The sequence below is a fragment of the Trachypithecus francoisi genome, unplaced genomic scaffold (assembly GCF_009764315.1).
Source record: "Trachypithecus francoisi isolate TF-2019V2 unplaced genomic scaffold, Tfra_2.0 Lachesis_group0, whole genome shotgun sequence".
In the NCBI taxonomy this organism is placed as follows: Eukaryota; Metazoa; Chordata; class Mammalia; order Primates; family Cercopithecidae; genus Trachypithecus; species Trachypithecus francoisi.
Window position 1 is genome coordinate 192,973,818 of NW_022681453.1, and position 70,705 is coordinate 193,044,522.

Consider the following 70,705-nt stretch of genomic DNA (forward strand, 5'->3'; position numbering starts at 1 on the left):
AACATGAGATTTAGAGAGGACAAAAATCCAAGCTATCTCAGCCATTATTCATGCGGGCAGTCTGGGACACACAGAGACCCATAGTAGCCTGTTGTGGGCACAGCATTTAGAGTCCAGGTGGAGAAACTAGACAAACACATGAATAAGGGACACAGACATGGATATCACAAGACTGATGAGATTTCAATGCCACGGAGGCAGCGATGACACTCGGAGCAGGCAGACACTGGAGAAATGCATGGCCATGGGTCAGGAAAAACAGAGCAGGCTTCCTGGAGGTGGTGTAGCTATCCCAGCCCGGATGTGATGGAGCTTGGACATGAACCCTGGCCTGCCTGAATTTGGACCTCAACTCCTAACCACTCCTCTATCCTGTCCTCAAAGAGGGCAGGAGTGAGACCCACCTCGTGGCCTATCTGAGATCTGTAAACAGGATGTCTGGCTGGAAAAGAGGGTTCCCCCGGAGACAGCCAAGGTTGAAAAGGTTGAAAAGGGCCAGGAGGGAGGGCGTTGAAGTTAAGGTTGATGAGCTCAGGCTTTATCCAGGATCCCACAGAAAGCCATCTGTGTTGTGATGCAGGAATCAGACACTGATGGAAGTTTCAGGAAGACTGAATCTTTGTAGAGGCCAGCACATGGCTGGTGTGCACAAGCGGGCCCTGGGGGCCTGTGACGGAAGTATCACAAATGCTCTTTATATAGTTATATCATTTTGCGGGGCTGGATTTTAACATTCTGAATTCATTTCCATTCATTCCCAAAAAGCTCTGGGAAATGGCTAACTTTTAATTATTAAGTAAAAACGGGGTGGGTGTTTGTTTTCCTCTTGTGGGTCTTGCTCTTTTCCATCCTCTGCTACACCGCACTGTTATCAACTTTACAGAAAACAAAGAAACTGGAATTAAACATTAACCAGGATCATGGAGAATGCCACAGAAACGCACAGCCCTGGGGTTAGGACAAGGGAGGTCCCTCGTTCTCTGGTTGGCTGTTCAAACAGAAAAGGAGCCTGGGAGCACACCCCATCTCCCAGGGACTGGGGTGGGGGTGAGGTGATTTCAAGGAGCACTTTCCACTCCAGTCAACATTTCCTGACTTCCTGTGTGAGGGCTGGCCTTGGTGCTAGGAATCTGGGTACACGAGGACTGAGACAGGGTCCCAGTCCTGGAGACATTATGTCACCTATGAGAAGGGCCCTCACAGAGGCAGGGACGGAGGGCCAAGGAAAGCAGAATGGGTAGTGATGTGTTTCATCTAGAGGATGCAGCAATTGCTGTAGGTCTGAAAGAATCAAAAGACTTTTTACTAGTAAGAAAGAGAGGGCCAGCCGGGCATGGTGGCTCACACCTGTAATCCCAGCACCTTGGGAGGCTGAGGCTGGCGGATCACTTGAGGTCAGGAGTTTGAAACCAGCCATGCCAACATGGTAAAACCCCGTCTCTACTAAAAATACAAAAATTAGTTGAGCGTGGTGGTGGGTACCTGTAATCCCAGTTACTCAGAGGCTGAGGCAAGAGAATTGCTTTAACCTGGGATGCAGAGGTTGCAGGGAGCTGAGATCAAACCACCGCACTCCAGCCTGGGCAACAGAGTGAGACTCCATCTCAAGAAAAAAAAAAAAGGCAGTTCAGGCAGAGGGAACAGTATGAATGAGCGGGCAGAGGACCTGGTGCCATCCTCCTAGAAGGAAGTGGATCAGCCAGGGGTCCAACCCAACAGGAACCCCACTAGTATTTCAAACAGAGGGAGTTTAATCCAGGGGACTGGCTGCATAGGTATAGGTGGTATAAAAACTGACAAGGAAAGCAGACAGCAAGCAGACCAGTGTGCAGGGTGTGTTTGGGAAGTGACCGGTAGCCTGGTGATGGGGTGTGGGGTGTACAGCGGGAGGAGGGGTGTGTCGAGGATGGCACAGGGCTGGAAGGGAGCTTGGGAGCAGAGTGGAAAGACTGACCCTACCATGCATGCTTGATTTGCAAAGTTACAGAGCCTCCTCTGAAGCATGGCCTGGTGGGCTTGAGCAGCCATGGGAGGGTAGGCTGCTGGGCTGGCCCTGGTGGGAGGCTGCTGGGGTTGACCAGGGCAGGACTCGCCCAAGGCTGCTGCCAGGGAGGAGAGGTGGGATGGGCTCAGAGACATTCCCGAGGCTCCGTCTTCTGACTCAGTGACTAACTGGGTGGAGGGAGGGCAGTCAACAACTCTGAACACTCTGACCCGGTGCCATCCTCCTAAAAGGAAATGTATCAGCCAGGGGCCCAGCCCAGCAGAAGCCATGCTAGTATTTCCAACAGAGAGTTTAATTCAGGGGACTGGTTGCAATGGTGGTATAAAAACTGAGAAGGCAAACGAGATGGTGAGCAGCCCCGAGGTGAGCAATGGGAGGACGGTGCCACACCATCTGGAGCAGAAGGGACAGAAAAGGGAAGCAGGTGGAGCCCGGAACCAGGAGCTGCACACCCAGCGGAAGCCAGAGCAGACCTGCACAGTGGGAACTGGCTCCGGGGAGACGCAAGCCCTGCTACAGATGCTTCCTACAGCAGAGAACCAGGGGAAGAAATGCTCCGGCATCTCCCCTCCGCCTACCCTCTCGTCACCCGCTATTGGCCAAACCTACCTGGAGCAAGGGACCTGGGGAATGAAACCCAGAGATAGAAGCCCACCCGAGAAGAATGGACATGTGTGTGGGAGCAGCGGGCCGACGTGAGCACAGGGACACCAGAGGAAGCAGCTGCGGAGAGGAGACTGTGCATCCTGATTTGAAGATGGGAAGCGAGAGGTCCCTCCAGGAAGGAATGTCTGGTTTGCAGCAGCGTACAGAGCAGGATGGCTGGAGAGGTAGACATGGCAGGCATGATCGTAGCTCTCTGTCTCACGTTTTCTCAATCCAGGCAAAAGCTGATTAATGCCTGAATCATGTCCCGGAGCTGAGCCTCCTGGGTGGGGCAGGGCAAGGTGGTATCAGATGGCTCAGTGATGTGCCAGGCCTCAGGGAGGGGAGAGAGGATAGTGTGGGGGAAACAGAGCTGGCCTGGAGAGGCTGTCACACCCACAGCATCACCCCAGTTCTGATGGCAAAGCTGGGTGACTTTGAGCAAGTGAATGATGCGCTCTGGGCTTCGATTTCCTTGTCGTCACCACCCCCTGTCTCCAGCACAAGCTGCTCCACATCAGGGAACCTCCTTTAGTCGTCCAAACTCTGTGCTTCCTCAACACCCAGGCCTGCAGTTGACGCCACCCCTCCACCTGGAATCTCCTTCCCCATTCCCACACATCTTACTTTCTCCAGTCTTTCAGATTCAGTCCTAGCATCCATCACCTCCTCCAGAAAGCCTTCCCTGACTGCCTCACCCCATCTCCTAGATGGACACAGTGGGTTGTATTTTCCCAAGATGGTCCCTTGTATATGCTCCCATATCCCACCCCCACAGTGCAACTCTTCTCCCACAGAGAGGTGGGGTGTGCATTCCCCTGACCCTAGGCCTCCTCCTTCGCCTGCCTGGAACCCAGCCTCCATGCTACGAGGAAGCCCAGGCCACTGGAAGAAACCACGTAGCCGACCCCAGCATCAACCAGGCGTGAGAGTGGGCAGGCGCCCTTCAAGTCATTCCAGTGGCCGGCCTCGAGTCTTGGGGTTGTGGCTGCATGTGATGGCTCAGAGACACACTGTCCCCACCGTGCCCTCTGCATGCAGATCCACAGAGACCTGAGAGAATAAAGGATCCTGTTGTGTTGTGGCTTTCTGGTTTAGGGTGATTTTGTATGCAGCAGGTGACAAAAGTCTCCCTCGGGAGTCAAGGAACCCGTGGTTCTCTCCGTCAGAGCATTTTCTCCCAGGCTGTTCCTGCTGCTGACAGCTCTGCCTCTCTGACCGCAGAGTGAGCACCTGGGGCAGGGGCTGCCGTCTGCACAACCCTGGGACAGGCACACTGGCCCTCGAAGAGCACTCACCGAAGGTTTATCTCATGAAACCCAAAAAATAAGAGGGAGGCTCTCAGGTGATAGAAATATTTGAGCCACAGCATTAATACAAAATATATGTTTTTTGTTGTTGTTTTTTGGTGTTTTGGGTTTGTTTTTTTTTTTTTTTTGAGATGGAGTCTCACTCTGTTGCTCAGGCTGGAGTGCTCACTGCAACCTCTGCCTCCCGGGTTTACGCCATTCTCCTGCCTCAGCCTCCCGAGTAGCTGGGACTACAGGCACGTGGCACCTTGCCCGGCTAGTTTTTTGTATTTTTAGCAGAGACGGGGTTTCACCGTGTTAGCCAGGATGGTCTCGATCTCCTGACCTCGTGATCCACCTGCCTCGGCCTCCCAAAGTGCTGGGATTACAGGCGTGAGCCACTGCGCCTGGCCAAGAAATATATATATATATTTTTTAAATGCATGATGTACTGGTGAGAATGTGCTCATCTAAACCTTTGAAGTTTATGAACTGGTCGCATGAGGCCGGGGTCCCTTGCGGGGCTTGCAGAAGCTTGTCAGTGGAGTAAGCCAATGAAAGGGAGTGGGGGGCACGGCGGCAGTGATGCCCCCTCGGCCGAGATGACCTCACAAAACCACCGAGTCGTACTCATTTCTACCTCTGAAACTGACCCCAGAGCTTCCTCAAACAACAGGCAGCCATTATCCTGTGGGGTACCACTTCCTCCACCTCCCACTTCCACCCTCCTGGGACTCTGCAGGGCCCCCAGATCGACCCTGCAGGGAGTTGCCTGCCCAAAGGCCCCAGATCCCGAATCTGCACTGCTGGGCCTGCACTGCCTCCAGGAAGGTCTGGAGGGGTGTGAAATCCCTGTGCCTCTAGGGCCTTCCTGGAGGCAGTGCAGCACTGCCTCCAGGAAGGCCCTAGAGGCACAGGGATTTCACACCCCTCCAGACCTCACCAGGGGTCCTCAAGGCCTTCACAGCACTCCCGTGCCTCATTGCACTTGACCGCCACACCATCCACTGAGGCAGACCAGGCAATGATGACACAGCCCGGGCTATAAAGGAAGCAGTGGCTCCTGGCCTGTGGCCTGGACTTCTGGTCCCACCCCACTGCCCCTCACTCCCCCTGGCCACTGACAGTGGGGCTGCTACGAACCCCGGGGGTGGGTCCCACCGCGTGTTCAGTCCGCATGGGTGGACCGAAGCATCCGCAGACATTTGACCAGCTCGGCTTAGCCCTGAGCACCCAGGACATGTCTGGGTCCCTGGACCCACAGGGTGAGGTAAGCACAGCAAACGAGCACTCAGGTAAATGAAATAGGGTGAGACTGGTGCTTCTGTTGCCTAAAGAACCACACACACGGCCGGGCGCGGTGGCTGACGCCTGTCATCCCAGCACTTTGGGAGGCCGAGGCAGGCAGATCACGAGGTCAAGAGATTGAGACCATCCTGGCCAACATGGTGAAACCCCGTCTGTACTAAAAATACAAAAATTAGCGGGGCGTAGGGTGGCGTATGCCTGTAGTCCCAGCTACTCGGGAGCTGAGGCAGGAGAATCACTTGAATCCAGGAGGCAGAGGTTACAATGAGCCGAGATCGCACCACTACACTCCAGCCTGGTGACAGAGTGAGACTCCACTTCAAAAAAGAATAAAAAGACACACGCACACACACACACACACAGCAAAAACAAACACAAAGACAAAAACAAAATCCCTTCAATGTCCATTTCCTGAGCCAATGACATCCCCCAAGAACTACTTCAGAATTACTTATTATTTGGGATTATTTGTGTTCATTTCCCCTGTACCAAAAGTCAGAATCAAGTTAACTGTGCTGTGTCTCTGTCACAAATGTCTGCTTATATAAATAGGAGGGGGTACAAGCATGTGTCCACACACGCACACACGCCTCTCTCCGGATAAAGAGGTCTCGGGGTGAGGATTCTGGAACCTGTCCTTCCACACCTCCTGCGTCTGGTCACTGTCTCTGAAGCTGACATCATTCCTCACGCCGAGGGATGGGCAGGCAGAAGGCTGCAGGCAGTGCGCCAGCCAGATCAGCTTACAGCGAGCTGTCAACCCAGTCACTGACGCCGCAGCGAGGCCATAAATAACAGCGGGGAAGCTGCAGCAGGCCACCCGGGCCTCCCCCAAACCACCCCCCTCGCCTAATGACTGCTTGGCGTTCAGGCTTCCGCCCTGACCCGACCTAGGCCCCAAGCGTTCTTTGGGGCGCAGTGTCCCTTCCCAGGCACGGAGTGGGTCAGCCAGGAGCACGCTGCCTCACAAGGTCCCGGTGTCCTGCCAATGTACTTTCTGGATGCTGGAGAGAGGCCGAAAAAAAATCCCATCACTCAAAACCCCACCCCTTTCAAGACGGGCTCCAGAAAGCTGAGCTCCATCCCCGTTGTTGATCCGGTCATGGTGGATTCTATACCAGAAACGATGCCACACAGCAACTGCTGCCCTCTGCCATACGGCAGCGACTCACCCTGTGCCCAGGCTGGTCTTGTGCTCTTTGCAATGCGAGTGGGCAAAAGCCGACATATAAGGCAGCTCTTCTGCTTAGACTCCTTTTGTCCCGCCCTCAGGGGCAGGGACCTTTTGTCCACATCCTCGGTTCTGAGGCTTTAACTCTCACCACCTAAAACATCCACCCAAAATCACAGACCACCACACATACACCCACACACCACATGCACACACACCACACACACAGCATACGCCCACACACCAGACACACAAATCACACACACACCACATACACACACCACACACACAGCATACGCCCACACACCAGACAAATCACACACACACCACACACACACACTACATACACACACCCTACACACACCATACACACAGCACACACCATATGCACCACACATACACCCACACACCACATGCACACACACCACACACACAGCACACACCATATGCACCACACATACACCCACACACCACATGCACACACACCACACACACAGCACACACCATATGCACCACACATACACCCACACACCACATGCACACACACCACACACACAGCACACACCATATGCACCACACATACACCCACACACCACATGCACACACACCACACACACAGCATACGCCCACACACCAGACACACAAATCACACACACACCACATACACACACACCACACACACAGCATACGCCATATGCACCACACATACACCACATACACATCACACACACAGCACACACATACACACACCACACACACAGCATATGCCCACACACCAGACACACAAATCACACACACCACATGCACACACACCACACACACACCATACGCCATATGCACCACACATACACCACATACACATCACACACATAGCACACACGTACACACACCACACACACAGCATATGCCCACACACCAGACACACAAATCACACACACACCACATACACACACACTACATACACACACCCTACACACACCATACAGACACATCACACACACACAGACCACACACGCACACCACATACACACACTACACACACCACATGCACACACACCACACACACAGCATACGCCCACACACCAGACACACAAATCACACACACACCACATACACACACCACACACACACACTACATACACCCTACACACCATACAGACACATCACACACACAGACCACACACGCACACCACATACACACACTACACACACCACATACACACACACCACACACCACACACACAGACCACACACACCATACACACACACCATACACACACACCATATGCCCACACACCCGACACACAGATCACACACACACACCACATACACACACACCACACACAGCATACGCCCACACACCAGACACACAATCACACACACACCACATACACACCCACACACACACACTACATACACCCTACACACACACACACATACACACACCAGACACACCACACACACACACCACACGCACACCACATACACACACTACACACACCACATGCACACACACCACACACACAGCATACGCCCACACACCAGACACACAAATCACACACACACCACATACACACACCACACACACACACTACATACACCCTACACACACCATACAGACACATCACACACACAGACCACACACGCACACCACATACACACACTACACACACCACATACACACACACCACACACCACACACACAGACCACACACACCATACACACACACCATACACACACACCATATGCCCACACACCCGACACACAGATCACACACACACACCACATACACACACACCACACACACAGCATACGCCCACACACCAGACACACAAATCACACACACACCACATACACACACCACACACACACACTACATACACCCTACACACACCATACAGACACATCACACACAGACCACACACGCACACCACATACACACACTACACACACCACATACACACACACCACACACCACACACACAGACCACACACGCACACCACATACATACACCCTACACACACACCACACACACACACCATATGCCCACACACCCGACACACAGATCACACACACATACCACATACATACACACACCACACACACACCACACACACAGACCACACACACACACCACATACACACACCAGACACACCACACACACAGCACACACCACATGCACCACACACACACCCCCACACGCACCACACATCACACACATAGCACACACACACCATACACCACACACAACACACATACACACACCACACACATACACCACATACACACCACACACACAGCACACACCATATGCACCACACACACATACACCACATACACATCACACACACAGCACACACATACACACACCACACACACACCCCACACACACCACACAGCACACACACCCCACACACACCACACACATACACACACCACACGCACACTCACACACCACACCACACACACCACACACATACTTCCACACCACACATATTCACATACACACACACGCACACACACTTCCTCACTCACAAGCTCTCTCCTGAACTCTTGGGATTGAATTTCTGTAAAATGCTCACGTGCCCCCACTCTAATGAGAGAATTCCGCGATCTCATCAGCCTTCTAATAGGATTTTCATCACACCTCTCTGGATACAAACTAGCTAAAGGTTCACCAAATGGCCACTAAGCACTGCACTCTTTATCCGCGCCCCGCCCCATCGAGTGAAGCTTCTGTGGCCACAGGGAGGCAGGAGGCAGGAGGCGGGGGAGGCGGGGGAGGCAGGGGAGGAGGGGGAGGCAGGAGGCGGGGGAGGCAGGAGGCGGGGGAGGCAGGAGGCGGGGGAGGCAGGAGGGGGGGAGGCAGGAGGCGGGGGAGGCAGGGGAGGCGGGGGAGGCAGGAGGCGGGGGAGGCGGATGAGGCAGGGGAGGCAGGGGTCTTCCAGAGTCAACCCTCACATATGGGGAACTGAACTCCAAAAAGGCAGTGACTTCCGAAGGTCACAGGGCCAGAGGGCTCCCCCCCCCCAGAGGACGGCGCATCTGGGGCAGAAGTAACCAAATCCAGTCCTTCCGCGAGGGCACAGAGGGCACACACTGGGAAGCCGCACCCCAGTCCAGGGCCACACAGAGGAGAGCTGTGGTGGACCCTGGTGGTGCTCCTGCAAGCCCCCACCAGACCCCTTTCTGCGTCCCGCCCTTCCCCAGCCCTGGGGGGCTTCCATGGCTAACCCAGGGGCCTGTGACTTACTTTGGGGCCCTGTCCTCGGGCCATTGCAGGGAAGTGGGGAGCAGCCTTTAGCCGTGGCTAACTGGGGAGGGGTCTAAACGCCCAGCTCCCTTGCCTGAGTTGGGGCAAACTCAGAAATAATTTATACTCCAGAACTTTCCTGCGGGATCTGGCTAGGGCTGATTCTTCCAGGGAAACCGCACCAGCTAGGCTTCCCCCAGCCCACCTGGGCTGCGCACTCCTGACTCCCTTACCAGTTCCTCCTGGGGTCATCTCCTTTCAATAAATCACCTGCGTCTGGGCCCTCATCCCAGCAACTGCCTCCGGGGAGCCTGACCTAAACACCAGGAAACTTTTGTGGAACAAACCGAATGACTCTAATGATAACATCATCAGAGCAGGTGGTTCAAGGAAAAGGTCGGAGCAGAGGAGGAGTCTTGCCCTAAAGAGAGCTGGAGAAGACACTGCACTTACACATCCACACACAACCACACACACAACACGCAACCACACACAATCACAAACACTCCGCACACAACCACACACACAACCACACACACCACACAACCACAAACACCACACAACCACAAACACCACACACACCTACACATACCACACAAACCACACATAACCACACACCACACACAACCACACAACCACACACACAACCACAAACACCACACACACCTACACATAACACACAAACCACACATAACCACACACCACACACAACCACCAACCACACACACAACCACAAAACCACACAACACAACCACACACACATCATACACACCACACACAACCACACACCACACACCACAACACACAACCACAACCACACACACCACACACCACAACACACACAACCACAAACACCACACACACCTACACATACCACACAACCACACATAACCACACACCACACACAACCACACAACCACACACACAACCACAAACACCACACACACCTACACATAACACACAAACCACACATAACCACACACCACACACAACCACACAACCACACACACAACCACAAAACCACACAACACAACCACACACACATCATACACACCACACACAACCACGCATCACACACACAACACACAACACACAACCACACACAACCACACACCACAACACCACACAACCACACAACCACACACAACCACGCACACGACACACACAATCACACAACCATACACACCACACAGCACACACCACACAACCACACAACCACATACAAACCACACCACACACACAACCATACACACCACACACAACCACACAGAGCACACACAACCACACAACCACACACACCACACATACACAACCACACACACCACAATCACATACAACCACACCACACACACAACCACACACCACACAAGACCACACACCACACACAAGACCACACACACCACACACACAACCACACACACCACACACAACCACACAACGGTGTGGCTGAAGCCAGCAGGAATGGAAAGTCCTCCGGTGCCTCCCCTTCAAACAGCTCACACTCATGTGGGTCACTGGCCCAGCGCCCTCACGCGCGCATCCGCAGAGTGCACCTGTCCCAGCGTGGCCAAGACAGCCTCGTTCACTAACCCTGTGTGGATGTTAGTCTGGACTGAGTCACCTCTGGACAAGTGAGGACTTGCCTGTCAAGTGATAAAACTTCAGCACTTCCACTCCTTTGAGTGGAACTAGAGTGGCCGAGTGTAGCTCAGCGTGTGAAAGTTGCTGCTGCTGCTTTGAACAGAGGGTACTGGCAGCGGATGCGTTCAGACCCCGCTCTTTTCAGCAGCCACTGTGCAGCGCGGTTCCACCCGGCTCCCACCTCCCAGCCCAGCTCTCTGCTGTCTCTGCCCGGTGGTGTTCCCCGATGCCCCTTTGCCTGAGCGCGGAAGCGTGGGGAGTGGAAGCTGGCGATGGGAGCCAGTGGAGGCATGCGAGCCTCCTGTGCTTCAGGAAGGCAGCCCTGGAGACCTTCCAGATGCTTCCCAGCAAGGCCCCGCAGCAGCCACCACAGCCAGCACATTTCTCTACTAGTTTCCCCTTCCCCATCTCATGGTCCTGCTCCCTGGGACCACGGTCCAACTGAACTGCATCCAAGTCCTTGCACCAAGCTCTACTTTGACGGGAATGCAAACTGAGACAGTGTTATACCTGCTGTGACCTTTTCCAAGGTAGCTGGGGTCATCATTATTTCCCTCAGCTCTTATCCGTGCTGCGGTAGCGTGCTGCCCTCAGAAGCTACAAGGTACCTTCCGTGAAATGGCCCAGCTGTTCTTTGGGGGTTCATGTCAGATTTTGCCATTTTTCTATCACTTTCTTTGTTGTTAGCAAGGCTTCCTCCAGCAGGACCGCTACCTTCCTCCCAACTGATCGTTTTTGTCTTGAATCTGCTATCGCCTGGAAATCACATGATCACACCTGATGGCCTGTGTCTGTCGTGAAGGCGAACAGATTCTGAAAGGAGGGATGTTCCTTGGAGCAGATGTGTGAGCTTTCATTTCATACATTGGAAATTCATTTTGGCTGCTCAGGAGATATTTTTATCTCCCTGGTTTAGAGCTCTATTGAGGAGAGGGTAGAGGCTGGGTAGTCAAACATCGTATTGAGTTCGTTCTTATATTTTAATTTAGCTATGGCATGTGTTTGTGGGTGAATGCAGTGGGTCTAATAATACTTACCTCCAATGCCCTAGGGCCGTGCCTTGCCATTTATTAGCATACGCCGACTTCCAACTTTAACATCCAGTTTTTAAGACTCCAGGAGACTTCACAAGTGTGCCAGCTGCAGAGATGTGAAAACAATATCACACACCAAAAAAAAAAAAAAAATGGCGGCTTACATATTTCAGAGCAAAAATAAAATCAGTCCAGGGATTGAATACAAATCCCCCCCATTCAGTCCCCAAGTCTCAGCCAGATGTCCCCTGTCTTCTCTGAAGAAGTTGCACGTCCCCTCTTGCAGGCAGGAGGAGGTACGTGTCCGTCTGGTCCTGGGAGGATTCCCTGGGATTCCTTGTGTAGAAAGAGTTCTGGGCTGGGGCTTGCTCCCTTCCCTGCAACTTTCCTGATCTCTGGGGCTCAGGAGCAGCCTCTGGTGCCTGGCTGATGGGCACAGCTGGCGAAGGCCACAGAGCAGCTGAGTGCTGGGGACAGGTGCAAGAGCAAACTCCAGCAGGTGTGTTGATCGTAATGACAGGGTCACTGACGCTGTCTCCCACGTGTTTTCTGTGCTGCTGACAACTGGGGCAGGCGAAAGCACATGGGAATTTGTTGTTGGAAACACCTTTCCAATGTTTTTGGCTGTGGGCACCTCCCCAGGACGTGTAGTGAATGGGCGTTTCTTTCTTGGATGGGCTCAGCGTGCATGGTGGCTGTGGGCTCCCTGTTGGAGAGGAACTCGAAGTCCAGGCAAAGGGAGGTTTACAGGCCTGTGATGGGGTTACATCCTGATCAACTCACTGTTAGTCCAAAATGTAAGTCAAAAAATGCATTTAATACCCCAATACACCTAGCATAAAGTCAGAAAATCATAAGTTGAAGTCTCCGGGGGGGGGGGGGCATCTGTATTTCACTGGAACCGTGGCAAGAAACCCCACAGACTGGCATTCTGGACATGGTTGCAGGTGAGAGGAGGGCTGCAGCTTGAGGGTCATGGTGGCTGGAAATGACCTGGGGATGTGAAACGCTGTCATCGAGGGCTGGCGTGCACACAGGAGGTTGATGGGGGTGTGGCTGCAGGCTGAGTATCGCTGGCTGCAGAGAGGTTGGCGGGTTGAGAGTGTGGTCATGGAGCTCAGTGGCCTCAATGACACTTGATGCTCCTAAGGGTGGCGAAGGCTCAGCAGGGTTGGCTGTAAGCAAAGCAGGGCCCTTCGGCGACTTTCAGCTGTTGCACAGAGTGGCAGTGAGACGATGACAACTTCACCCACGTGGGAATCCTCTGAGGTCACCTGAGAAGGAATCTCACGGATGAGAGCTTAGCTGGGGATGCAAAAGGCCCTGAGACAAGCTTACCACTTGGTGGCTCCAGGGAGAGATTCCAAAAAGTTTACAAAAGAAGAAAATGGCCGGGCGCGGTGGCTCAAGCCTGTAATCCCAGCACTTTGGGAGGCCGAGACGGGCGGATCACGAGGTCAGGAGTTTGAGACCACCCTGGCTAACACGGTGAAACCCCGTCTCTACTAAAAAAATACAAAAAGCTAGCCGGGCGAGGTGGCTGGCGCCTGTAGTCCCAGCTACTCGGGAGGCTGAGGCAGGAGAATGGCGTAAACCCGGGAGGCGGAGCTTGCAGTGAGCTGAGATCCGGCCACTGCACTCCAGCCCGGGCGACAGAGCAAGACTCCGTCTCAAAAAAAAAAAAAAAAAAAAAAAGAAGAAGAAAATGTATCATCTTTTAAAGAGGCGATGTAATTGCCCTCCACGCTGAAATATGTGAGTTTCCCAAACCCATGATTCTCCAAGGAAGAATTGAAATCTGGGTATGAAAACTACTCAGCCTCTTGGCGGAGGGGTGCCTGGCGGAAGCTTGGGTCTGTTCCAGCTGGGCCCTGCTCCCGGAAGAGCAGGCTTGCAGAACCGGCCTGGGCATGGTCCAGCTCATTGAACTGAGTTTCCCCTGTGTGCCACTGACTGGCCCAAAGAAGATATAAGAGGGAAGCTTCCCAGGGAGATTGCTTTTCCAAGTCATCATTTCCAATTCAAGGCATTTCTGGGAAAAGTTCCCATTGCCCTGATTGCTCAGTTCAAACAGTTACACAGGTTGTCCAGAATCCTGAGGGATAGTATCTAATTCTGGTCTCTTTCAGCCAAGTATACCAGGGTCGGCAGCTACCCTTGTCCCTTGGGCAGGAAAGAAATGTCAGTATCGCTTAGGCAGTTTCAGCAACTCTCAAGGTTATCAAATGGTCTCTTCTTTGGATTCACCTGTCATTCTGAAGACTGGATTTTCATTTCTGCAGCTGGCAAGGTGGTATCCGAGCACCTTGGTAGCCCATCTCATAAAGTGAGACCTCCAGAGACCCCTGAGCACAACAGGCCTTCCAGATTAGTAGAATATCTGCTTCAAAGGGCTTAGCCAGAGCCTGCACAGGCCACTTTTTCAACCTTGCAGGAGTGTTAATGCTCCCCATCCAATCACAGGAATGTCCGTGACCAGGAAACAGTTCTCTGAAGGCCGACTCCATAGTCTCTGAAATTTCCATGACAGCCAGCGTGGTGAAGAAATCTTGCAAAGGCTGTTGCTGGAATAATCCATCCTACAGGACTGGAATCAAAGGACACAGGCAGGCCAGCCACAGAGTTGAAAGAAAACAAATAGAAGGATCCCTGGATTCAGGGAAAAGGAAAGGTTCCCAGCTACGGTGAGACCTCAGCCCCGGATCCCCAGCCCTGCAAGGAAGCGCATCCTTCACGATGGCCCGCAACCCCAGCTTCTACGGCACGCAGATGGTGGAAGGGAAGGCTCTGCGTTGTGTGAGCAACTACTTGTGAGAAGTGGCTCCTGGCGATGTTTAGACTGGGGACGGGAGGACTGCCTGAGCATGGTGAAGACTGCTTCCACTTCTGAAGGGCTGTTTGGGGACAGGGGTGTCCACTTGCCCAGGGCCAGCAGGAATGTTACAGGGAGGCCTGCCCAGGGAAGGCTGGGCTGCACAGAGAGGGAGTGAGTTCATCATCACTGAGCACAACCAGTGGGCAAGGAGAGTGCAGAGAAGGTTCTTGAGGGGCCAGGCTAGATGGCTGCCGTCTGCCCTGAGTGGCGGCCAAGGGGTTCTGCAGCCCCCAGAGTGCTGAGAGTTTGGGCTCTGGCTGGGCCCCACCCTGGGGAGGTGCCCACCATCCTTCAGGCCAAGTGAGGGGGTGGGTGCCTGCCAGAGAGGTGGCACACCTCAGATGGCTGGAGCAGGAGGTGGGGCATCCACACGTCCACCCAGGCTTTCAGCTCCTAGTTACTCAGTAAAGATTTTGAGGCCTGGAGAGCGGGGCAGTGGCTTGTTAACAGGCACAGATCGCAAGTGAGGCAGAGCAGGTGCCACACATCAGGCTTCCTAACTGTGATGGTCAATTTTAGGTGTCAACCTGAGTAAGCCACAGGGTACCCTGATGACACACCATTCCCAGGTGTGTCTCTGAGGGCGTTTCCTGATGACGTTGACATTTGGAATGGTGAACTCAGCACAGCAGCTCCGCTCCCCAGCCAGGGCAGGCACCATCCAATCCACTGAGGACCTGAGTGAACAAAAAGGCAGAGGAAGGAGGAACTGCCCCGCGTCTTCCTGCCTCACTGCTGGAGCTGGGACATCTCATCTCCTGCCTTTGCACTAGGACTTATATCATCAGTTCCCCTGGTTCTCAGGATTGGGGCCTTGGATGGAATTACACCACCAGCTTCCCTGGGTCTCCAGCTTACAGAACCTGAGATCGCTCAGCCTCTGCAATTGCATGAGCCAATTCCTATCTATCCGTCATCCCATCATCTCTTGTTGGTTCTTTTTCTCTGGAGAACAGACGAATACACGAATCCGTCCTCTCCCTCCAAATGCAACTGGAATCTCTACTCCCCTTTACAAAGCTTCTCTGCTAAAGGATCTCTCACGCCATGGTGGCAAAGGGAGCCTCAGACCCATAGCCTCCACCCCAGGAGGAAAACAGGGCCAGAAAACACCAGCAGGCCTCCTTTGACGAAGTCCATGCGGTTTTGCTCCTTCTGCTACTTTGAATTCTGAATGCCACGCCCACAGACCTAATGATTTCATGGCAAATCATTTGTAACACCCGCTTTAGTCTCCTGAAGAAAAACTTCACAGATAATATCATCAAGCCTCGCAGAGAATTTAAAAATAAAACCTATCTGTAATATTAATTCGAAGTCAAAGATAACTTGTAATAAAAGAATTCGCTTCCATGTGGAATGTTTGGCCAAGACCTCACTAACAGACTGGAAGTCGCTTTCACTCACTCACAATGAGTAAAGGATGAATTTTGTCCGTGTTTGACATTTTGAAATCGGGGCTAAGCATGGCCTAGGGAAAAAAGATTCCCAAAGTGCTGGACAACTCTTGATAAAATCCCAAAGAAAACAAAGCCCAGTCTTCCCAGGTGCGGTCCTGAACCGCGCGTCCACGTGGCTGCAGGTGGCAGCAGGAGGCTCCCCGCTGAGATCCTCGCGGATGGGGTCCGCACCACATTGGCCTCTGGAGGTCGCAGGGGACACCTGGAAGTCGCAGAGGGCGCGGGACGAGTCACTGTGCAGGACGTGGCAGCGCGGGAACAATCTGGAGCGCCCCAACGCTTCGCAGCCCCACCGGGTGGCGGGCGGACTCGCCTCCGCCCGGCCGCTCCTGGGTGAACCGGCACTGAGCGAACCTGGCGCTTTTTCAGGCGTGCAGGAGACAGAAGTTGTGACGGCTCCGCATGCACGCCGGCAAGTATCCCCCGGGTCACCGAGTCAATGTGCCCGTGCCCCTTCTGGGGGACCGGGTTCTGACTTTCCTGGAATAAGGTCCCGCGCGGCGCCTGCGGGCGGAGCTGGGCGAACCCCTCCCTCGCCCTCCACGTCGGCCCGGGGCGCGTTCTTCCGTGAGACCACAAGGGGGCGCTCCGAGACCGGGCTCGGGACCCTTGCAGGCGCAGACTTAAAATGCTCGCAGATGCGCACGTGGTGGAAGCAGGCTGAGGGTGCTAGAAAGCATTCGTCCTTGGACTCGTATCGCGCTAGACTGTCTAATCTTTGAGGGCACCGTCCGGTTTTCCACTATCCACTGTTAGCACTGAACAATTGTGTCAGTTGCATTTCCAGTCCTCCCAAACAATGCAATTCTGATATATAAACAGCGGTTTTAACGTTCTTCCGGAAACAGATCAACGGGAACAGGTAAAACAGTTGGCCGGTACTTGCCTACCCCGTCCGCACCCACACCCACAGTTCTCTCTAGAATCAGACTAACAAAAATAATAATGCACGATAACAATTTTGGAGAACGTACCATGTGTCACTGTTGTGGGTAGTTTGTATGGATGCATTGATTTTATCTTCACCAATAACACTATGAGGTGGGTGCTATGTGATAAAAGTGTGGTGAGGACACTGAGCCACAGACAGCTTAGTAACTTGCCCAGGGTTGCATGGCTGGCAAGTAGCAGGACATCACTAAAGAAGGTACAACATTCAAAGCTTCCTGGAAGGGAGTCCTGCCTGCTGGAAGGAGGAGCTTTGGAATGACTTAGCCATCCTTTACTGTAAAAAAGAGAGGCAGGCGGGGCGCGGTGGTTCAGGCCTGTAATCCCAGCACTTTGGGAGGCCGAGGCGGACGGATCACGTGGTCAAGAGATCAAGACTATCCTGGCCAACATGTTGAAACCCCCCCTCTACTAAAAATACAAAAATTAGCTGGGCATGGTGGCACGTGCCTGTAATCCCAGCTACTTGGGAGGCTGAGGCAGGAGAATCGCTTGAGCCCTGGAGGCAGAGGTTGCAGTGAGCCAAGATTGCACCACTGCACTCCAGCCTGGGCGACAGAGGGAGACTCCGTCTCAAAAAAAAAAAAAAAAAAAAAAAAAAGCAAGGCAGAGTGCACCCCCAGCTGCTGTTTCTTCAAAAATGCAAGATTTATGAGAGCACCAATGCTGATAAAATTAAAAACATCGGCCGGGCGTGGTGGCTCCTGCCTGGAATCCCAGCACTTTGGGAGGCCGAGGTGAGTGGATTGCCTGAGGCCAGTCCATGACCAGCCTGGCCAACATAGCAAAACCCCATCTCTACTAAAAATACAAAAAAAAATAAAAATAAAAATTAGCTGGGCGTGGTGGCATGTGCCTGTAATCCCAGCTACTCGGGAGGCTGAAGCAGGGGGAATTGCTTGAACCAGGGAAGTGGAGGTTGCAGTGAGCCAAGATGGTGCCACTGCACTCCAGCCTGGGTGACAGAATGAGACTCCATCTCCAAAAAAAAAAAAAAATTAAAGACAACCGGAAAGAAAAACAAAATCCATGAAATATTTTTATACATGATGTTTGTCACTTGTTTCATTCATGAGTTCATCCAGAGCAGACACCAGGTGGGTGTGAGGAGTCTAGCATTGCCCAGTGCAAATTACACTGAACCTTGCCCTGGACAGTGCCTGAGAAAAAATTCTGCCCTAAATTTTCAACCCTGGCCATGTGTTAGAATCGCTGGGGGAGACTTAAACAAAACGATATCTGGGTAACCCCAGTGTTAGAGAAAGAGACAGAGTAAGATCATCTGAAAATCAACTCCATCTTGAAGCTAGCAAGGCACATTCCTTGCCAATCATGACCCATAGTCCTAAGATGTTTACAGCTAAGGAAGCAGCTCGGCAATGGCCTGCAAAGACGCAAGGACAAACTCCTACAACCACAGAGAGTCCAGGTGTCCCAGTACCCATGAGGACTAAGCTCTGATTTTTCATCTTCCCCAAATTCCTACCTAAGGGGTCTGGGGAGTCGCGCCTTACAAATCATAAATTCTCATCAGATGGGTTTTATTTAACCCTGTATATCATGACTTACTTTTTAATCTGATTATGGCATAATCAGGAAAAAATATTTAACCCCCAAAATATATTTCCTTGCCCTGCCTCGAAATAGCCCTGCAGAGTCTCTTGTGGGAAAATCCATGTCCTATAGAGAATCCCTTTCCCCTTTGTTTTCCTTCCTTTCTTTCCAGATCCAGGAGATCATCAGCTAAGCCAGGCACCCTTTTAGGTCCGATAAGAAACATTTTATAACCTGCTCTCTCTCTCTCTGAAGTCCGCTGAGGGCTTCCTCTGCACAATAAAACTTGGTCTCCACAATCCTTTATTTTCACCTGAACATTCCTTTCCATTGATCCCAGGTCTTCAGCTAAACTCAGCCAATTGTCAACCAGAAAATGTTTAAATTTACCTACAGCCTGGAAGTCCCCCGCCGGCTTCGAGTTTTCCTGCCTTTCTGAACCAAACCAATGTATTTCTTAAATGTGTCTGACTGATGTCTCCTGCCTCCCTAAAATGTGTGAAAGCAAGCTGCACCAGACCACCTTGGGCATGTTCTCGGGACCGCCTCAGGGCTGTGTCATGAGCCATGTCACTCGTATTTGGCCCAGAATAAATCTCTTAAAATATTTCACAGAGTTTGACTCTTTTCGTCAACACCCGTAGCAGCGCTATATGCTTTCAGGAAAATTATAGTTATGCTTTGATGTGCTTACATATGCTGAATGTCAAGGATCGTTTCCTTTAAATCAATAAAATAATAAATGTTGTCCTGTGGTATCAGCCATCCACATGTAGTCACAGCTGAGTTTAGTCTTTCATAGACAAGGGCCTATATAAGAAAAACTTAAAGGCAGTGCGTTCCTCTGCCTGCCTTCTGAAGACGCCCTGCCCGGTAACGGAGTAGCTTTCAATAAAATGTCTCTTCTCACTGCACTCAGTGACTTGCCTTGAACTCCTTCCTGCATGAGATCCAAGAACCCTCTTTCCGGGTCTGGATTGAGACCCTTTTCTAGTCACATGACCACCACCTGGCTAATTGAATCAGAATCTCAGAAAATGGGGCCCAGGCACCGGCGTTTTGCTTTTTGTCATTACCGGTTTTTAAAAGCCTCCCCAAGGGTTCAACCAGCATTGAGAGCCAATCTCCTTCTTATATAGAGGAGGAAACTGGGGCCCAGAGAGGAGCTGTAATTTGCCAAAGGTTGAAGAATGTGAAGAAAAGAGGTGTGGGTGCCGGGCGCGGTGGTTCACGCCTGTAATCTTAGCACTGTGGGAGGCCAAGGCGGGAGGATCATGAGATCAGGAGTTCGAGACCAGCCTGGCCAACATGGTGGAACCCTGTCTCTACTAAAAATGCAAAAAAAAAAAAAAAAATTAGCTGAGTGTGGTGGCACGTGCCTGTAATCCCAGCTACTCAGGAGGCTGAGGCAGGAGAACTGCTTGTCCCGGGACCCGAGAGGTGGAGGTCGCAGTGAGCCGAGATCACGCCATTGCACTCCTGCCTGGGCAACAAGAGTGAAACTCTGTCTCAAAAAAAAAAGAAAAGAAAAGCGATGTGGGAGCCGCGTGTGCTGAGTTCTAGTCCAGAACCCATGGAAAACGTTACTGCTGGGCCAGACCAGACACATCACCAGGAGACGGGGCATGAGGCGCCGCGGGGAGCAGGGCACGCTGGGAGCTGCTTCTTCGCCCATCTCTCCTTGGCCTGAGCTGGCTGTTGGCCATGCTGCTTCCCCAACATCATTTGGCAGAGAAAAATTCTGATGTTGTAATTTAACGCAGGGTTATGTCTTGAGGGGAAAATGTAATTGAGAGAAATGTCTGCTGGATTTTCCTATCCCTTTATCCCTGCCAGCGGACCGTACGTGTCTGTTGCTCAGACAGGCGTTCAGGCGATGGGGATTTCCGAAGCTCCTGCTACGTGCTAGACATGGAGTCACTTTCCCAGAGAGTGGCAACACATCCAGGCGGGAGCCAGAGCCCACGGCCAAGATCCCCAGTCTTGGAAGGGTCTGGGCAAGGTCATTCTTAAACCAAGTGAATTTGGGAGTCTTGCTCCCTCTTCTGCATGACGTCCCTCTTCTGCATGACCTTCAGTAACTGCCTGGGGCCCCCTTCATCAACAGGCACACTCCTCACTCCACCGCAGGGCCCTGCAGAATCAGCTCCGTCTGGGCTTCCAGCCTTACGTCTTCCTCCTCATCCCCCCTGCACAGCCCTGACCCCTAGTCCTTGCCCTTCCCCATCCCTTAGCTCAGGCTCTTCTTGCACAAGTTTCCAGCTCTACCCGGAGCCCTTCTTAAGGCCCAAGATCCAATGCAGCCTTTCTCGTGGCCGGTGCTTCCCGCCACTTCGCCGCCTCTGAACTTCCCAACACTGGCCTGTGCTGACCTCTTTCTGCCTTGTGTTTTCATCCCTTGTGGCTCATTTCTCCTGGTGGCCTGCTGTACATCTGATTCCCTTCTCCCTCCCTACCCGAGCCTTTTTCCCAGGCCAGCCACAATACAGCCGGAAGCCAGGTAGAAGGCTGTGCAGTGGCTCAGCCCGGGGCTACAAAGCATCTGGGAGCAGAAGGGGAAGAGTGGCTAGAGGGAGGCTCAGAGGCTGGAAGCCTGAGCGTTCAGGGACTCGAGAGGAGTGAGTGGAGAACACGCCCAGCTCCTGGGCTGGTCAATGCGCTGATGAGAATCAGGGGGAGTAGGGGACAGAGCCTTGCTAGACGTGTCTGTGGTCAACAGGACATGGGGCCCTGAGCAGGGGGTATCAGCCTGGGCCTGAAAAGAGCTGAGCACAGAGGAGAGCTGGGCTCACTACCAAAGAAGAGGCATCCACACAGGGGTGCATGGGAGGCTGCCCAGGGCATGGGAGGGCAGTGATCCCTGAGATGAAGCTGCAGCAGGCGGCCCAGGAAGGTTGCAGGGGTGGCTGAGCTGGGTAAGAGGCCAGGTGCGGTGGCTCACGCCTGTAATCCCAGCACTTTGAGAGGCCGAGGCGTGTGGATCATCTGAGGTCAGGAGTTTGAGACCAGCCTGACCAATATGTGATGAAACACCATCTCTACTAAAAATACAAAAATTAGCCAGGCATGGTGGCAGGTACCTGTAATCCCAGCTACTCGGGAGGCTGAGGCAGGAGAATTGCTTGAACGTGGGAGGTGGAGGCTGCAGTGAGCCAAGATCGCACCACTGCACTCCAGCCTGGGCAATAAGAGCGAAGCTCCATCTCAAAAAAGAAAAAAATGAAAAGACAAGGGAGAACAACGCTAGTGAGTGAGCCTCTTGTACTCAGCTGCTGTGAGAATGAACCTGCCGCCCGGCCGGCCCAGGCTGCCCCTGTACCTCAAACCTTTTCCTTCTCCTCAGCAGCAGCCGTCATGTGTGCTGAGCAGGCAAACCCACCCTCCCCTCTGGGGGCTCTGTGTCACAAAGCCGAGCGTCTGCAGTTTCCCTTCCCGAGGCTTCGTTTTATCTCAGTTTCTCCTGGGCGCAGCGTGGAGGTGGTTGCTGGCCACAGGATCACCCACACACTAGTCAGAACCCTGCCCCTGTGCTTTCTGATCGTCTCTGCTTCTGTCACATTCTTTATTTCTCTGTACCAATTTAAAACACAATTCCAGGGAGATAAACTGAAACAGACATTGGGCTTGTGAGCCAGATGTCAGAAGACAGTGGCCTCCACTTTGTATCGCTGGGATGCAGTGAGTAGACCTCAAGGTGTGGGCGAGAGCGAGTGGGTGTTACATAATGGGGAGGCAACAGGGCTGAGGATATTTTATTCTCCAGGCCATCGTGCAGCTTTCGAGGGTGCTTTGCAAAGCATAAGGATGGCCTTGTTAGGCTGCCCACTCCGGGAGAAGCAATGAAGGAAGAGGGGTAGGAGGAGACCCTGGTTACTGGAGCAGACCAGACTCCACTCCCTCACCTTGGAGGTGCAACCTGTCCCTTGCATGTGAAAAGCCAAGGCTTCGGAGACTCAGCTCCTCTCCGCCCCCATCTGTTGCCTGGTCAGGCCCCAGAGGCCACCTTCCCCAGCTCCTGTATGCCCTGCTACTAGGGCCCGGCTGCCCGAGCCTCGATAGACACGGTGAGCCGCAGAGAACCGCAGCTCGACCTCAGGTCCCACTCCTGACTAGCATTGTACAGCAGTCCCAGGGAGCCCTGCCGAGGAGACAGCTGGACGTTCAGCCAGCGACACCGGGCCTGGTCACAGGCGAGCACCACGGTGCCCTCGGGGTTGCTGTAGGTGCACTGGCTCCGAGCTGCCCTTTCCTGCACAGCCAGATCCCAGCTGCCCCCTGCCTTCTTGTCGTCCAGCCACGTGACCTGGAAGCCCAGGCGGTCCCGGGTGACAGGACACACCAGCTGCTTCTCGTTCAAGGCGGGCACCACCTGGCCTTTGAGGTAGGCAGGGCCAGCGCAGTAGGTCTGGATGTTCAGGAGCCGGTCAGTGTACTGCTGCAGCCAGTTGAAGAGGTAGGCCAGGTGGCAGTCACACTGCCAGGGGTTGCCGTGCAGGGCCAGGTTGAACAGGTTGTAGTTGGTGTCGAAGATGCCCTCCGGAAGTGTGGTCAGCTGGTTCTTGGAGAGGCTGAGCAGCTCCAGCTTGGACAGATTCTGGAAGAGGGCTGGGTGCAGGGCCGTCAGGTTGTTGCTGCCCAAGTAGAGCTTGACCAGCTCCTCCAGGTCTCTGAAGATGCCAGCTGGGAGGTGGGCAATGGCATTGTATGACAGCATGAGGGAACGCAGTTTGGACAGGTGGGCAAAGGCACCCTCAGCGACCATCTCCAGCTGGTTATGGGTCAGAGACAGGCCGACCAGGTGTGGGGTGTGGGCAAAGAGGCCAGCAGGCAGGACCTGAAGCATGTTCCCCTGTAAGCTCAGAAAGGTCAGATTCCCCAGGGAGGCGAAGATGGAGAGTGGCAGGTGCGTGATGGCATTGTGCTGCAGCCACAGCTTCTCTAGGCAGAAGAGTTGGGAGAACACCTGACGGGGCAGCTCCGAGATCTTGTTGCTGTCCAGGAAGAGCTCCTGCAGGCTGCCCAGTCTGCCAAACACACCCTGGGGGAGGCCAGAGAGTGCGTTGTTACTCAGCTTCAGGGTCTGTAGGCTGGTGAGTGGGTGGAACAGCTCCTCTGGGAGCTGGGTCAGGAGGTTCTGGGCCAGGTTGAGTGTCTTCAGATGGGTCAGGGGCTGGAAGAGCCTCCTAGGCAGGGCCTGGAGCCGGTTCCCCTGCAGGTGGAGGGACTCCAGGGCAGCCATGTCCTGGAAGAGGCCCTCGAGCAGAGCCTCCAGCATGTTGAAGTTGAGGGTGAGCTTGCTCAGCGAGGTCAGGTTGGAGAAGGTGTTGGTGCTGAGGTTCAAGAAGTTGCTGCCTGTGATCTCCAGGTCCTCCAGGCTGGGCAGCCCCCCGAAGGCATCCGGCCCAAACTGGCAGAGCTGAGTGTTGAGGAAGACCACCTTGGTCAAGTTGGGGTTGCTGCCAAAGGCTCTGGTTTCCACTGTAGTGAACGAGGTCTCCACAAAGATGATGTTTGTGGTGTATGGCGGGATGTCCGGCGGGATGGCGGCCAGCTCCTCGTCTGAGCAGAACACCTCCTGGACAAAGCAGTCGCAACCCACGGGGCAGGGCTGGGCAGGCCTGGCCAGGAGCAGAAGGGAGGCCCAGAGCAGCCAGGCTCCAGGGAGCATCTTCTAGATTTGAAGATGGACAGAAAACAGGAAGGGAAACTTGATCATCACACAGCATGGCACAGTGACCAGGGCACTGGACCGCGAGCTCGAACATGTGGCAGGACAGAGACACAGGGCTTTGGGGCTTTCTGTGTTCTTTCCAGATTGGGGAAAGAAGCGGAAAAGAGACAAAAAGGCATGGAAGAGAGGCGTAAAAGGAGACCATGGGCATTGTGGCATTTTTAAAGATAATATATAGGATATGGACAGATTATTCCTGAGTTGGAAGTTCCTAGACCATAACTCTTCCTGAGTTTCCATATCTCAGCACACATCAGAGCCAAATGATGCGGAGATCCTGGCACCTGCTCTTTGCACGGTTGGTGGAGGGGGAGTGCAGCCACAGAGACGAGATGGCTCCTCGAAACTGCTGCTGAAATGGCCTCCCCCTGCCCACCTCTGCCCACTCCTCCATGGCGGGGCCCGAGGAGCTTTCCAACGTCACGTGGACAGAAGGACCCCAGACCTGGGGATTCTACAGAACAGTAGATGTCTTTAAAACTCTCCAAAATTCTTTAGATTTTCTTTACTGTTTTTTTAAAAAATAAAAAACAGTAGATTTTCTAGCATCTACTCACAGGTCACAGATTGGTGATGCACCTCACAAATATGTTTTATTTACTCCTCAGTGACATTTTTTCATATTTGAATCAGTAGCCAACATGTAAAAACTGGAAAACATCACGGTAAAGGTCTAGGTTTCAGAGTGAACTGGGGACAGTGGGCCCGCCTTTCCACGTAGCAAGACCAGCTGGGGCTTCGTGGCCCCTGCCCTGTTAGAGGGTGTGTGCCCCCCAGGCCGCCACTGTTCCCACGCACAGCACTTATTCACATGGCTTGTAGTGGTCTTAATTCCATGAGTTCAAATCTTAGGTCCATCGCTTTCCAGCTATGTGACCTTGGGCTTGTTGCTTAATCCATCAGTGCTTCAGTTTCCTTATCTGTACAATGGGGATTATACTAGTCCCTACCACGTGAGGGTAATTGTTAGGGATTCAGTGAGTACACATAGGTAACAGTTTTACATCAGGATCTGGCATAGAGTGAGTAATTAATCAACCTCATTAACTATCGTTAAAGGTCGCAAGCTACCTTATTACAGAAAAGGTTATTTGAACACCAAAAAAAACAAAAAAACAAATTAAAAACAAAATGCTCTTTAGACGGAATACACTTGAATTTACCAAAAATTAAAAAAAGAAAGAAGCCCTTTCACAACATAATCCTAATTTTTCTTAATTAACTTCTTCTCAGTAAAAGGGGTCTGCGAAAGGGGTTCTCCAGTTGCAGAATCTGGGTACCAAGCGCTCTTTGCTGGCTGTCTCTCTGCTGCCCTCTGCTGGTGCCTCCTCCACCTGGAGATTCTGCTTCTGGCTGAAGGTCTCCCATTAAACTCACAGGCTTAGGACCCAGTGCTTAGGGGAGCCCCAGTGACTCCCCCGCTCAGTCACTCAGTGACTCTCAGTCCTTCCAGGAATGTTCTGCCTCATCAGTAGAGCAGGAACAACTTCTCCCTGAGAAATTGCACACCTTCCTTTAGGCTGCTCTAAGGCATGCATAGCTAAGTGAGCTTGGGGAGCTGGTAAGGAAAGTCTCTACCAGTAATAACCGCTGGCCTGGGATTAGAATCTGACTCCTGCGGCCGGGCATACACCTGCCTGGTGTGAGCGGCTGGAGAGCTCCACCTCTAGTCCCAGCACTTTGAAAGTCCAAGGCAGGTAGATCATGAGGTCAGGAGTTCCAGACCAGCCTGGCCAAGATGGTGAAACTCTGTCTCTACTAAAAACTACAAAAATTAGCCGGATGTGGTGGCACACATCTGTAATCCCAGCTACTCAGGAGGCTGAGGCAGGAGAATCGCTTGAACCCGGGTGGCAGAGGTTGCAGTGAGCCGAGATCCTGCCACTGCACTCCAGCCTGGGCGCTGGACTCCATCTCATAAATAAATAAATAAGTAGAATCTGACTTCTGCAATCACCTCTTCCAGGAAAAGAAAAATGTCCTTGCCACTTAGGACATGTGAGGGAATGGAACAAGCCTCAGGGCAAGCGTGTGCCTCCTGGCTCTGTGTCCCTAGACTCCAGCTACAGAGTTAGCATGAGACTAGAAGCAGAAAGCAGTGGGTCTGGCTGATGAGGATTGGGGTAGCCACTGTCCCCCAACACACACCACACAGGCACACAGCTGCCACTAGCACCTGGCCTGCCCCTGAGGCACCTACGCAAAACCCCTAGGGGTCCCAAAAGAAGCCGCCCCGGACCCTAGGAGGGAGGACCTGGAGAACATGTCTCCACTTGAACACTCAGTATAGGCACCGAAATGATGGGTTTTCCTGGCAGTCTGTTCTGTGTACTCGCCTCTCTGTGCTCAGAGGAGCACTGGCTTCCTTTGGGCTCAGGCAGGTTTTGTGGAATGGAGTTTTCCAAGGCGGGGAAGAGCAGCGTGGGAGGCAGAGCCACCTCCCCTGGGACGGGCAAACCCGGAATGAATGATCCCCAGCCAGGCTGCCAGAGCTGCCTCGACTCCTCCCGAGAGTAAGAGGGGAGCAATTTTGTTTAGTTGTATCGTTTTTTGAGGCAGAACTTCACTCTGTTATCCAGGCTGGAATACAGTGGCACGATCATAGCTCCCTGCAGCCTCAGTCCCCTGGATGTAAGTGATCCTCCTGCCTCAGCCTCCAGAGTGGCTCCAGAGTGGCTACAGGCGTACACCACTGTGCCTGGTGAATTCTGATTTTTAACATGCCGTAATAGGATCACGGTGCCAGTCCCCCTTCCTTGCTAGCCCCATTGGTCATTGTTTCTCAAAGGCTATTTCCAGAAAGTACTCCCCTGGAATGATGGTGCAGACAATGCTGGGGCTTGCGGGTCCCGAGACCATCTGGCCTCCTCGCAGGGAGAGTGAGGCAAGGCCCCGGGCTCTTCACAGCAGGGCTTGGCTTGTGGGGCCCAGATCTCCTGGTTTTGTTCATCACTCCTGCCAGGAAAACAGGCCAAAGCCGGAGTTGCCCCGTGGAACGCTCAAGCCCGCTGGGCAGAGTAGACCTCTCTGCTGAGCCCGCCGGGCAGAGTAGACCTCTCTGCTGAGCAAGCTGAGTGCTCCCTGGCTTCCCTGGGTCCGTGCCTCTTACTTTTAATCCACTGTCATTTAGAAATAATGTGCTTTACACATTTCCAACAAAGGAAGGAGCTCTAGGATTCAAGCCTTGAATCAAAACCATGGCACTGGTGGCACAGAAAGTCAAGTGCAGGCAAATCAGCTAAGGCTCGGGAGACGTAGGCAGAGGGAGAGACATCTCCCTGATGTGGGGGCTTGGCTGAGGGGTCAGTTCCCACCTGCCAGTTCCCAAAGCTCCCACACATACATCTTGATCCTCAGCACAAACCTAGAAGTGCCCAGGACAGGGAGACTGGGGCCCCCAGAGCTACAGTGACTGGCCCAAGGGCACACACACAGAAGCGAGTCCTGACAGCCCAGGCTCTGCAGGGTCCTTGCCATGACACCACCAGGCTCTGTCCCAGGGCAGTGGAGTGGGTGGGGTGGGCAGGCCCACTCCTCGTATCTGCAGGTCCCAGGGAGAACATCGTCTACCTGGAATCCGCCCATTGTCTGTTCCCTTCTCATCCCCCCGACTCTCTTGCACTGTGAGTGGAGACCCCACACACATCGCCCCTGGGCACCCCACAGGCCGAAGACTGTGTACTTCTGGGGCATGGTCAACCTAGGGAAGATGGACCCAGGGAGGCAGCCCACACAGACTGGGGTTCTGGGTACCCAGAGCGTGGTTTAAAATGGGGGCACTGCCTCCAGATGGGCATGTGCCGTTGGCACCTTTGGGGCGGGTCTCATGGGGGGAGGAGGGCCAGAACAGGGCCGTCTAAGTTCAGGGCAAGACCCCTCTTGCCTGGGTCTACTGGGGCAGGGGGCGGGAAGGCAGGGATGATTCTCACAGTGAGGGCGCAGGACACTGACAATTTACAGATGGTCCACTCCCCGCCTGAGCCCCCTCACCTCACTCTGGAGTGGCTACAAGTCAGACAGCCTGGGTTCAAATCCTAACTCCCCTCCAGCTTAGCTCTGTGGCTTTGACTGCATGGCTTAACCTCTCAGAGTTTCGCTTTCCTCCTCTTCAAAACAGTGAGCACAACACTACCTTCCTGGTGGGGATGTTGTGAGGATGGAACGAGAAAATGCATGGAAAGCTCCAAGTTCAGGCCCTGGCACACGGCAAGTGCTCGGCAACGTTAGTGACCCCGATATTCCGAGCAGCGCAGCCCCAGCTCTGTGCTGAAGCCGTCACGGGTTCGCCAGGGAGAAACCCATGAGACCATCCAACCACCCCACTGTGGCCAGTGAGACGCCGCTCCACAGCACTCCTTCTAGCGCTTTCCTCCAGCCAAGGGAAAGAGCTAGAAGGTTTAGGGGAGCACAGATTCTGAGGGCTCTGGCTGGGAGGCTTTGAACTTGGGCCCCTGCCCCAGCCTGCCCTCAAGAAAGCAGGTCACTGGGGAGCTCTGGAGACGGAAGCGCCCCTCCCTGGGAACTGCAGAGGCTGGCCCCAAGGGCCACAGCGGGGCGGCAGCCAGAGGCTTTCTGCTCCTTGTCTGGGAATAAGACCAGCAAATGCCCACAAAAATGTTCCACACTTTCAGCAAGCCAAGGAAGTCTGGCTTTTTAAATGGTTTTTTTGGGGGGATAAGGAGGGTTTGGCCGGGTGCAAACGAGCTCCTTCCTCTCCTCAAATGGCTCTTGGGAGGGTACATTTCTGTGCACGCCTCAAGCCAGTCTGTCATCCACCACAGAGCTAAGCCTCACTTCTTCCAGAGGGTGATGGGAGCTAGAATGGGGCCTAGAACCCTGGCCCCAGACACCCAGGGACTGCTCCCTGACGCTGGCTCCACGGATGTCTGCCTCACCAGCGGGCCCGGATTTGGCCACTTGGGCTCCAGCTCAGCCGGAAGCACAAAGAGGAGCTTCTGAGACTCGTCCAGAGTCCCTGGCTGCCTCATCTGGTCCTCCAAGAAGACCTGCTGCTCCCCAAACCTGGTCCCCTCTCTTCTGAATCCAGCAACATAAGTCCAATGGCTGAGGCGGTCGGGCTTGCGCCTGGTCCCAGCCTCTGCTCCTGCCCTGGCCAGCCCACCCCATCCGCTGCCCAGTTGTGTCCCAGGGAGTGAAGCCACCTCTCAGAGCCCCAGCCTCGGCGTCTGTAAACCCAGAACGACCATGATAACAATAACCATCATAATACCTCAATCATAGCATTGTTAGGGCTATTGTGGCTCTCAAATGAGGTAACAGGCATCGGGCCACAGCAACAAAATAGAAACAGCCTAAATGTCCAACACGAGGGATTGGTTACGTGAATCATGCTACACGGAGATAATGGAAACCCTCTCCGCTATCTTTAAAACTATATTATAGGCTGGGTTCAGTGGCTCCTGCCTGTCATCCCAGCACTTTGGGCGGCAGAGGCAGGAGGATCGCTTGAGGCCAGGAGTTTGAAATCAGCCCGGGCAACATGGTAACAGCTCATCTCTACAAAAAAATTATAAAAATTAGCCAAGCATAGCGTTGCATGCTTGTAGTCTCAGTTACTCGAGAGGCTGAGCGGGGAGGATGGCTTGAGTCCGGGAGGTCGAGGCTGCAGTAAGCGGTGATCGCTCTACTGCACTCCAGCCTGGGAGACAGGGGGAGACCCTGTCTCAAAAAAAAAAGAGTAAAAAATAAAATTTTAAACAAAAAGAAAATTTATTACAGATGTGTATTTATTGACAAGATGTTTGCAATATCTTAAGTGAAATATATGAAGTCTCAGGATGCTACTTTTCCATTTTTAAGGTGTATTTGTGCACAGAAAACACAATAGAAGCTTATGCACCAAATATTTGTGGTGGGGTCTGGCACTGTGGTTCACACCTGTGATCCCAGGATTTTGGGAGGCCAAGGCGGACAGATCACCTGAGATCAGGAGTTCAAGACCAGCCTGGACAACATGGTGAAACCCTGTCTCTACCAAAAATATAAAAATTAACTGGGCATTGTGGCACACACATGTAATCCCAGCTACTCAGGAGGCTGAGGCAGGAGAATCGCTTGAACCCGGGAGGCGGAGGTTGCGGTGAGCCGAGATTGCGCCACTGCACTCCAGCCTGGGTAACAAGAGTGAAACTCTGTCTCAAAAGAAAAAAAATTGTGGTCATTACTTCTGAAAAAGCAATTCGTGGATGATTTTGATTTTTTCCTTCTGCTTAAAAATGTATGTTCCACATTTTTACGAAAGAAACATATCACTTTTGCAGTAAGGTTGAAACCTATTTTATTCTAAATATCAAGATAAATGTGTAAAATGCACAGCACAGTTCCACACACATAGTAGGGGCTTACTTGACTCTTTCCTTCCTGGCAGTGATGTTGCAAAGGCCCAAGGGAGCTTGTCTACCAGCCGTGTTAGCTTCTGGAAGAGATGACAGCTGACAGGCTGAACTAAGAGGCAGTTGTGAACTGGGCACTGTGCGACCCTTCCAATTTATACCCACCCTCTCCGGCCACTGGAAGTCACACTTCCCCCTTCCTTGACTATCCTCGTGGGTTTTGTTTGTTTGTTTGTTTGAGATGGAGTTTCACTCTTGTCGCCCAGGCTAGAGTACAGTGACGCCATCTCGGCTCACTGCAACCTCCGCCTCCCGGGTTCAAGCGATTCTCCAGCCTCAGCCTCCTGAGTAGTTGGGATTACAGGCACCTGCCACCACATCTGGCTAATTTTTGTATTTTTAGTAGAGATGGAGTTTCCCCATGTTGTCCAGACTGGTCTCGAACTCCTGACATCAGGTGATCCACCCGCCTTGGTCTCCCAAAGTGCTGGGATTAGAGGTGTGAGCCACCGCGCCTGGCCCTTTCTTGGGTCCTCAGATCCCTCTTCTACTGTGTTGCATGTTGGGCTCTTCCGCTGTTTTCTATTCAGTTGCACCCACCTGAGTGAGCCCGTGGTACTGCAGGCTTGCTGCGGCGTCTCTGCAAGCAGCTCTGCACCCCAGCACCCGGCTCAGGGCTGGGCACTGAGAAGGCAGCCAGGCTCTGTGTGCTGAATTGAAGGGAATGTGTTTGGTGGCTGTCAGTGACTTCGCATCTCAGGCCTGACTCTCATCCTGCTTAGTAGCAGGGCAAAACACGTCAGCTTCGCCAGTGCCACAAACTGGGATCAGATTCTGATGCCATCACCTACTAGCCATGTGGGCTTGGGCAAATCACTCCAACGCTCTAAGCCTCAGGTTTTCCACCCTTAATTATCACCTCTGCCCTCTGGGGTAAAATTAGCACTCCACTGAATAATAAACAGGCTAAATAAGAGAGTAAATACAAAGCCCTTAACACAGTGCCTGGCAAATACTGAATATTCAATAAAAGGTGGCTCCCTGCAGGTTTATATGACCATAAACTTTATCATATGAGCCAGCAGGCTTCTGGGAGGGAAACGAGGAGCTAGTCATCCTCGGGCCTGAGCTGGGTGCCGTGGTGTGCGCTTGTAATCCCAGCTACTCAGCAGGCTGGGTGGTAGGATCGCTTGAAGCCAGGAGTTCAAGACCAGCCTGAGCAACATAACAAACCCCATCTCGAAAAACAACAATAATTATATTAATAACATGTAGTATTAATATAGTATTAATCAATAATTAGTAATACTATTTATTATTGTTATGCCAAGATGACAAGTATAAACTAGGCAGAACCAGGCCAACCTGGACATCTGGTCACCCTGCTTATCCTCTACTTACTACTAGCTCCCTGCAGGCCGGGACCAGCTGGTTCACATCTCACAACCCCCGCCCCCGCCCCACCTGCCTCCTGCCTCTTCCCAGCAGCACCCTAGCCGAGCACCTAGGGGTCTTCTCCTCCCAGGACAGGGGCCCCCTGGAACTGCAGCCTGCCTGGAGCTGGGGAAGGCTCTGAAATGGAGAGATCGCAAGTTCCCATTCCTGCCCCCATGTCCCTGCAGACCCAGGAGCCCTTTAGCGACCCCAGGAGCCTACCGTGAGAGCCGAGTGGGTGGTGCCGGGCTGCCCTGTCTTCCTGAGGAGCAGAGAGGAGTCTGGTGTGGCCTGTGGTCAGCTCAATTCAGCCCCAGCACTGATCAAAGTTCCAGGCAGTGGTTCCTCCCCTCACGTGGCCCCAGAGTCCCAGAATGTCACCAGGGTCACAGGACGGGAGAGGGCCTTGGCAAGGCCTCTGAAGATTACAAAATGACCCTGAACTCCTCCCACCTACAGAGCCCTCGCGGGGCCAAAATCCCACCAAGGTGGCAGGGTTGGCACCTTCAGGGCCCCAGGGACACAGCAAGCCCTAGAGACTCCCGCAGGCGGCTGGGTTGGTGAGGACTGGGATGGGGTCCACGCTCACACCCACCCCTGCGGGCAGAGGCAGAAGCACTGGGAGACTGCCTCAGCCTCAGGCCCGTGGATTTGTTGCTTTGTCTTGTGTTTGTTTAATGAATGAACTCTCTAAACCCTTCCTGAGTTAGAAGGGGGAAAGCTATAGGGAGATGAATTGGGGCCCAATATGGAGAGGAGCGCTCACACACTCAGGGCTGTCCGAGGATGAAAGATGCCGCTTTGGAAGGGAGGGATTTTCCCGTCTCTGGAGATGTGGAACCAGGGCTGCAGGACACGCGAAGTGTGTGTGTGGTGAGTGCGTGCGGGTGTGTGTGAAGTGGGTGTGTGTGTGGGTGTAGGGGTGTGTGGTGAGCGTGGGTGTGGGTGTGGGGGGTGTGTAAGTGGGTGTATGTGAGTGGGTGTAGGGGTGTGTGGGGGGGTGTAGGGGTGTGTGGTGAGTGTGTGTGGAGTGTATAAGTGGGTGTGTGGGTGTGAGTGGGTATAGGGGTATATGTGTGTGGGGGTGTAGGGGTGTGTGGTGAGTGCATGTGTGTGGGTGTGGGGTTTGTGTGTAAGTGGGTGAGTGGGTGTGTGTGTGAGTGGGTGTAGGGGTGTATGTGTGGGGGGGTGTAGGGGTGTGTGGTGAGTGCATGTGTGTGGGTGTGGGGGGTGTGTGTAAGTGGGTGAGTGGGTGTGTGGGTGTGAGTGGGTGTAGGGGTATATGTGTGTGGGGGTGTAGGGGTGTGTAGTGAGTGCATGTGTGTGGGTGTGGGGGGTGTGTGTAAGTGGGTGAGTGGGTGTGTGGGTGTGAGTGGGTGTAGGGGTGTATGTGTGTGGGGGTGTAGGGGTGTGTGGTGAGTTCATGTGTGTGGGTGTGGGGGGTGTGTGTAAGTGGGTGAGTGGGTGTGTGGGTGTGAGTGGGTGTAGGGGTGTATGTGTGTGGGGGTGTAGGGGTGTGTGGTGAGTGCATGTGTGTGGGTGTGGGGGTTTGTGTGTAAGTGGGTGAGTGGGTGTGTGTGAGTGGGTATAGGGGTGTATGTGTGGGGGGGTGTAGGGGTGTGTAGTGAGTGCATGTGTGTGGGTGTGGGGTGTGTGTAAGTGGGTGTATGTGTGAGTGGGTGTGTGAGTGGGTGTGTGAATGTGTATAAGGGTGTGTGTGTGGTCAGTGTGAGTGGGTATGTATATGCGTATGTTGTGTGTGTAGTATGAGTGTGAGAAAATGTGTGATGAGTGGGGGTGGGTGTGTGGTGAATGTGTGTGCTTGTGAGTGGTGTGTGTCGGCGTGATGAATGTGCGTGGGTGTGTGTGATGAGTGTGTGGGGATGGTGTGTGTGGTGTGTGTGGGGTGTATGTGTGCGTGTGTGGTGGGGGGTTGTATATGTAACTGTGTGGTGAATGTGTGTGTTTGGCTGTGTGTGCGAGTCAGTGTGTATATGGTGAGTGTGGATAGGTATGGGGGGATGAGTGTGTTGGGTGTGTGGTGTGTGTGGTGTGTGGTGTGTGTGTGCAGTTAGTGTGCAGTGTGTGGGGGTGTGGTGAATGTGTGTGTGCATGCAGTAGGTGAGTGTGTCGGGGTGTGTGTGGTGAGTGGGTACTGGGCCCCGTGCCGGGGGTGGTGGAGAATGAACAGACACGAAAGACAAAGACAAACAGAGAACATGGCGGCCGCGCCTAGAGCCCCCGCCTCACTTTATTTATACTCCATAAACCCCACGTCAGCAAAAATAACACAATGCAAAACAAACTTTCTGCACCCAGATATAACCTTCTGCTTAGTTCCTTGTCTCTAAGCTCTTTCTTATTTTGTCTGCCTTCTTGGCGCCTACTCGAGTTCATTAAAAGTTCGACTAGAGATACTGTCCTTGACTACTGGAGTTCATTGAAAGTGCAACTAGCTAGAGATACTGTCCTTGAGCCTTATCTATTCTCAGCATATTATTTTCAATGGCCCCTGCAAGTGGGTGTGAGTGTGCAGTGAGTGTGGGTGTCTGTGGGTGTGTGGTGAGTGGGTGTGTGCAGGGAGAGTGTGTGGGAGTGTGTAGGTGTGTGAGTGTGCATGTGTGTGGTGAGTGGGTGTGTGTGAGTGTGCACTGAGCGTGTGGGTGTGTGGTGGGTGTGTGAGTGTGCACTGTGTGTCGATGTGTAGTGAGCATACAAGTGGGTGTGAGTGTGCACTGAGCGTGTGGGTGTGTGGGGTGTGTGGTGGGTGTGTGAGGGTGCAGTGTGAGGCTGTGTGGTGTGTGTGGTGAGTGGATGTGTGTGTGTGCATGCAGTAGGTGAGTGTGAGTGCATCGGGGTATATGTGTGTGGTGTGTGGTGAGTGGGTGTGTGAGTGTGCACTGTGAATGTGAGGGTATGTGGGGGTGTGTGGTGAGAGCATAGAAGTGGGTGTGTGTGAGTCTGCAGTAAGTGTATGAGAGTGTGTGGTGAGTGGGTGAGTATGCACTGAGCGTGAGAGTGTGTGTGTGTGGTGTGTGGTGAGTGGGTGTGTGTGCAGGAGGTTTGTGTGTCGGGGTGTGTGTGGTGTGTGGTGAGTGGGTGTGAGTGCACTGAGTGTGAGTGTGAGTGTGAGGGTGTGTGGTGTGTGGTGCGTGGGTGTGTGAGTGTGCACTGTGTGTCGATGTGTAGTGAGCATACAAGTGGGTGTGAGTGTGCACTGAGTGTGAGAGTGAGGGTGTGTAGGTGTGTGCTGAGAGCGCAGGAGTGGGTGTGTGAAGGTGTGCAGAGTGAAGGGGTGACCTGGACGAGCAAATCTAAGATCGTTTCAGTGCCAGGAGTCTACCATTTAAAGCAGACTGATGGCTTTTTCACTCATTGCGTGGTATTTTTCTCACGCTTTTTATGAGTGCAAAATAATGTTTCTTTTGAACGTGAGCTGATTGCATCAGCCAAACTGCAAAGGTCTAATAGGGCGTGGCAAGGAAGTGCGTTTCAGTGGCGATATACCACCAATGCACCTGGCAGAGGACAGCAGGAGCCTCTCGGACGGAGAAAGGAGGTGAACAACGTGTGCCCAGCTCCCCCTTGGCGGCCCCCAGGCTGGCAAGGGCGGGACAGTGGCTGGGAAAAATGGCTTGCGTGGGGGCACTCACAAGCAGGCCTGGGAAGAGCCTGGCACTGCCCCGTACTCAAGGTTCTCAAGCCATCCACACTCACCTCCTGCAACACCGTTTGTCCATTGGTCAACATGGCCTGGTGAACAAGAGAAATTTGGCATTGGGCAGATCTGGGTTTGAATTCTGACTCTTCAACTAACTAGTCAGTCCTTAGACAAGTGATTTAATCTCTACAAGCCTCTGCATTCTCGTCTGCAGAATGGGTGTGGCAGAAGGCCTGGGGAGGTAAGAGAGAGAGAGAGAGAGCGTGTGTGTGTGTGGTGTGTGTGTGTGTGTGTGTGTAGGGTGAAACATCTGTGGAAGGGGACTTGCATTAAAAATTCCAAGGATTGGCCAAGCAAGGTGGCTCACGCTTGTAATCTCAACACTTTGGGAGGCCGGGCAGATCACGAGATCAGGAGATCGAGACCATCCTGGCCAACGTGGTGAAACCCTGTCTCTACTAAAAATACAAAAATTAGCTGGGCGTCGTGGTGCATGCCTGTAGTCCCAGCAACTAGGGAGGCTGAGGCAGGAGAATTGGTTGAATCCGGGAGGCGGAGGTTGCAGTGAGCCGAGATCGCACCACTGCACTCCAGCCTGGGCAACAGAACGAGACTCCGCCTCAAACAAACAAATACAACAATCCAAGGATTTTCTGAAAGAGAAAGGATGGAGATTCTAATTCCTTTCCCCATTATCCAAAATTCCAGAAAGCTGTTTGCGTGTACTGAGGTTCAGTGGCTAGGGAAGGACCAAGCCCCGCGCCGCTCATTGAAGGGGCCCAGCCCTGTAATATGGCGAACATGACTGACCCCTGTCGGGCTTAATCTCCTAAGACAGGCTTCCACCTGGCAGAAGGGATCTAAGGTGCTAGAAGAGTCCAGGTAAATATGACTGGAAGCCCTTTTCCTGGGTGTAATCGTGGGATAAAGGGACAGGGACAGCAGATCACCCCTCTCTTAACTGCTGGGCCTGCACCAGCAGCTGTGGCACCCCTGGAACCCAGAGGCCTGAGGGAGTTCTGGGGATGCCTGGACACTTGGAGGGAGTCACCTTCCTTCAGACAGTGTCGCCTGAGAGCCTGGAACTTCCTGAGCCTGGTGCTAAGTACTTATCGGAGACCAGAGGTGTGCAAGCTAGTCCTGCCACCTGCCTGCGTGTATGTGTGTGTGTGCATACACGCGTGTGCTTTGAACAAATGCTGACTGAATGTCAGTGCCTTCCTGGTGGCATAAAAGAACTAGCCTGGGAGCCTGAGGCCTGGGTTGCAGGGCTGGCTCAGCCACTGGCTTACTGGGTGACTATAGGATCTTCATTTCCTGTCTTGAGCTCCTTTTCCTCATCTGTAAAATGGGTTGAACTGATTCTTCAGGTCTTTTCCAGTCACGGTGGCCTATAGATACCATTTGTTATTTTCTTTTTGGTCCCTACTCATTTTCTTTTTCTTTTCTTTCTTTCTTTTTTTTTTTTTTTCTTTTTCTTTCTTTTTTTTTTTTTTTTTTTGGAGATGGAGTCTCGTGCTGTCTCCCAGGATGGAGTGCAGTGGCGCCATCTCGGCTCTGCCTCCCAGGTTCAAGCAATTATCTTGCCTCAGCCTCCCGAGTAGCTGGGATTACAGGCACACACCACTATGTGCAGCTAATTTTTGTATTTTTAGTAGAGACGGGGTTTTGCCATGTTGGCCAGGCTGGTCTTGAACTCCTGACCACCCACCTTGGCCTCCCAACGTGCTGGGAATACAGGTGTGAGCCACCGCACCTGGCCTCCCACTCACTTTCCAAAGGCCTATTCTCAGCCCAGAATCTGCTTTCTGTGAGGATCTGTCCAGTTCAACCTTGCACAAACATAGCAAGAGCAGAATCCACAGGTGTGAGATCCCCTACCCAAGATGTCCATAGAGAACACACACAGCCCATGTAAACTATTTATTGTTGATTCTGTACACCAAATGTATTACAAGCAACATCCAGCAGAAGACAGACCCCCAACCCTGCCCACCAGGGCTCACACTCTACAAAACCCTGAGGGCCTAGAAATCTCTAAATGCATCGCCAAGCACTGGGGCTGATTTGCAGTAATTCTCTAAGCAAGGCAAACATGATCTACTTTTGAAGGCAGCATGAAGGCACAGGGTTGCTGAGAACAATCTCTCCTTAAGAGAAGAAGAAACCTGGGGCGGAAGGAGTTTTACCCGAAGTGGCTTGCCAGCCCACCCTCTCGGAACCACAGCAGTGGCTTCCTTCCCAAGGCCACCACTGCCTTCCCAACAACCCGGAACCAGCTCTGACTGTGGGATCTGGGACAGAATCTTTTGAGTGGTTTACAGCTAAAAGCTAGGATACATCTAACATCTGTCGACCAACTCTGGTTCCCGAGTTATCTCTAGCTGTCTGTTCTCTGTAAACTTCCTGAGTTTGGAAATTCTTTCCCAACAGCTTTACGTTGGCATCTGAAAGGTTGTGGAAATTGTATCCATGAAAAGTTCTAAGAGCTCTCCTATCTCTAAATTCTAAGGAGGAAGAACAATATACGTACAGCCCAATTCCCATGAGAGGGACCAGCTATTCTATTCTTTAAGGGGTGGATGAGTTTATTTTTTCCTGTAGTTACAAAGCTTTTGATCTATATGGTGCCAAGTGAGGTTCCAATGACCAAGACTTTGGAGAGCAACAGGGGAACGGCTTCCATTTTCTTTGGTTTAATGACGAGCCAAGACAAGCCATGAGCTCTTGTAAAAAGTTCGAAGAGATAAATAAAACTCCCAGCCTATTGAATACCATGCAGAAGAGCAAGTGCCTCTGTACCCCATCACAAGCTGGTAGAGGTGGCACTCCTACCGCAGGGGTGCTGAGGGCTAGAGAGAGAATCCACACCCAATGCTTTGAAGGGTACCTGTGCACAGTAAGCCCTCTTAAAAAATAGTGGTTCTCATTGGCTTTTGTTGTCTTTTCTCCAACACTGACTCCCAGCTCCCAATCCAGATGGGCATGGGACTGTCAAGGAGCTGTAAACAGAGGGGAAAAGTGCACTGAACTCTGTACCCTACTCCAGCTTTCTGGGGGACCAGCCGGCTCATTCCAACCCTGAGAATTGAGCAAATGCATCATCCTGTTGGAAAGGAGACTCCACTCAGTTTTTCTTGTAGTTCCCTAGCCAGGCAACATGGTGCAGAGAGGTTGAAGGGCCCACTGAAGAAAAGGAGGCCCAATGGCTCCATCCAACTACTCTGATGGGAGAAAGAAAGAGGCAAGAGGTTCACATAAGGGGGCCCTTACCCCTCACCTATGGTACTCCTGGGTGGTGTCCTCTGAGGACAGAGGCCCTCAGGTCAGCCTCTGGGCTGGAGAGGAAGGTGTTCCAATGTCATGGCTACTGCCAGGAATACCAGGGGTTCTGGGTTAAGATTGGCAGGGCCCACTGGATGAGGAGGCCTCCCACGTCTCTCCAGTCCTGGCCCACTTGTGCCTATGCACAGAGACCACTTGTGCCTATGCACAGAGGCCACTCACAGGAGCACCCAACAGGTCTGGAGACGAGGAATGTGGGCAAACCCATGCTTCCTATCTGGAGGGGTACGGGCTGGGCTGTCCCTGTTGGCACAGCAGGCCACCATCAGTGGGTGACGCTCATGTGCCATGCTCTGGGCTCACTTCCTGTTGGCCCTGGCAAGGCTTGGTGCATGTCCTCCAGGTACTACCAATAGTTTGGAAATGCCCTGGGGACCCAGATTTGTCATGGGGAGATGACATCTCTTGTCTCTAACTGGCCTCATCTCTCCTAGTTCCTTGGGACAGAGGGTGAAAAGCTACAAAGTGCCCTAGAGTTTGCAAACATCCCTCTGGACCCTTTTTGTGCAGGAAGTGGAAGGGAAACGTGGCCAGCGCTGTGCTCCGATTCTGGGGGATGTCACAGTGTCTTGCGGAGCGGGGAACTAGTCAGAGCCCGTCAGGATTGGTGTTGGATTTCCAAGTCCCCGCGGAGTCAGCCGAAGTTCTTTCCTGGGCAGACATGGAGACCCGAAATTCTCCATTTCACTGTAAACTGGGCCAGTTGTCCGGAGAAAGCCACATGTTGCCATGAGCCTAACTTCTTGAGCGCCATGTGAATATGTTTGTAGCAGGAAGGCCAGAGAAAGCAGGCATTCGTGTGACTGTGACTCGAGGAGGAGAGTAACACTGGAGCAAACAACTCAACTCCTAACCAGACCACATGCAAGAGGAGCTCCAGGGAGCCCCCAGACCCAGTGTGACCTGCCGTTGTACCCCCACATTGCCTGCTGTAAGTGAGATGCTGAAGTTTAGCGGCCAGCTGACTGTGATGCTGACGGAGAATTTTACCATATTAGAAAGACACTGGATTCCGTTACACTTGGTTTTCAATTAAAGGATCTCATCTCTGAGCTATTTCACTTCCCCTAAGTGAAGAATGAAAATTAAAAACAGATACAGGCATGTCATGCCCATAAAAGGCTCCAGGCGGAGGGGCCTCCGATGAGCCACAGACAGCTTGCTGGTAGGGAAGGGGGTGTGGCTGCACGGACCTCTGCAGATCGGATGCTTCTGACCTGGCCAGCCAGGGTGCCCCAGGTTTCAGGGTCTCCAGATTTAATCAGATCTCCTGTGCAGGCTGGAGTCTCCCACCCTGTCCACACCCACATATTCTCCTCCACCCCTGGCCACTGGGCCTTTGCACAGGCTGGCTGTGGGGACACCGTCCTGGCTCACGGGGAGCAGGTCCTAGGTAAGTCCATCTCCAGAAGCCCCGGTCTCCTCTGGGAAAAGCCCAGGATGGGGGATATTGGTGATGCTCTGTGTCTGGGTCTGAATGCTGATTACACACGTATGTTCAGTTTGTGAAAATCCACCAAGCTGTACCCACTTTTCTGCACATACGCTTCAATTAAAAATTTTAAAACAAAACTCTAGGGGTGAACACAAGGACCCCAGGCACCAGATTTCTTTCTCTATCCTGTACCAATAAGCTGATTTTAATGTTTTTAGAATTCCAAAATCCTACATGATTTCATTCCTTAAAGGGCTAAAGTTTTCAAAGCAAAGTTTGCCGTTTGGAAAGATCCTTCTCTAAAAGGCTGAGCTTGCTGTGCTGGGGTCTTCCTTCCTTTTCCAGATAAAAATCACAAGTGAGATGCTGATGACGGCTCTGTCTCCAGGAACTGAGCGGCATGATTTTCCTTCTCTCTTTCACAGCATCTCCAAAATCAGGCTGCTTGACGGCTCCTAAGAAACCAGTTAAATGGTTTGAAGTCTTCTTTGAGGAGAGAACTCACCCTGCCTTCAGGAGCAGAAAACCAAGGGGAGAACTTTCATTTGAGGGGACATGCTGGGTCAAGCCATAGCACAAACAAGAGGAACAAAAGAAGGAAATCAACTTACATAATACTTAGGTGAGAGGGGCTATCTCGGCGGAGAACTATTCCCACGAAGTGAGCAGGCTGTGGACTAACTGAGTCTACAGAAGCCAGGAAGGGGCCTGGGCGCAGGGAAGGCTGTTCTTGGAGGACAGGTGGGGAGGATTTGGAGGAGGAGCCCTCTTGAAGGAAGCCCAGGAGATATGAATCAGAAATCCCCAGGGCTTTTGCCATGGCCAGTTGAATCTATCTTCCTGATTGTACGAAGGTCCGGCACGACCTGCTTCTCTAAGGGAGAATCAGGCAGGTCAGGAAGAGGTAGGCGCACCTTTCTCTAGGGCCAGAAAGAATAATCACGGGAAAGCTCCACGGACCCAGGGGTGGAGGCAGAAAGATGAAGTTCTCAGGTCCTCCAGTCCCATCATTCCCCAGCCCTGCTCCAGCCTGCCTCTTTAACACTCGTTGGGTGCCTTCATCTGCATCAGGACGGCTTGGCTTCTCTTCTTGCAGCAGCAACAGCCGATGCAGGCAGCCAGGGAGCAGGCCAGGGCAACAATGCCAATGACAATGGCGGCAATGGCCAGCCCGCTCTGGGCCTGGGTCATGCCCCAAACGCTGCGGTCATCAGTGACCTGAATGGTGGTCAGATCGGTGTAGTCTTCCACAGGGCTGGTTAGCTCAGTGGTAGAAGAGATGGATGTGGTGTCAGGATAACTTGATGTGTCTGGGTACCATGACGTTTCCGGATAACTAGGCACCTCAGGGACATGGACACTCGGAACAGCAACGTTGACATTGATGATAATGAGGGACTGGCCTCGGACATTGGCTGGGCTGAAACACACAGGTACAGTGTCCGTCCCTAACCTAGGCTGGTTGAGCAGGAGCCAGTTGCGGAGTGGAAGGATGTCTGAGTCACACCTCCAGGGATTGTCATACAGCCGCAGCTCACACAGTTTCCCCAGGTGATCGAAGATGCCAAGGGGCAAGTTCTCCAGCTGGTTGTTCTGCAGCTGGATGGTCATGAGGCCATTGACGTTGGCAAAGATATTTCCTGGGAGCTGTCTGAGGCGGTTGTTCTGCAGGGAGATATTCTGCAGGTTGGCCAACATGCGGAAGACGTTCCCGTCCAGGTCCTGCAATGCGTTGGTGTGGAGGGACAGCTCCCGAAGCTCCGTGAGCCCGTTGAAGGCACCCGGGGAGATGAAGCTGATCTGGTTGCGGCTAAGAATCAGGACCTGCAACTGGCGGAGGTTGCTGAAGACATTGTCGGGTAGAGAAGTGATATGGTTGTCATAGAGCCAAAGCTCCCGCAGGTTGGGCATGGGCCCGAAGATCCCCGGAGAGAGCTCCTTCAGGGAATTCCCAAAGAGGGTAAGACGGTTGAGCTGGGGCAGCTGCATGAAGATGCTGGGCGGCAGCTGGGAGATGTGGTTGTTGGACAGGTAGAGTCTCTGGAGGTTGTGGTTGTTGCGGAAGAGACCAGGGGAGAGCAGCCCGATCTGGTTCTGCTGCAGAGCCAGTTCCTGCAGGTTGACAAGCCCATCAAAAGTGCCCATGGGGATATCCGTGAGCCTGTTCTCATAGAGCCGGAGGACCTGGAGGTTGCCCAGGTGCTGGAAGACCCTAGGTGAGATGTGGGTGAGGCTATTCTTGCCCAGATTGAGCTTCGTGAGTCCCACCAGGTGGTCGAAGGCTCCGTCGGGTATGTATTCCAGGTGGTTGCCATGCAGCTGCAGCTCCTTGAGGTTGCTGCACTGGGAGAAGTGGGCCGGCTGGATCTGCACCAGCTGGTTACTGGACAGAAGGAGTGACTCGAGGCTGTCCAGGCCCTGGAAGAGGCCGATGGGCAGAACCTGCAGCTTGTTGTTGGCGAGGCTGAGATAGCGCAGTGAGCCCAGGTTTCGGAAGGCCCCGGGCATGATGTGTGACAGTTCATTCTTCTCAATCCTCAGGGCGATGAGGGCTGAGATATTGAGGAACGGGGACTCACTGAGTTCAGTGATGTGTGTGTTGAGGATCTGCAGGCTCATGGCGTTCCAGGGCAGAGGAGTGGGTACGGCCACAATGCGTGCCCCGGTGCACTCCACCTGGGAGGCCCTGGAGCAGGTACACTCACTAGGGCAGCCATAGTAGGCCAACCCTGCACCCCAGGCTTGGCAGCCCACCAGCAAAAGGAGATAATGCTTCAGTGGCATAGCCTCTGCAGGGGGAGAGAGCACACGTTAGTCAGGGTCCCCTAACCAACACTGGCAAGTTTTAAGCCAACATCAACTTGCAGTGCCAACGCTGGCTTGGCTTTGAACCCCATCATCACATGCTGAATTCATGCTCCATCTGCTCTGGCCAGCAAACCTCTGCACCTCTGCCCCTGCCTTTCTGCTTCCATGTCTTTGCCCAGGCAATTCTCCCTACCTGGAGTGCACCTTGTCCTTATACAAAGTTGTCCCATGCTTCCAAGTCCAGCTCCAGGGCAATCACCTTTAGGACACTGCCCAGATTCCATGAGTCAATCAGTTACCCTTCCATGAAGTCATCTTCCCAGTCTCCATCATTGGCCATGCCATGGTGGCCTTGGATGGCATTCACTGTGTCCCTGTCTGTCTCCTTCCCCAGCCAATATTCTTTCCATGGACAAGGAATTCATCTTTCATCCCTACAGGTTCTTAGGGCAGGAACTATATCTTATGCATCTTTGTATCCCTCACATCATCTGAATGTGCTGGTTAAACACAGCCTTGTCAGGAGGAACACGGAGACAATGGGAACAAATAAATAGGCCTGAACCTGGGGGAAGATGGTGAGGCCACAAACACGCTGGCCTGCCGGGAGGTGCAGCAGCAGCAGAGTTAGGACCACAGAGCTAGGATCTGCCTGAAAGACTACAGTGGAAGCAGCTCTTCCTCACCCTCGCCTGGACCTGCCCCGCCCAGCCCATGACCACCAACCATCACTTAGCCATCTGTTAACCCTTTCACCTGTGCTTCATCTAGGTCGAATTCAAACCACCCTCCCAGGAAAAGGAAATGACGTGTCTGCACCACGTCCTGCCTTGCTGGGAGAGGCTGCTGTGGCTTAGCTGACGCCTGAAGCTAGTCTTGTGGGTATAAGTCCCACTTTCCACAAGAAACACTGCAGTGTCCTTGAGTCAGTTTCAGAAAACCTACTGAGATGTACTTTGAGCTAAAAGATGGTAGGTCAGATGTTCTGAAATGGAGGTAAGTTCATGGAAATGTTGGTGTTTGAAATCACTGATGACAATGACATCTATAACTCTGTGTGTGTGTGCGCGCACGTGTGTGTGTAAAATGTAGAGATATGGGACATGGGTGCCGGTCCCTATATGAATATTTAAGGATCACCAGCAGTTTCACCTTGAATGAAGCTTGAGGCCTGCCAGCTTCAGCTCCCTCGTGTGTGAAGAAGGGATAGTAACTCCTGCCCCACTCTTGGGGCTGTTGTGAGGAGCGAATGGGGAAAGGATGCAGGGCCATCCCGGCCAGTGCTGTGCAAATGCGTGCCGTTGTCCCATGCTTGTCCACAGCATGGACCCTATAGACTCCTAAAGTCAGGAGGGCCTCAAAGTGCTTCTGGTCTTGGCATCCGTAGTCAAGGGACTAAGAATTTCTGTGTATATGTGAAAGTATCTCCAACTTCCACCAAAGGTTCAAAGATCCAAACTCCCGGAAGATTCAGCAGTCACTGCTGGCCACTCATTTCCATCACTTTATGGGGATGCAAGAAGCAAGGAAAGGCCTCTGAGCTTAAAGTCCAGGTCTCCAGACCCCTAGGGAAGTACTTCGAGTGTTAATGCTATGCCTCCCTTTCCATGAGCAAAATTCCTGAGTCAGAGAAAGGAATTTCAAATGATGGCATAGAAGCCATCAATGGTTGGGTAACGAAGGTATTTATCTGGTCTCTGTTTGTGGCTCTGAATTCATGGGGTCTGGAACCTGGCCCACATCTCAGAGTAACTCAGGCTTCCCAATTTGGCCTCAGCCCCACGCATCCCTTCCCTGCCCTTCCCCAACAAGCTTACTCTGAGATAAAAACCTAAGCCCATTCCCCAACCACACAGACCTTGAATTTTTTTTTTTTTTTTGAGACAGAGTCTGTCCCCCAGGCTGGAGTGCAGTGGCACAATCTCTGCTCACTGCAACCTCCACCTCCCAGGTCCAAGCCATTCTCCTGCCTCAGCCTCCTGAGTAGCTGGGATTACAGGCGCGTGCCACCACACCTGGCTAACTTGTATTTTTAGTGAAGACAGGGTTTCACCATGTTGGTCAGGCTGGTCTCAATCTCCTGACCTCGTGATCCACCCGCCTCGGTCTCCCAAAGTGCTGGGATTACAGGCGTGAGCCACCGCGCCCAGCCGAGACCTTAATTTGTTTATTTGTTCACAGCCTATGCAAGCCCTGACCTGTCATACTTTTCCGTTAAGAACTTGACTAAGTATATAGAACAATGGAAATAAGAAAGGAAAAAGAATACCTGTCCAATGGCATCTAGATGCAAAGGAATGGGGCCAGATTACGCTAGGGACATATCTAAAAAAATAAATTTATATCGATAAATGTCAGGTCCAGAAGCTGACAACAGAAAATGAGCTGCCTAAAGAGAGTGCACAAAAAAAAAAGTGGCTCAATATTCACCCTAGGAGAAGACTTAGGACTTTTTACTAACAACAACAAAGGAAGGAGGCTGCCCACAAAAGCTAGTGTGGTCTGAGACTGGATTAATAGAAGTATCACATGTAGAAAAAAGGAGGTGATGGTCTCACCCTACACTGTCCTGACACGGCCACACCTATAGTGCTGGGCTCAGTTCCACTCTGACCTTCAAAAGGCTAATGACAAACTGACCTCCTGAAGAATTCTAGAGGATGGTGAGGGGGTCTAGAAAGCAAGACGTCTGAGCATCCATTGAAGGGACTGTGTCAGCACCCTAAGACATGGTGAGAAAAAAATTAAATTAAAATTAAAGTGAAGGAGCTGTGGATGAATAAATAACCAGAGGCAGAGATGCTGTGAGGAACCATAGTCACTTTTCTAGCATCCCTGAAGGGCTGCCATGAGATACGGAAAGAACCCGGCTCAGTGTGGCTCCAGAGGTCAAACAGGTGTGGAAGTTATAGAGGAGCAGATTTCAGTTCACCACGGAAGACAGCCTATCCAGAGTCAAAATGGGCAACCTCACAGAGGAGTAAGCTGTCACCGGAAGCAATCCAGCAGAGGCTAAAGCAACCACTTGGTAAGCCAGCTGTAGAGAAGATTCTCATGCCTGGTAGGGCATTGGACTGGAAGACAACTGGTGGCCTGTCCATTCCTAAGATCTTAGGATTCTAAGGCTGAGTTCCAGGGCATGAGAAAACAATCTGTCCACCAAGACAACGGTGCCTGTGCTCTTAGGCGTCTGTGTGGGCAGTGGGTATTTGCCCATCTCTTTGCTGGAAGTGTATGTGAGATATTTACTGCCTGGGCTGACGTACAAAAGGTGGAGCTTGAAATGCTCCTGGAGACAAGCTAGCTGGCGCTTATATTTGATATACACTCATATACCCAACGTGCTTCAAAACGGTGTCACAGCCCAAGTGTCAGAGACTAAATTAAGTGCACGTCACCTGGCCAGCCCAGGGCAATCTTGAGTTTCCCATCTATAAATGGCAGTGTAGGACGAGGCACCCTCTGAGGACCCATCTTTATGTGGCTTTCTCTGAGTCTGCACTCCCCAGCTGGGGAGGGGCATCAAGCCAGTCCAGGAAGGGCTTGTACCAGGGGAAGGTGCCTCTTGACCTGGGAGGACTGCAGAGATAATTCCCTACGGGAACAGGGCCACCACTGTCTAAAATGGACCACACTCAGCACGACAAATATTGCAAGAATTTGCAGATTTTCCTCTTTATAAATCCTCACATCTGCAAAGCCCACCCCAGCACCACATGCAGCAGTTTCCTGTTTTCCAGCACTTTTGACTGCTGCGGCTGGCGCCCAGGGCTCCACAGGACCTCCAAAGAGCTCCCCTCAAACCCAGCTGCAAAGCCCGCAGGGGAGGGAGGGGCCACAGAACCGGGACGGACAGCTGGGCCCTTGGATTCTCAGCGCATGGTGCCAGCTCACGCAGTGGCCGCAGCCTCCAGGAGCCCGGCACATGGAGGCCTAATAGCCCACGCTGCCTGGTGCCGCTTGGCAGCTATGACAGACGGCGGTTAAAGGGCCACAAAGCTGCCCTAATTATAACTTCTCCAGGCAGCCGAGAGCGTCCTCAATCACTTCAGTGACTCAGTCCAGCCCCTGTCCAGCTCCTGGGAAGGGGGGATAGCCTGGCGTCTATCACTGGCCCATGAAGTCAGCAAGCCGAGCAGACAAACCGAAGGACAGCCTGACAGCTCACCTGGGCGCTCTGATGCAGTCCCTCCCCGTGAGCAGAAGCGCACGAACCAGGGCACTCTGGCTTCGGGTCTCAGCAGAAGCACCGTGACTCATGAGCAAACACATAATTAGCCTCGAAGCCCTGGGCTTTGTTGGTTGGTAGGTTGGGACGTTTTTAGTTTAATATCATCATTCACATTCCCTGAACACGAGGTTCCCTGGAAGGAGACTCCTTATTTTAATGCCACAGAGCATAACTTTTGCAGGCAGCCTGGAACACCAGCATTCCACTCTGGTTGACACTAAGTTGAAGTGTGAGCCTAGGGCAATTCGCCAGGCCTCAGTTTCCCCTTCAGTAAAGACTTCCAAGGGCCCTTGGAGCTCTGCTATCTTCTGATGTGAGGCAGGAAGGAAATTTGGCCTGAAGCCCCTCATGCTCCTCACTTCTTTTCCGCAGAGGACCTGCTGGACCTCCAGCAGGGCCGCCCGGCCTGGCTCCAGCTTCGTGCTGAGGCCTGAGGAACCCGTGCCCATCTTTTCAGGTTCACCTGCCTCCAGGTTTCCCAGCCAGGGCAATCCCACTCAGTAATCAGCATGTCTGCACGCAGCCAATACCTGTTGCCTGGAACCCAGGGACCGGGAGGGGCCTCTGGGAGCTTCTGGTCCTGCCCCTCCCAGTGCACCCGGGGAAACTGAGACCCAGAGAGGGGCTGTCTCTCCCTGGCCTCTGCCTTCTCCCCACAGAGGGCTACCCAGTCGTGGCCTTGTCTACAGAGAGATGTCACCCAACCAGCCTAAGGGCTCCCAAGGAAGATGTCAGGCTTGGAGCAGCCAGGGTCTGTCCCCACTGCCCACAGCAGGTGTTGTCCTCAATCACGTGCTCATGGGGGCTCAGGCTGGTCGGTCTGCCTGAGAGGCTTGGCCTGAAGCTCAGGCCTCAGTGCCTCCAGACCTCCCCATCTCACCAAACATCCCCTCTCCTGGGGCAGCACATAAAATCGCCTGACTTGTTTAACAGAACTGACCTCATAGCGTTGCTGCTGTGAGGATTAAATGAGTTAATGCATGTGAAGCACTTGGGTGAGTTCTTGGCACAACGTGAGGACCCAATAAACGTTTGTGGCAATTGTTATTTTTGTTGTTGGGTAAAATCAAAATCTCTGGAGACTCCACCCACAGAGATCCTGATCCCTAGGTCTCAGTGGGGCGCAGGATTCTGCATGTTTTACAAACTTCCCAAATGACTCCAATGCAGGAGTCCACAGAACATGCTCAGAAACACCACGTGAGGTCTAGACTAGCCGAGAACCCAGGCTTGGACCTTTCGTCGCTGACCGCTGAGAACAAGAGGACCCAGCATGGGAGAGGCCGCAGGTCCTGCCACAGGCCTGGCCCCACCCTCTACCAATATTTCTCTCTGCATCCCCATTAGGAACTGTGGTTTGTGCTGAGTTGAACCTGGCGATAGAAGCTGCTTCCAGAAACGGTACTTACAGCCTGGAGCATCAGAGGTGCAAGAGCTTTCTGAGTGCACCTAGTCAAACTGTCTGCTCATTTTGTAGCTGGGAAAGCTGAGGGGGTCCCCAGGCGGAGGGGACTTGCCCAAGGTCACACAGTCCGTTAGAGACTTCTGACACCCGATCAGGGCCCCTCACTACAGAGCTTGGCGAACCCCTGAGCCTCATCACCGGGATTCGGGACCTTGTCAACCACACGTCTGGCAGCGCCTGGGACTGGGGAGGAGGTGGTTTTGCGCCCCCCAGCGTAAATCAACTGAGGCTCATACAATCCACCTTCCGCCTGCCCAGCATGATTCGCCAAGGGCAAGTGCTTCTACCGACTACCAGGCTGTGTGGGTTCAGGGATTCCTTCTTTAAGGCTGCTCTGATGCCAGTGTTTGTTCAGTTCCACCTGGGTCTCCTGGAGGACTGTAGGGAAGGGAGGGAAGGGACGGGGGGTCACCAGAAGGGGTTGACCCCTGTAATCTCAACAACAAGGCTGGAGATGGAGTCAGGGCTGCAGATGGATTTGTGATGAGGGGTGTGTGGATTTGAAATTGGGACAGCTGCACCTTGACCTGTGTCTCTGCTCAAATGTAGAGGCAGGACCTGGGGCCGAGGTTACAGGCCCCTGATTTGGGAATATTCCACCCCAAACAGAAAGCATCCTTGAACTCCGAAGCCAGACTGGCCACACCCTCACCCTCACCTTGATCAAGTGGGGAAGCCCACCTCTCATCTCTCACAGCCCTTCAAAGCCAAAATGTTGCTTATTGTTTTAAAAAAGAAAATCGGTTAAAAAGCGCAATTCCTTTCCAGCCCTTCTGTTGGGGATCCTCCCAGGTTTGGCTTCCTACAGAGGCCAGAGCAGGACTGTCATTAGCCTGGCAAGGGTGGCAGGAGACACTGACAAATTGCCCAGCAGAACAGGGAGAACTGCCCAAGAGGGCTCTTATGAGACTAGCCACGATCTACAAACAGCCCCCTTCTCAGGTGGGCACCTGGGATCCCAAAATAGAGAGAAATGGATCCGCCCCTGATCCAAAAACAGCATCGGAAGCAGATTCTAATTTCTGTGTCCCGAAGCCAAGAGAGGGCATGAAATCTGAAGCAGCAGTGACTCTTTCGTGGTCAGGATTCAGGGCAGCAAATTGTCCATGTGTGATCACAGTCTGCTTACTGGCACGACTGAGTTGGGGTGGCTTCTCCCCCACCTCTTCTTATTTCTCCATGGCTGGATCTACTCCTATCCTCACCTCACCACCCCTCCATTTACTGAGCAAGCTAAGCGAGTGTTCCCTAGCCTGGGGAAGAAGCTTCCACGACCTGACTTTCTGCGGAATCTATCCAGAACTTTCCCCTGGCCCCGACCCCTCTCACATGCCTGCCTCATCACTGCTGAGCCCGCCCAGCTGACTCAAGACCACAGACAAATTGGACTGTCTGGCCCTGAATTTACCCCAGATGTTCAATCTATGCAGAACGAAGGAAGTGCCAGCCATTAGAGAACTTCTAAATTAAGGAGCCAGTGCACCAGCACATTTGAGAGCTGCCCGAGATAAAGTGATGTATCCCAGATAACCTCAAAGGAGAAGCTGGCACGTGGCAGACAGGCACCCGGCACCTGCAGCTGGAGCACACGTGTCGTCCCAGAGAGAGTGCAGCTGCACCAAGGGGATGCACTGGGCCTGGGAGGTGGAATGGCTCTTGCACTTTGGCAGGGGTGGGAGAGTCTTGAAAGTTCTGGTTTTCCACAGTTGGTTTCTTGGCCCCAGGTCCTGCCTCTACATTTGAGCAGAGACACAGGTCAAAGTGCAGCCATCACAATTTCAAATCCACACGCCCCTCATCACAAATCCGTCTCCTGCTCTGACTCCCTGCTCAAAGCCACCAGGCTCCACAGAGGCCGACACTTCCAGCAGAAGAGAGGGGAAACTGCCGGCATAGTGTCCCCTAAGCCACACGGTTAGAGCCCGAACAACGCTGAGCCCATGTCTGAATTCCAAACTGGAACTGCAAACCAGGGACCGGCACATCTGCTGAAGTCACACCTGCAGGAATTACACGTCTGTGTAAAGAAGACAGCTCTCTTGCCTGGGAAATCCCCATGAAGGAAAGTCTTGGGCAGACCCAAATGCGGGGCAGACCACTGGGGGCCCCCAGGGTAAGTGCCAGGAAAGACAGCACAGGCTCAAATAATCTGAGCCTTAAAAAGAAAAGTTCTTCCCCCAGTGGATCTAGATTCCAGAAAGGTCAATCCAGTGACAAGCGGGTGATAATTTCGTCCACTTTCAGCCCACCTTGCTGGTCTCAGACATCTCAGCACCCCAGGATGACATCACGAGCTGCTCAGGGCAAGGGGCCAAGAGACTGCTGAGGCGTCAGCAGAGCGGCTGGTGGCCCTGGTGTCCGGGCAGTGAGGGAGACAGGCTTGCACCCCTCCAAGCGCAGGCTTCTCCTGGCCCTGTCCCGAGAGCATCCCCAGGCCCATGTCAGCCCTGCCCCTTTCTGGGGTCTCCCAGGGGAGCAAGTCCAGCAGAGATGGGAAGGGGCTGGCCGGGTCCCCTAAGCAGAGCGGAGGGAGGGGGTGGCTCACCTACTTACCAGCAGCTCGGCGCCCGCCTGCCGTGGACAAGAGGGAGCCTGAGAGGAGGACGAGGGACGGCTCAAGACTGCAGCATGAGTGTGGCTTGCCTGAGCTGTCCCGGTATTTAAACTATCCTGGGCGTGAGTCACTGCAGAGGGCAGTGTCGGCCCTGGGAGGGGAGACTGTGGGCCACAGTGCAGCGCCTGGATGTCCTGGGCTGGCACTACAGGGGACACACAGCTGGCATCCCTAAATGTAAGGGGTTTGCTTCAACCGTGTTTAAAAGCTCAGGACACGTTTTCCTCTTTCTTTCTTTTCCCCAGTGTTTCACTGCTTTGGCTGCTGTGAGAGAGGAGTTTACAACGACCCTGTAACGCCCTCCCTAAGTGACTGTGGACCCCTGCTGCCCTGCCCCGCCCAAGGAGACATGGACAAGGACCCCGAGAGAGGCATGGGGCAGGATTCAGGGGCGTTTCTTTGCTCCTAGAAGTATTGGCAAGTGCTTCTCCCTGTGGTTCTAGAAAACTCATGTATTCTTCTATTTCTTTTTTATTTTAAACTTTTTATTTGGCTTTAAATTTACAGACAATTAACATGATTCACCTGTTGTTAGCATTTTGGAAGAAGCATTTATTTTAGATTCCAAGGAAAAATATGACCACTGTGTCCCCTTTAAAAACAGCGTTTCCGATTTCCTTGCAATGCTGGGCTCTGTGCCATGACTGCTGCTCTGAGAGGTGCAGGCACACACATCTCTGGCTTGGGGACGGGCAGTCAAGGGGCCTATCTGGGTGTGCGGAGCGGAGCTTCCCTATGCCCCTCACGTCTGCATTACAGCCCATACCCTGCTGCCTCTGTCTGCCCCTTTCCCCAGTGGGGACAAAACGTGGTATCCCCAAAAGGGCCTGGGGAAGAGGATACAGGAGTCATAGTTGGAGGGGTGGGGAGGCTTCCAAACCCCAGCTTCTCCTCCGAGATGGAGCCTCAACAAGGCCTGAACTGCCCCAGGCTGAAGCAGCCTGCCCTTGCCTGGCTCAGTTTACCCTCTCAGTTAAGTGGGGAGAGTGATATTTACACACAGTGCCTCACGGAGTGCCAAGAGGCTTAATTAATATTTGCGCCGTGCTTTGAGATCTGCGATGAAAGGAAGCTATAAAAGTGCGTAGTGTTATTACTGAAATAGTTGCTTGGGTGGCTTGCCATGGTCAAGGCCTACAGCCTGAATCATGCCACATTCCTCCTCACTGTGGCACCGTGATTCAGAGTCAGAAACAAAAAGTGTCTGTCCATTAAATAACAGGAGCCCCGGAGGGGCAGGCACTGCTTGGAGTGGCTCCACACAGCTTGCGGCTCCATCCCTTCACCCACCAGCCTTGCTCCCACCTGGAGAACACCTGCCCTCTTACAGCCTTGGTCCCTCCACCTTCCCAAATCAGGTACTTTAACTTTTTTTTGTTTTTGAGACAGAGTCTCACTCTGTCACCCAGGCTGGAGTGCAGTGGCCCGATCTTGGCTCACTGCAGCCTTCGCCTCCTGGGTTCAAGCGATTCTCCTGCCTCAGCCTCCTGAGTAGCTGGGATTACAGGCGTGCACCACCAGTGTGCAGGCCCAGCTAGTTTTTGTAGTTTTAGTATAGACGGGGTTTCTCCATGTTGGCCAGGATGGTCTCAATCTCCTGACCTCGTGATCCACCCGCCTCATCCTCCCAAAGTCCTGGGATTACGGACATGAGCCACTGCGCCTGGCCACTTTAACTTTCTTTCCATTGAACCTGCACGAATAAGAATATCCCTCTTTTTCCTCTTCCGTCCTCCCTAATCCTAGCACCCAGCTTCTCTGTGTCAGGCACTGTGCTGGGAGTGGTGGACAACACAGAGATGAATCGGCTACATTTAAAGATGGCTATTTGGGAAGCACCTGCTGTGAACCAGAGACCCCTTGGGTACCTCACTGCAGCTGTCCATCATTTCACCTCCACCAGCTTTCTCGGCCTCACCATGTGATATTTGGAGGCAGAAAATTCTTCATTGCAGGAGCTGTTCTATGCGTCATAGGAGGCACAATGGCATCCCTGGCCTCTGCCCTCTAGATGCCAGCAGTATCCCCCGATCCAAAAGTAACAAACAAAATGTCTCTAGACATTGCCAAATGTCCCCAGGAAGGGAGAGTTCACACACGTGCGCACACACACACACGCACCACACACTCATGATTGAGAACTACTGATCCGCCAAATAGTCCTATGAGTGGCAGTAATTACCCCCATTTCACAGGCAGAAAAACTGAGGCCCAGGCTTGTTAACTAATTTCCCCGCAGCCACATGCTAAGTGACAGAGCCAGAGTCCAAGCCCAGACTGTGGGCTCCATGCTATCTGCACACCACTGGCTCCTGTCCTCGGGCACACAACCCCTGTGGACAGAAGTTCAGACAGACGCAGAGCAGCACTGGGAGAAGATGAGAGGAGTGAGGTCACTGACGGACCCTTCCTCAGGGCTCAGCTGGGCGTGGTGGCTCACACCTGTAATCCCAGCACTTTGGGAGGCTGAGGGGGTGGATCACCAGGTCAGGAAATCGAGACCATCCTGGCTAACACCGTGAAATCCCGTCTCTACTAAAAATACAAAAAATTAGCTGGGCGAGGTGGCGGCGCCTGTAGTCCCAGCTACTTAGGAGGCTGAGGGAGGAGAATGGCTTGGACTCCGGAGGCGGAGGTTGCAGTGAGCTGAGATCGCGCCACTGCACTCCAGCCTGGGCGACACAGCGAGAGTCTGTCTCAAACAAAGATGAGCAGGCTCTGGAAGGTGAGGGGAGAGGGTAAAGAAAAACCGTCAGGTCAGAGTGAGCAGGAGAATGTGGCTGGAGCCCAGGCTGTGTGGCAGGGCCTCACTGAGGACTGGGATAACGTCCTCTGGAGGCAGTAGGGAGCCACCAGGAGTGCTGGAGGAGGGAGAGGCCCGGGTGGAGCCATGCTGTAGGAAGTGTGCTGTGGGGGGTGTCCAGCCTTCATAGGGGACTCTCTCTGGCTCTTGTGACAGCACATGGGTTTCCACGCAGTAACCAGGCCATGCAGGACGGAGCAGTCCCCCAGGCCGGGGGTACTGTGGAGATCAGGCTGCAGGACTCCAGGTTTCCGCACAGAGTCATCTCTTCCCCAGAGAAGTACCTTCCCCTACAGAGACAGCAAGGGAGCACCCCGTCAGCCCCCAGAACAGCCGTTCTGTTCCACTAGTGAGGGGAGAGGACATCTATTATTATTGAAAGGAAAAGCCTGATTTACCACCCACAGGCCCTGTAACCTCAGGGCTCACTTTCCAGCCCCCTGGGAGAACCAGAAGAGCCAGGGTTGCCCAGGGCTTCAGGAACTCTGCTCTCTCCCGCCCTGGAGTGTGTCTCTATTGTAGTTAATAAACACAGAATCGGGCACTGGAGGCCGTGAGACCCAGACTCACCTCTCACCTCGGTGGGGCAGACCCCTCCGCAGCACCCTCCATAGCTGGCGTTATGAGCCCTGCTCACTTCCCCTCAGGGGTGGGGACGCTGTGACCACACCATTACGTCCCCTGGCAGAATAAAAAAGATGGAAAATGCCTCGGGCTGGTAAGGATGATGGCAGTCTCACACTCTGTTGATGGGAATATAAACTGGTAGACCAATAGCTATCAAAATTCAAAAACCCAGGCATGGTGGCTCACACCTGTAATCCCAGTGACTGGGGAGGCTCAGGTGAGAGGATCCCTTGAAGCCAGGAGTTTGAGACCAGGCTGGACAGCAGAGTGAGACCCCATCTCTACAAAAAAAAAAAAAAAAACCCTCAAAATGTGTAAACCCTCACATACACAGACACGATGGTGCATGTGCACAAAGTGATACGTTCAAGCATGCTCCAGGCAGTACAGCTGGTAGCCGCAGATCACCGTGAACAACTCAGATGTCTGTCTGCAGGACAGTGACTGTGCGCATCAGGAAAATCCATACCAAACAGCCAGTTTTAAAAGATGAGACAGATACATCTTTAATTGCAGAAGAAAAACATATCAGATGTATTAAGCATAAAAGCAAGTCACAGATTAATATGTATAATACAATTGCACGTACTGGCTTAAGAAAAAAAGACGTAAATGTACAACTCCTCAGTTATACCTTAACACATGGGAAAGAGCTAGGAGAACAATCTTTCTATTTGTCAATCATGATCACACAAAAAGCCAGAAGATGGTACGAAACATCAGTTTTCCCACTGAATGGCCCTTGGTGCCCTCAGAGTCAGCCTCAGATGGTCATCCAGGGCTCTCTTCTCCGCCTGGTTCCCTCCCACCTCTCTCCTGCCCGGGTGCCCCTCCATCTGCTCTCCTTCAGGAGGCAGAAAAGGCCATGACAGCCCCAAGGTGCCAAGGGGCAGCCAGTGGTCCCCAGCTCATTCCCAGGGTCCTGGCTGTTCTCTGAAGGAGGAATTTTAGGTTGTTCCTCAGAGCAGCGCTTCTCAAAGACACACAGGGATCCCTTTTGGCACGCAGACAGCCTCTCGTAACAGGACTGTGCTGGAGCATTCGGCCACCTGAGCCTCTGTGGCTGTATTCCGTTTTACAGAAAACTTCTTTCCCTGACACAGCTTAAGAGGAACAAGAAAGAACAACCCAGGTGAGAGTAATTTCACCCAGCTATATGGTGTGTGTCTGTCCCAGCTATATGGTGTGTGTCTGTCCGTGTGTGTTTGTATCCCACATATATACACACACATATGGGTGTCTTTGTCTGTATCTATATATAAATGCATAGAGAAAGATCTAGAAGGACACATACAAAATTGTCACAGCAGTGGGGACAGGGAGCAGTGATAAACAAGGGTGTTTATAACTATGTGTTGTTTTCTGTTTCATTAAAACAAACATGCATTGCTGAATTATATCTGGTAAGTAATTAGAACAACTATTTTGAAATATGAAAGTAAGGTTCTTTTTTTCTTTTTTTTTTTTTTTGAGATAGACTCTTGCTTTATCTCCCAGGTTGGAGTGCAGTGGTGCGATCTAGGCTCACTGCAGCCTCTGCCTCCCGGGCTCTAGCGATTCTCCTGTCTCATCCGAGTAGCTGTGATTACAGGCACACACCACCAGGCCTGACTAACTTTTTTGTATTTTTAGTAGAGACGGGGTTTGGCCCAGGCTCATGTTGCCCAGGCTGGTCTCGATAAGGTTCTATTTTTTACATCTTTTTCTTAAACTGAAACCTGCCTCCCTGGGCCCTCCACACTGGGCTCTCCTCCACCCTTTGGGTCCCATGGTGCCTGCCTTGCCCATGTGAGGCCCATCCATTCCAAAGCCTTCTCCTCTCCTGCACCCTTGGAACTGCCCCACACAGGCCCTCCCCACAACCGTCCTGATGGATCGCCAGGGAGCCCCGCATTCACTCAATAACAGCATCCGGTAAGCGGCAGGCCCTGAGCCAGCTGCTGGTGTACAGAAGTGAGCCCACTCTGAGGGGCTCGAACACATGAACCATCAGCCTCCAGCATAAGGCCCGTGTGGGACTGGTGCTGTCATTCGATGAGCTTTGGCAAGTGTGTACTGACATGTATCCACCATCATATATCATACGGAGGATGTACACCACACAGAATTTTTTAATGGTAAAGAATGAAACATGTTTATAGACTGAGTGACATGTCTAGTGGAGTCAATGTCTAGTGGAGAAGGAGGGAAAGAAAAGGAGAGGAAAGGAGAGAAGAGAGGAGGGGAGGGGAGGGGAGGGGTGAGGAGGGAGGGAGGGAGGGGAGAGGAGGGGAGGGAAGGGGAGAGGGGAAGAGACTGGAGGGGGGGGAGCGGAAGGGGAGGAGAGGGGAGGGGAGGGAAGGGAGAGAAGGGGAGAGGAGAGGAGGAGGGGAAGAGATTGGAGAGGAGACGAGGGGAGCGGGAGGGGAGGGAAAGGGAGAGGAGAGGAGGGGAAGAGATGGGAGGGGAGGGGGAGGAGAGAGGAGTGAGGGGAGGGAAGGCTATTTCTTCTTGAACCAGGCCCCTAATGCCCGCTTAGCGCTCAGCAGGAGCAAAAGGGCTTTTCCTGTCACAGAAGGAGCTCAGGTTCCCTGATGGTTTCCAAATCCCAGCCCTGTCCATCCCTGACCTGCCACTTTGAGCCTCCTTGTCCCCATGTGTGAGCTCAGATAACAACCTGCCCCACTTGACTGATGAAAGGATTAGAAGGAGAATCGTGTGTGACATGCCCAGCTCAGGGCTTGATCACGGCGGATGCCCTGGAAGTGGGCATGCCCCTCCCACTCCCATCTTTCCCTGTTTACAGGGTTGTTGCCGCTTTGTAAGCAGGACAAAGGCAGTCTTTGAGGAAATGACTTATTCCTACTTATCCCAAAGGGGTAGCATTTGGTTTCTATAAAGTACTACACACCATCCTCATACAGGAAGAATGAAGCCAGAAACACTAAAAATACATAGAATAATAATAATGGGACAAAGAAGCAAACAGTCACCTTCTTAAAATCCCCAGTGACAACTCCCAGACTCACGTCCTGCCATACCCGGTAATTAGTGGTGTTTCTCCAAAGGCAAGTTTCGTAAGACGGCCCTTGGCCCCCAGCATCCCTTCCTCAAGATGATGATGTGTTCAGAGTCATGAGTATCCCAAGGAGGCTGTTTGGTCACAGTGTCAGCCTGGGAGCAGTGGGTGGGGGCGAGAGGAGTTCACACACGAGGAAGCAACCCTCTGACCAACAGCCGCTTTTAAAAATGGGCCAAGGATCTGAATAGACATTTCTCCAGAGAAGATATACAAATGGCCAATGCGCGCACGCAAAGATGCCCAACATCACAGTCATTTGGGCTGCTGTCCAAAAAACAGACAATAACATGTGTTGCCAAGGATGTGGAACGCTGGGGCCCTTGTGCGCTGTGGATGGGGGTGTAACATGGTACAGCCGCTGTGAAAAACAGCGTGGCAGTTCATTGAAAAGTTAACCATAGATGACCACGCGATCCCATCATTCCACTTCTGGGCATGTCCTCCAAAGAACTGAAAGGAGGGACTCGGACAGATATGTGTACATCTGTGTTCACAGCAGTACTATCCACAATAGCTCAAAGGTGGAAGCAGCCCCGTGTCCACCGACAGAGGCATACGGATAAGCACAATGCAGTTTAGCCATACAACAGAATATTACTCAACTTCAACAAAGAAGGAAAGGCCGGGTGCGGTGGCTCACGCCTGCAATCCCAGCACTTTGGGAGGCCAAAGTGGGTGGATCACCTGAGGTCAGCAGATCGAGACCAGCCTGGTCAAGATGGTGAAACCCCATCTCTACTACAAATACAAAAATACGAGCCAGGTGTGGTGGCGCGTGCCTATAATCCCAGCTACTCGGGAGGCTGAGGCACGAGAATCGCTTGAACCCAGGAGGCAGAGGTTGCAGTGAGCCGAGATCGCGCCACTGCACTCCAGCCTGGTGACAGAGTGAGACCCTGTCTTAAAAAAAATAAAAATAAAAAGGAAGAAAATTCTTCCTTAGACATTGTGCTAAGTTAAATAAGAGAGCCACAAAAGGACAACACTTTATGATTCCTTTAATAAGAAGTACATAAAATAGTGAGACAGAAGCTAGAATGGTGGTTTTCAGGAGCTGGGAGAGGAGTAGGGGATGGGGAGTTAGTGTTTAATTAGGGACAGAGTTTCAGTTTGGAAAGATAAAAATGTTTTGAAGACGGATGGTGATGGTTGCACAAAATATGACTTACCAATGCCATGAAACTGTGCACTGAAAAAGATTAAAATAGTAAATTTGGCTGGGCGTGGTGGCTCATACCTGCAATCCCAGCACTTTGGGAGGCCGAGGCAGGCAGATTACCTGAGGTCAGGAGTTCGAGACCAGCCTGGCAACATGGTGAAACCCCGTCTCTACTAAAAATACAAAAATTAGGCAGGACTGGTGGCACGCGCCTATAATCCCAGCTACTCAGGAGGCTGAGGCAGGAGAATTGCTTGAGCCCGGGAGGCGGAGGTTGCAGTGAGCCGAGATCATGCCACTGCACTCCAGCCTGGCCGATAGAGCAAAACTCTGTCTAAAAAGAAAAAAAAAAAAAAAAAAAAAAAAAAAAAAGGTAATTTGATGTGTATTTTACCACAATAAAAATTTGGAAAATTTGATTCATTTTATGTTTTGTAGATTTTACCACACACACACAAATCAAGCATCAAATGAAATCATGCTGGAGAAAGTTGAGGACCACCATTTTGCTGGTGAAATGTTCTATGACATTAAAAATTCGTCCTTTCTGAAAACATTATATAGTTTTTAAAAAGACTACAGAAACCCAATCTAAGCAAGCTAGTCCCTGGTTCAGCGTAGACAGGAACAGGTCACGTAGCTCACCTCGCTGCTCTGGGAGGAACTCGGCTCTCCTCACCCTGCAGGCATGTGCTGAGGTGACAGGAATTGAGCCATCTTCCCTTCCTTCCTCTATAATTTTGTCTTTTTTTCACATTTTTCTTCAGCTGACAAGTTTTATAATGGAAAAAAACATTCCTTGGATTCTCTCTATTTTATTGTGTTTTGTTTTATTTTATTTTATTTTTGAGATGGAGTTTTGCTCTTGTTGCCCAGGCTGGAGTGCAGTGGCACGATCTCAGTTCACTGCAACCTCCATCTCCCAGGTTCAAGCAATTCTCCTGCCTCAGCCTCCCAGAGAGCTGGGATTACAGGCACCCACCACCATGCCCGGCTAATTTTTGTTATTTTTAGTAGAGACAGCATTTCACCATGTTGGCCAGGCTGGTCTCGAACTCCTGCCCTCAAATGATCTGCCTACCTCGGCCTCCCAAAGTGCTAGGATTACAGGTGTGAGCCACCGCACCCGGCCGAATTCTATGTTAAAGACCTCATCCTCCATGCCAGCCCCTGCAGTGTCTCTCAAGAGGAGCCTCCACTGCCTGGAATTAGCCCCCTAGCGATGTGCTCTTTTCAGCCATGGGGTCAGCCATGCTGGTAGGACCCCAGGGAGGGGCTAGACTCACAGTCTAGAGGGAGCAAATTCCCAGCAGATCTTGCTGGCCATTGGCTGGGCTCCAGGTGGGCACTCCGCTGGAGGTCTGCAGAGGTAACAGGAACCAGCTTCAGCCTCCTCCCTGAGAGCCCAGTCATGGGGTACTAAGACACACAAGGAGCATAAAGCGCCCCAAAGTAAAGCCTGTCCTCAGAAAATTAAACATAGAGTTAAGCAACGGTCCTGAAGCGCCAGAGGAGGGAAAGATTCGCCCACCAGGATTGACTAAGCAGAGGGGCAGGGCGTAGGGGCAGAGCTTTGGAGGGTGAATGGGATTCTGAAAGGGCCGAAGGGGTGGGTGGGCCATCCAGCTGCAGAGCAGGGCTCAGCAAAGGCCTGGAGGCAGGAAGGGAGGCTATGGCGGGAGACTGAGCTTTCGCAGGGAGCTGATCACCAGGCCCTCGCATGCTGGGTGAGCCACGTGGACTTCTTTCTACGGCTGACTGGGAATCAGCAAGGGGAGTGAGTGTGAGGGTTTCGTTTCTTTTATCAAGAGACCAGGGCCGGGAGCTGTGGCTCACTCCTGTAACCCCAGCATTTTGGGAGGCCATGGTGGGTGGATCACCTGAGGTCAGGAGTTGGAGACCAGCCTGGTCAACATGCTGAAACATCTTCTCTTCTAAAAATACAAAAATCAGCCGGGTGTGGTGGCGCACACCAATAGTCCCAGCTATTTGGGAGGCTGAGGCAGGAGAATCACTGGAACCTGGGAGTCAGAGGTTGCACTGAGCCAGGATCACACCACTGCACTCCAAACTGGGCAAAAGAGCAAGACCCTGTCTCAAAAAAGAAAAAAGAGACCAGCCCACCTGGCCTCACAGATCTGAGAAGCCGCCAGTGCTTCTCATTCAAAGCTCTGATTTGAATGTTCCGCGTGACTGAAGGTTACACAGAAACATGGGTGCGTGGGCTCAGTCCAGCCTCGAGGGCAGCCTGAGCCCAACCCATAAGCTTGCCACCTGTCTTTCTAAGGTTGTTTTTCAAAGAACTCCCTCATTCCTCCCTTTCAGAGAGGTTCAGAGAGCTTGAAAGCAGGCAGTTAAGAGGTGGGGGTGGCAGGGGGACAGGGCTGGGGGCAGGAAGCAGAAGGGAAAAGTTCTCTTTGGCCTAAAGCAATTTATTCAAGTCTCATTTAATTGTACATTTTAATATGAGAATTCCAAATTTTATGCCACAATAAAGCAGAGTAGCCTTTGAAATGATAAAACTAACAACCTGACAGTCCTCATGGCTAGAGCAGCTGCCAGCGCGTCACCACATGTAATTAAAGGTCGGGAGCTGTAAGAGCAATTGTGTTTTCCTTGATTATCACGTGAAGGAACAGCTCTGGTTTGAATGCCCTGCGTGACTGAAGGTGACACAGAAACACAGGGCCACGTGGACTCAATCCCGAGCCCCATTCCTCCACCTCACTGGGAAACTTGCCTTCCTCGTCACCTCCTCCATCCCAGATTCCTCTCAGGGAACAATCCAAGAAAGAACAGAGAAGTGCCATGAGCCCGATGAACAGGTTCAAGAAAGACATGGAAGTCTAGAGACCCAGCACATGGACCTTAGCAAGTCACGTCTGCCTTTGGGAATCGGTGTCCCATCCATACAGCGGGGACATCACGTGAGATAACCACTTACAACAGCTATCAGTCTATGAAAAAAAATACATCTTTTTACCTCCTCTCATCTGGTAAAGAAGGACAAGAAGGAAGGAGGGAGAGAGGAAAGAAGGGAAAGAAGGAAGGAGAGAAGAGAGGACGTGAGGGAAGGAGGAGGCCAGGCAACACTTGTTCCCAGTTCATGCTTGCATCCTCCTTGGCTCATTTCCGACCCTCTTGTTGCAGTGCCCGCCACACGCACGTCAATACAGCACTGATGCGCCGAGCCCCGACAGCCGCCCAACTAATGCTAATGAGCCTAGGTTCCGCTGTCAGAGCCGCCACCTGAGTCCTTGGAATGACAGACCTTGTTCTCCCCAGCACAAGCCATTGCCTTCCTGGCAAATTAAGGGAAATGACGAGCTTGCTCCTCACAGCAGAGGACTCTGAAGACAGGAGCATCATGGCTGTGCTTCCTAAAACCAAGCAGATGGAATGAACAAGTGGCTGGCAGTGTGGATGCAGACCTGACGACAGGTGATGAGAAGGTGCGAGCTGGCGTCCGGGCTGATGTGGACGATCCCCCAGGCTTACCCTGCTCTGACCAGCCCATCCCATCTCTCCTCGGAGGTCTTTCCTCCTGTCTGGAACGGAGCTGTGGTCCTCAGGACTAGGGACTGTCCGAATCAGTTTCCTGGTCATGTCAGAGTACAATGGATCCACCCATCCACTCGTTCACCTATTTGTGAATTTATTCTTACCCCTCCCGACCGCAGAAAGGATTTGAGGCAATTTAAAAAATAATAATAACAAGATAGAATAAATTAAAAGTAGGAAGCGGCCGGGCGCAGTGGCTCATGCCTGTAATCCCAACACTTTGGGAGGCTGACCCGGGTGGATCACTTGATGTCAGGAGTTCGAGACCGGCCTGACCAACATGGTGAAACCCCATTTCTACTGAAAATACCAAAATTAGCTTGATACGGTGGCATGCACCTGTAGTTCCAGCTACTCCAGAGGCTGAGGCAGGAGAATCGCTTGAACCCGGGAGGTGGAAGTTGCAGTGAGCCAAGATCACGCCATTGCACTCCAGATCCGCCACTGCGCTCCAGCCCGGGCGACACAACAAGACTCTGTCTCAAAAATAGATAAATAAATAAATAAAATATAAAAGTAGGAAGCAAAGAAGGAAGAAAGGCAAAAGTGAGAGACTAAAAGGGAGCCAGGAAAGAGGCTAAAAGCAAACAGCTCAAAATTCATTTTGTGATCCTGCAGCCAGCAGCACACATGATTTATGCACTTGTCTGTATGGATGCTAGGCAATAAAAATATCCACTTATTATTTTTTTAAAGGGATAGAGTTGGCTGGCATGCAGTTTTGTCCGACTCTTCTCCCTGCCTGGAATGCAGAGGTGGGAGGAGCTGCAGCTGTGGGGACAAATGTCACAGGCCACAGATGGTAGACGCCGTGGAGGCGCTACAGCACCCTGGACGGTCTGCCTTGCTCGTGGGCAGGTACACGAGCACAGCCATCCCCAACTAGGCTAGGCCAGCGTCTGCGGCGAGTCTGTTCCTCGCAGCCAATCAGGATGCTGATCCAGAAGGCAACTGAAGCAATGGCCAGGGGAAACTGCCCAGACTAGCAGAGATTCAGAAGGAGGGTGGGGCAGAGGTTTTGGGCTCTCAGTGTTTAAAGGCTGGGAGAAGAGGTTGAGCCTGCAGGAGAAACAGAGGTGAGACAGCCAGAGATGGAGGCACGGGGAGGGGAGCTCACCAAAGTGGGCCACACCTTGGCCTCTAAGCTTTCCAGCAGGCAGTGGGGAAAAGGAGATACCAAACATTTACATGGCCAGATGCAGGGGCGAGGGGTGGGAGAGGGGTGGGGTAACCCTGGGATGGGGCCGGAGGAGCATTTCTCCTCAGGGTCCTTGCACAGTGGACGCTTTGTCACTTGGTCCAAACGTCCCCAGCGACAGGCATCCTAACAACCGAGCCGTGAGCTCCACGAGGTCGTCTCAGATTTTATCCACCATGTGACCCCAGCCCCTCACATCCAGCTTGGTGGAGGACGTATTTTAGGCCGTCAGGAGGAGTGGACGAGCTGCATGTCTCTTTCCAGGATCTCTCCCTGAATAGTATTCGTCTCACCTGAGCTTTTAAACGTCAGGTGGCCGTTTGAGTCCGACCCTGCCCTTTTGGCCAAGCGTTGAGGGGCAGGGCTTCCCCTCTCCAGAAAATACAGACTCACCACACTGAAGCTGACCTCCTCTTATGATATCACGCTGCCTAAAAAGAGAGAGTCTTTAAACGCCCGACAAAGGAAACACTTGGTTAATCTGCGCAAAATCAGGAATTCCTCAGGAAGAAAGGAAGAGACAGACGGGTTCCAGCTGGGTATTTAAGTGACTTCTTTTTTTTTTTTTTTTTTTTGAGACGGAGTCTCGCTCTGTCGCCCGGACTGGAGTGCAGTGGCCGGATCTCAGCTCACTGCAAGCTCCGCCTCCCGGGTTTACGCCATTCTCCTGCCTCAGCCTCCCGAGTAGCTGGGACTACAGGCGCCGCCACCTCGCCCGGCTAGTTTTTGTATTTTTAGTAGAGACGGGGTTTCACCGTGTTAGCCAGGAAGGTCTCGATCTCCTGACCTCGTGATCCGCCCATCTCGGCCTCCCAAAGTGCTGGGATTACAGGCTTGAGCCACCGCGCCCGGCCTTAAGTGACTTCTTATAACGCAATCTGTAAACTGAGTCCAAAGTGCTGGCCTGTGTTGATGAGGAGGACACCCTTGGGAAGCTGTGTGGCCTGGTTTCCTGTGATGAGCCCCACTTCTCCCGCAGGCCCCTCCTCGTTAAGGGAGGTCTGGGGAGCAATCGAGGCAGGGACATCTGTTGCTTCATTGGCCCTCACACCCAGTCTCTGAGCTGCCCAGATGGCTCTGGTCTCCCTGCTGCCACAGCCTCAGGGCAACTCGAACGAGTGGTCCAGGGGCCCCAGGGAAGCAGGGAAGGTTCTTGAGTTCACGGAGTGGTAGTAGGGGACACATGGATGTCAATGGCCTGGAAATGAACCTTTTTGCTTTGCAGTTGAGGGAACTGACTTTAGAGAGAACTTGGCTGGGGTCAAGCTATGAGATGCAACTGGGGGGGTCCTCATTCATCCTGTCTCCCCAGCTTCGTGGGCGCCACGTTCTTGCCCGCACTGGGAAGGCACATTCTCTGGCACCTCCTCACAGAATCTCACTTTTCCTAGCACAACAATGGGAGGTCCCTGGGTTATTGCAACCCTACTCTTGCCCCTGTGGATGGCCGGGATTAGGCGCTTTCGGAACAATCAGAGTGAGAAAGTGCTTTGTGACTTGTAAAGCTCTGCGTGACGAAGGTCCGCTGGGCATCCATAAGGCACTGCGAGGCAGGCTATCTCAGGACTTGGTCTCTCCCTGTAGCATTTAGGGTTACACATTAGGTCAGCAGGTGCTATTGTACCTGAGGTCAGAGCTCCTCCAACGGAGCCATGAGAACAACCAGCCAAGGTGCGTTTCTGCAAAATGTGGTGAAGGCAGTGGGGACGCTCAGGGTGACAGGGATGCTGGAGCGGACACTTGCACCCTCTTCCACCCGCTCCAGCAAAGGGCCCTTTCCACAGCTGCTTGAGTGTTAGAAGGGAGATTAGCAGGGCCAGCCATTCAGGTGCAGCCTGGGGGAGGGCAAAGGGACAGGTGACAAATGAGGTGTGTCTTTGAAAGGATGGAGGCAGACTGGACAGGGAAGGAAAGTGAGGAGTAGGGAGAGACACGACTCTGGGTATCGGAGCATCAGAGTCGGAAGGGCCCTCTGGTCCAGACCCTCATTTTAGATGGGGACTTTAAGGCCCAAGAGGGGAAAGGACTCCCTCAAAGTCACACAGCTGGTCAGTAGCAGAGGGATGATCTGAACCCCGCTTTCAAACATGACAGGATGTTCATCTTGAAATGCCTTCCCACTTTTCCATCTTCCCTAATCCTGTATCTGAAGCCTGAATACGGCCAGTGTGACCTGTGAGGTCCCTCCTTCTCCACTGCAGAGGTGACCCGGCACAGCAAACTCTCAGAGGAGAGTCACCTCGCAGGGCCCTCCAATGGGCCACCTCTCAGGGAAGGAACGGACGCCGGAGCATCAAGTTGCAATAAAGGAAGGGCAGGAAGGAGGGAGAGGCCAGAAGGCCTGGAGGGGATGCCCCGGGAAGGGGGAGGTGTGGGTGTCCAGAGGAAGAGGAAGGAAGGGGTGGACCAGGCACACACTTGGGACCCGTCAGGTGGGCAGGGACCAGCCCTCCTGTAAGGACTATTAGTGAAACTATAACCGAGCTTTTCCAAAGACAGCTGGGAAAATAAACCCCGAAGAAGCACCTGTGGGCCGGGGAGAGGCTCCTCCCCTGGAAGAACAAGCTGCAAGAAGCCTGCTGCTAGGATGACTGGTATTACACGTTTGTTTGAGGACTCGGACTGACCCCAGGGTGTTAAGCACCCAATCAACTGAATGCCTGCACATGGTTCTTCCTCCCAGCGCAGCTCAGCTCCACAAGGCCATGGCCAATGTGACCCATGCCTGGGCAGCAGGTCACACCCACACCCACCCAGCGCAATCCAGGGCAGGGGTGACCGACCGCAGACCGTGTGAGGTAGAAGGAGCATTTTCCAGCCTCATGCCTGTCTCCATCAAAAGCTGGAACTCCTTCTGGCTGTGGTTGCTCGGTCTCAGCCTGAGCTCCTCCCCCGGTGGGAGCACATGGCATACGTGGTGGCCACTCCCACCCTGGAGGGTGCTGACCAAGGTCTTCCTTGGACACAGACAAAGTCTAACCCCCTGTATTTCCTACCAATTTGTCCTCATTTTGTCCTTTGAAGCCACATAGGACAAGTCTCCTCCCTCATCCTTGTGTCACCCCTTTCACTGGTTCTACACTGTAACCAGCAACCCTGAATCTTCTCTTTTTCAGCCTGGACACCCCTGGGTATTGTATCCAGTTTCCATGTGGCTGGCTTCTAGTTCTTCGCCCCAGCACCTGTCTTTCTGCCCTGTACCCTAGTTATTTTCTACTTAACTCTCTCCGCTTGCTTAATGGTGGCTCCCAGGATTGAACAGAACATTTGAGTTGAAGGCAGTATTTTATTTTATTATCATTTTTTTTTTTTTTTTGAGATGAAGTCTCACTCTGTTGCTCAGGCTGGAGTACAGTAGCGTGATCTTGGCTCACTGCAACCCCCGCCTCCTGGATTCGAGCGATTCTCCTGCCTCATCCTCCTGAGCAGCTGGGACCACAGGCGTGCGCCACCATACCCGGCTAATTTTTGTATTTTTAGTAGAGATGAGGTTTCACCATGTTGGCCAGGCTGGTCTCAAACTCCTGACCTCAGGTGATCTGCCCACCTGGGCCTCCCAAAGTGCTGGGATGACAGGCATGAGCCACTGCACCTGGCCAAGGCAGTGTTTTAAATCTTCCTGCTCTAGGGACCTAAGAAGGTGGCTTCTCTGCATGCCCCTTCTCCTTCCTGTTAGCCCATGTCTCGACTCCCTGGCCCAAGCTTCAAGGATCCAGACAGGAAAGCTATGCTTGCTCAGAGACAAAAAATTATGAACACCTGTGGCTCATAATAATTAAATATGTGTGACAAATCCTGATTTTCGAAAACCTGTATAATAAGAAAGATGAATACTGAGCTCTCTGAAGAGTAGTGGGGTCAAAAGGGGGAAGCCCCGCAGTACCACAGCAGGTGTTGACGGGGCTGTGGGCCAGGTTGTTGTCTGGGTGCCGGCTCATGCATGACATGTTGGCCCCGCTGGGAGAGAGTTCACCCGAGCACCTCCTACATGCCCAGTTCTGTGCCAGCACCATGGGAGAAAGACTAATTAATACACAGCTCTTACCCCAAGGAGCCCAGTTAGGAAATCAGCGCATAGAGAATTACAGTGGAATGTGCTAGAAGCTGTGATGGAGACACCAAATCTCCAAGGTTCATTTCCTATTGTGGCTGAAATGAGGGATCACAAACCCGAAACAGACGTCACCAGGCTAACGTCGAGGTGTCAGCAGGGCTGCATTCCTGCCGGCGGCTCTCAGGGTGAACACTTTCCTTGCCTTTTCCAGCTTCTGGAATCTGCACACTCCTTAGCTTACAGGCCTCTTTTTCTTTCCTCACAGCCAGCAGCGTCCCATCTTCAAATCCGACTCTACCCTCCCGCCTCCTTCTGTCCCTTACGAGGACCTGAGGGATCATCTAGGATCAGCTTCTGTCTCAAGATCCTTAACCTAATCACTCCTAACACAGCCTCTTTCGCCATCTGAGGTAACATATTCACAGGTTCTCTGAGATTCGAAAGGGGACATTTTGGGGGCCATTATTCTGCTCCCCCAGGGAACAGCTAACTCTGCCTGTGGGAATGACCACATTTGAAAGGATCCTTTAAAGTCTTTGCAGGAGGTTTCTGCAGAAACAAAAAGGAAAAGGAGATTGATAAAGAAGAATACACTTGCCCAAAGCATCAAGACAAGAAAACAGGGCTTGCGTTTTTGTTTTTGTTTTTTTTTATTGTTTGCTTTTCTTTGTTTACTTTTCCACAAAGAGCCAGCATCTGCCTGATTGCCTCTAGTGCTGAGAGGCTCACGACTTTTCTCGAAATCCATCTTCTCTATTCAGTCCTGTTGACAGCTCTGAACTGAGGATCTTCCTTCAATGGAGCCCTGATGTTTTCATAATCAGTGGAAATGTTAGTAAACCTCACAGTGCCCAGGAGCGACTTTAGCTGGACCATGGTCAAGTACCGTGCAGTGGGAGGATCATGGTGTGCAGGGGGTCTGCTATATCCAAGAGGTTCTCAGAGGCTCATCCTTGGATAGACTGTGTTCTTCTTAAAGGCGCCTGGGCAGGTGGCCAGGTCAATGACTTAGCAGAGCAATACCATTCTCAAAGCTGGGTGGCCTGCGGAATTTCACTGACACCATCTCCTCTACTCCTTCGCTACAAATCAACTAAAAATAATCTGAACTGCGAATGAATCTGAACATGAGCTTGAAGCGACAAAAGCCTTAGAAACACTGACATTTTCCATTTCTCTTGTGATGTCACTGGAAACATAAACTGCTAGGGGCTTAGAGCTGAGGAGAAGGCCCAACCCTCTGCCTTCTTCCTGAGAGCAAGCTGGGGTGCTGGCCAGCCTCAGATGGGCCCTGCCGTGGAGGTCAGGTAGAGAGGGTAGGAGCTCTGGGCTGTGGGGCCTGTGAGGGGAGCTCGCCTGGAAGGCCTCCCGCACCCCTGCTACCTCTCTGCATCTCTGTTAGCCTCCTCATTCCGGGGTGTCCTTTGTGCTGGGCAGGAGTGTTCTGGGTTCTGCTCCGGGGTGTAGCAATGGGACAGACCCCTGCCTTCCTGGTGGACCAGTGCCAGGAAAGCCTCCCTGCTCAGACGCACCTCCAGTTTACAATGAACTTTTACATTTATTGCCTTCTTTGGCCCTCAGAACACCCTGGTGTGAATGGGGAAACTGAGTCAGTGGCAGAGCTGAGACCAATTCTGCAGTTCCCAGCATACAAGGATGCCTCCTGTGGGCTCTGGATGGCCCCTGTTGGGTCCGGGCTGGGCCTGCAGTGACTGAGAGTCATGGCTTGCACCTGCCTTTTTATCTCCTTTCTCTCACTTCGTTCTGTCCCATCTATTTCTCTCTCCACCCATTTTTCTCCCATATTCCTTTCTGTTCTCACTGCTTTTCTCCATCTCATCATCCAAGACCTCCAAAAATAATGCTTAACTCTCAGGGAGCCCTCACTAGGCTTAAAGGACTAGAACTCCTGTGAGGTCGTGATGGTCTATGACCGCGAACATTAGTGTCCTCCTGGCACTTGCATCCCCCTGACTAGC

The 70,705-nt window shown here is 52.6% G+C and overlaps 3 protein-coding genes across 7 annotated transcripts in view; all 3 read right to left on the minus strand.

The window, feature by feature from the left end:
* Window positions 1-22,926: 22,926 nt before the first annotated feature.
* CPN2 (carboxypeptidase N subunit 2) lies at window positions 22,927-33,063 on the minus strand. Of its 2 annotated transcripts, none has more exons than XM_033213076.1 (2): window positions 32,927-33,063; window positions 22,927-24,854 (listed from the first exon to the last, which is right to left on the minus strand). In XM_033213076.1, exon 2 carries the CDS (start codon window positions 24,852-24,854, stop codon window positions 23,217-23,219), a length of 1,638 nt encoding a protein of 545 aa, XP_033068967.1. In that variant the 5' UTR covers window positions 32,927-33,063; the 3' UTR covers window positions 22,927-23,216. The 2 variants fall into 2 exon arrangements, with proteins under 2 accessions (XP_033068967.1, XP_033068966.1); XM_033213075.1 differs by having other exon boundaries at window positions 22,927-24,857.
* A 5,210-nt stretch (window positions 33,064-38,273) lies between these two features.
* On the minus strand, window positions 38,274-52,303 carry LRRC15 (leucine rich repeat containing 15). Of its 3 annotated transcripts, XM_033213073.1 has the most exons (3): window positions 52,203-52,295; window positions 46,594-46,675; window positions 38,274-43,934 (listed from the first exon to the last, which is right to left on the minus strand). In XM_033213073.1, the coding sequence occupies exon 3, from the start codon at window positions 43,927-43,929 to the stop codon at window positions 42,184-42,186; it is 1,746 nt and encodes a 581-aa protein (XP_033068964.1). In that variant the 5' UTR covers window positions 43,930-43,934; window positions 46,594-46,675; window positions 52,203-52,295; the 3' UTR covers window positions 38,274-42,183. The 3 variants fall into 3 exon arrangements, with proteins under 3 accessions (XP_033068964.1, XP_033068963.1, XP_033068965.1); XM_033213072.1 differs by lacking the exon at window positions 46,594-46,675 and having other exon boundaries at window positions 52,203-52,303; XM_033213074.1 differs by lacking the exon at window positions 46,594-46,675 and having other exon boundaries at window positions 52,195-52,277.
* A 17,054-nt stretch (window positions 52,304-69,357) lies between these two features.
* The window catches only part of GP5 (glycoprotein V platelet), a 12,828-nt gene continuing 11,480 nt past the window's right edge, over window positions 69,358-70,705 (minus strand). The window contains exon 2 of one of the 2 annotated variants that reach the window (XR_004437443.1): window positions 69,358-69,819. The gene's annotated coding sequence lies outside the window, so the exon portion shown is untranslated. Of the gene's footprint in view, window positions 69,820-69,853; window positions 70,314-70,705 lie in introns of those variants that run through there. The other variant, XR_004437444.1, reaches the window with a different exon arrangement.

Coding starts and splice junctions, on each gene's coding strand:
- CPN2 (XM_033213076.1), bottom strand. CDS start 24,854: ATGCTCCCTGGAGCCTGGCTGCTCTGGGCCTCCCTTCTGCTCCTGGCC.
- LRRC15 (XM_033213072.1), bottom strand. CDS start 43,929: ATGCCACTGAAGCATTATCTCCTTTTGCTGGTGGGCTGCCAAGCCTGG.